General features: G+C 44.0%; 1 protein-coding gene across 1 annotated transcript; it reads right to left on the reverse strand.

Annotated features, from left to right (window-relative positions):
* Positions 1 to 5333: 5333 nt before the first annotated feature.
* Positions 5334 to 50654, reverse strand: LOC147432952 (suppressor-like protein). Its single transcript, XM_086492701.1, has 5 exons — positions 49349 to 50654; positions 48915 to 49259; positions 7226 to 7374; positions 6168 to 6346; positions 5334 to 5950 (listed from the first exon to the last, which is right to left on the reverse strand). The coding sequence occupies exons 1-5, from the start codon at positions 50590 to 50592 to the stop codon at positions 5786 to 5788; spliced, it is 2082 nt and encodes a 693-aa protein (XP_086348827.1). The 5' UTR covers positions 50593 to 50654; the 3' UTR covers positions 5334 to 5785.
* Between the last annotated feature and the right edge of the window lie 21435 nt (positions 50655 to 72089).

Consider the following 72089-nt stretch of genomic DNA (forward strand, 5'->3'; position numbering starts at 1 on the left):
TATAGTGTGTCATTGGGTAGAGTGATGTCTTTTACCTTGAGACTTATATTGAGTTATGGAACCTATTATCTACTAGGTGATAGGATAAATTTCAAATTAGGAGGATTGCTCATTTGTGGAGGGAAATAAGATTATTAGCTTAGAAAAAAGCAAATAAGTTTATGGGTAGATGGCCACAGATGCCAAGTCAATAATAGTGAACTTCTTGAGTAAACATTCTATAATCTGTGGAGATCTCACCTAATTAGCGATTTAAATATCTCTAACGATAGGTAGACAACAATTACCTAAGAGGGGACATCATATTGTCTAGCCAAGTAGTATTGGATATTTTGGTCTAAGTGTAGCACAAAAGTGCAAGGTATTTGTAAGTCAAAAAAAAAAAAAAAAAGATTAGCGTTTACAGGAATAAACTCTCAAGGTAACAAGGAGTTTTCAATGAGAGAACTCAGTTGAAGAGGATAAAGGAGTTCTAAATTGAGTTCAATTAAGGAGATTTTTTCACCTTATGGCTTTCTCTCATTAGGGGTCCAAGGATGCATACGAGGATGCAAAATTTGCTTCAAAGAGAGGCAATGCCATGTCATGTGTAGGATCGAGACCAAGGAGCACAGATGGAATGCATGGATAGGTGCGTAGGGCACATGGTGCATACATAGTTTAGGGGTGGAGTCCACACGGGTTTTAGGAGGCCATTGTTGGCCAGAGGAGTGTGTAGCCTGACACACCAAGGATTCGGTCATGATGGCCAGGGCCAAGTCTATTAAGAGAGACTCCTATGATTAGGTGGAGACTCTATGAGAGGGCTCCTATTCAAGAGGGCTCTTGTAGATCTCTTCTCAGAGGTTGCATAGCAGGCCTATGATGCCTAGGATTTAGCATATGTTACATCTCCTCCAGAAATTAATTGAGAAAAAAGTATTTCATTTACTACTTGTTATGGGCCATGGCATAACTAGTACATAATATGTTCGCACCTATCTAACTAAAGCAATCATCCTAATTTTAGTCAAAAGATGGCCTAATTTGGATAAGTGAGCTAGAACTTCCCTCAATAAAGCATTCTCATATCAATATATTCGCTATTCCAAATAAATATTTTAGAGGCTCACCTACGTGGCTCCCCCAAGTGGACATACGAGGTAGAGCTCAAGAAAACATAGGGTAGAACACCCAATACAAAGCCACCTAAGAGAAACAACAAATTGCCGCCACTTTGATGCACGATTTCCAGCTTGGGAGGGTGTATTCAAGAGCTAAGCGCAAGGGTTATCACTGATAGAAGCCACATCGCGAAGGGTGAGGCATGCATGATGTGAAACGAAATTCTCTGTGTGTAACAAAAACGGTCATGAACAGGGAGACAACACGGGCTATAAGTGGCGCCATTGAGCCAACGAGGCTTGAACTCAATATCCAAGGATAAAATTAAACCATCCCTTATGCTAACCAGTCCACCGGCCACTTGACTATGTCCAACACTTGGAGCAAAACAATTTTATTTTTAGGGGGCCACCGAGTCCCAGGAGAGGGGCTCGATTTGTTATTGGCCCCTTTACCCTATGTTCACCTTACCACAACTTGTTTAAACTTAGAAATTACATTCTCATATTTGAATAGAAAACTACAATCTTTTGTTATAAGTTTTGGATTTATACAGCAATTTCCTGCCTCAAAGTAGCATTTTTCTGATGAGAATAATGGAAGCGGGTTCACTAAAGTATTTTTTGTGAGCCTTAATCCATGTCCTTATTTGCATCAACTCATCAACCTCTCAGCTGAGTGTTCTATTTTGCTTTTGAAATTCTTCTTTTGACTATATTTCTAGATGAAAGTATCATATTTCTTCATAGTTCTTGCTCACCATAGATATGTGAACTCTCTCTCTCTCTCTCTCTCTCTCTCTCTCTCTCTCTCTCTCTCTCTCTCTCTCTCTCTCTCTCACACACACACACACACACACGCGTGTACGTGCACGCATCTCTCAAAGTCATGAAACAAAGGGTGCATTAAAAGAATTGCAAGATGTAAATCTTTTTCAAACCTATAAAAAGCACCAAAAGAGATCCATGAGGGCTAGATATATTGCTCTTGCTCACACCTTGGATATACAAACGTTTTAAATGATTGTTGTTGCTAAGTCTAGTAAGCCATAACGTGGCTAAGATACATCATAGAAACTTTAATTTTCGCCAATATTGTAAAGACCGATGAGTTCATATCCCACTCCACCATATATTAGCCGCAAGCTTTATATATCTCATACAAGAACCTACCTCCACTATGCCATATAATTGCTCAAATCCAAAGTTTGAAGAAGGATTAGACTTTACATGCCATTAGGTGAGGTCTTTGTTGGCATTGCCTGCTTGTAGGTAGTGGTGGTATAGGTGTGGAGCTTGTCCAATGTTGTACACATTTCCAAGGCTTTTTAAAGCTATTATAGGTTTCAAGGCCTTTTTAAGCTATTTTCAACGCTTGTTGTTTTTGAACTCTCACAAACAAAATAAGGATTCCGGGGCAATCCCACACAAGAAGTTTTGGACAAATTCTCACAATAATTCGCACATTGTGACTTACCTCAACAGCATGAGCTTTTGTGAGGGAGGCATTGCATACCTAGCTAGGTACGATTGGGGGCAGGGGACCGCCGGCCCGGTGGCTCTCGAACAGAAGCTCATGATGTTATGCATTGTATGAAAAACACTAACAAAGACTCCATTTTCCTACATGAGAAATTTTCTACATTTTCTTTTGCCACCGAGGGCAAGCCAATTGGTAGGATACTTACGGCCTTGGTTTCAATACTTTCGCTTCAAACATGGGCATCAAAGAATATTTCTCAAAGCGGTAACTTCTTTTTGTATAGCCTAAAGCAAAGGGTGGTTACAACGTTGCATACCTCCAACTTGATCCTATCCAAAAAAAAAAAAAGATGCCTCATGTGAATGCTTTTAGAGTCATCTTTTTTTATTGCCCTCATTTTGCTTACATAGTCATGATTGAAACATTTCTCTCGTTGATTGCAATATTGCTCTTGTTGAATTTAATGCTAAAGTTATAAATTTCTTATCAATCCTATTCTGTGAAACCCAAAAAATTTGGCACAAAAATCAAAAGCATGGTGTGTCTTTTTTCTTTATTTACTGGAGTAAATGATCTTTGTGGGCACTTTGGGTGGGTAAATTTTTTTGTGCATCAATTCTCGATGTGAAGCACTCCACGCCTCCATGGATAGCATTAGTTTCTCTCCCCTAGCATTCTGCATTGACTTGAATAGTTGCAGAGCACTTTCTTTTTGCATGAGTTTTGACATTCAACATCAGTGCAAATAATCAAAGTGACTTTTTTTGTGCATGATTTTATCTCTCTTTAATGCTATGTGCTTGTGCAGACCATTGCAAATGGCTTTTCTTATGTTCAAGAGCTCTTTCTCTATCACTATGTGCTAACAAGACAGTTGCCTTGCTTGAGTGTTTACAAAAACCTACATACGGTAGCTTTTCTTTTTAATTCAAATACAAAATTGGTTGGAATTTTTATTTTTATAAGAGTGTTTCTTATTTTGGTGCGAGAGATTCTCTCTGCGTGCCACATCTCTCTTATCTGTATGGGAAAGGATCCAATTATGAGAGACATGCCCCAACAAGGAAACAAACACCTGCAATTTAGAGGCGAAAATCTAGACTATACTTGGGATCTTGCTTGTGTGACCTCTTGTAATTTGCTTGAAATTGTACTATTATTGGGCTGGTCTCTAATCTTTCAAGAAGCCTCGAAACTGAGTTATAGAGGATTAAGATAAGATTAATAGATCATTAAGCTTGATATTACCTCATTGGTCTTATCATGCCAAATATGATGCAATTCTCACGTTTGAAAACGACTAAAAATGTGATTTCCCCCCCAAATCTACAATTCCTCAACTAGATGTCTCTATATTGGGTCCTCTGCCCTAGCACTCAGCGTTGTAGTTTCTCCATCTCTCATTATCAATAGCTTGCATGGATGTGTGTCATGTTCTTGGTCAATGCCCTTTCTTGCAACCGCAAGGTCAATGGGAACGGAGGTCTATGCTCTTGCAATATTTAGAATCTCTCCTTTTTCAAGTGTTCTCTCATTATTTGACATCTTTCACAAAATTTACACCCCTTGATGAGGGAGATTTCTATAAGCCAATGCTGTTGTAAGAGGTTCAAAAGTACATCATCAACCTCACAAAGATCCCATTAAGCCAACTTACATGCCCTCCTCTCCACAAAACTTGGTAATAACATGTAGTAGTCAAGACCCCCATATGATTAAGAATATTAGGGGTGTTTTGTGTAATCAGTGGTTCCATACATACTTCCAAAGCCAAAGAGAAAACAAAAAGCGTAATGAGGATCCTAATTTGGGATCCTCATAAAAAAGGAGAATCCATTGCAGGTCCTAAAAGGAGACCCCTAAAACCATGCCTTGTTTTTCATTCATTAACTTTATATTCTTCCGAAGAAATGCCCCTTCGTCATGAACTCATCCTTAATCATGCTCTTCAAGCTCCGACATATCCAAGTTTTGCAAACAGATTAATCTCATTTTTCACTATGATTTGGTCGGAATACTCAGATTTTTTAACTTTTCATGACACGATGTACCTATATCACTTGGAAGTTACATACATCCTTTCATGTCAAACAAATGGGTTCGATTCCTGTAACAGTTAGCATTCTTAGAGAGGCTGGCGAAGGGTGCTCATTGACAACCTCTCAATCATCACCACCTTGACTTCTCTTGCCACTATAAGAACTCACCATCGGTATGTGGTTAGCATTGATCATGTTTAGGTTGAGCAACTTACACCCTACGACCAATAAGTAAGCTATTTAGAGGACTACAAGCTTTACGAAGCTGTCCCCTTGATATTATTAAATGCAAATGTGTGCAAGTAAACACACTTTAGGAAAATTAATTAAGTGCACATAATTTTCATGATGCATTGTGGGACCTGAATCTTAGTCCGCTCATGTAATCAAAGGCTAGAGAGTACAAGAATAACTCCTACTCAAAGCAGAAGGGAAGGCGTGAAAAGTTTGCCTATCCATACTTCAATAGAAAATATCCATTGCCATATTGTCAGCAAACTTTGACAGCAAACAGGCACAGCCTAGCTTGTTCTACATCTGCCATGCGCAGTGCACGGTTGAGATTCAATGCCTATGCGCACGTTTTCCTTTAATCGTGTGTGGGGAAGACCGAGGGGTCTACGTCGGGTGATATTCTGGGGTGCGAAATGGCCAATCCCTCTTTGTCAACTCAATAACACACACGTCCGGGTGGACAGGCCTTGGAACTTTACACGTAAAACATTTCACATAACCTCCTCAAAGCAGATTTACAAGAGCAAGTATCCCTCTGATAATATAGGCACTCGCCACTCTCCATGACACTCCTAGACTTTTTTGTCAATGGTTTCAGCCAAGCAGTGCTGAACCAAAGACTTCACCCAACCAAGTCTGGCAGCACCTTCACAAGAACATATGCACCTCTTTAACACAAAACATATACCTTCACTTGTGAGGTGCTTGAGGACAAGCGCATAGAGCTTAGCTTGTCAAGATTCACACAGATGATAACCCTGCCGATCTACTAACCAAAGGTCTACATTGTGTAAGTGGCCACATAGCTCTTTAGAATATTTGTAGAAGCTTGTTTTACACAAGGGCCCGAGCAGGCCCTAGAGTAAAGTTACAATAACCCAGCCTATATGAACATATTGAAGTGTCGGCGTTTCTTGAAAATATAGCTATTTGTCGTCCTTGTTGTCTGGTAAACTGAGTCCCATAGCTCCCAGAAGATTAGAGGCAGGACCAGGTAGACCATGCTGTGATGAATATGATGCCAAAATATTTTGCAGTAAGTTCACATCAATATTCACAGGTGGAAGTCCTTCCATCTCTTCGACAATCCCCTTGAGACGAAAGGACAAAGCAATATGTTAGTAAGTCCTCTCATTAACTACTGAAGGTAAAAGAACACGTCCTCTCTCTCTCTCTCTCTCTCTCTCTCTCTCTCTCTCTCTCTCTCTCTCTCTCTCTGAGCTGAGCTGAGCTGAAAAGCAATAGAGCAGATCAATCGCATGCATGCCCTCTCCTTTGCTTCACAAGCCAGCAAAAAGAATGAAATACCTTATTCTTATCAAATGATGATGCAGTCTCTTCAACTGGAACAAAACTTTTCACTAAGCTCGAAGAAGTTAATTCTCTGCTAAGAGCCTCTGCATACTCTTCCATGAACTTGCCTTCTTCTGGTGAGGTACTCTGGAGGTCATCATCCATTGGATCCCTTCCTTCAATGTCTTCAATGTCTACCAAAACAGCAGGAGAAATGAATCAGAAATTAAGCATCCGGATGGATGTGGTGCCAGGTGATGTGCTTCTCGCAGTCACAAGTTGTAGGATGTCTTCCCTCTGCAGCAGCAGGTAGAAGTCGTTCGCCCAGATCTAGTCCATTGCAGGTAGAAGGTTGTTCAAGGGGTCTAGTGCACCAAACAATGCCTATGCCCTTCAACATCCAATCAACTGCAAGCTTCCTCAGCAAAAAAGCAGCAGCTGTTGCCCGCCTCCGCCTTGTGCTTGTCATTGGACATAATAGGCTTGCTACAGCACCACATCAATGATGTCCTCCGGCGACATCTGAAACAGGCCTAATATAGGTGCATGTGCATATGGCTGTGTTTGTATACATGGGAGTATGTCCATACATATGCAAGAGTAAATAGGGAGGTTATTCAATTGGTCCATCCAAAGGTAGGAGAGTGCACACATGTGGGTTAGTTGATCAGTAAATAGGTAAGTAAATAGATGTACACTCACAATTAGGCTTATTAAGTGCTTGTCTGTATGCAAGTGAATATAAAACACTGTACATGCTGGCACATTGTTAAGCATAGCAAAGTGCTAAACAATCTGCATTTCTCTACCACATATAAAAACGGAATCTATGGCTGACAAATCACCCAGTGGCATATATGGACAGTAGTTATCTAAGACATCGCCCAAGACCACTTGCATCTGAGTAGGTTCTGATAGTTGTGTTCGGTAAAAATATTTTTTTCTTTTATTATCCAAAGAACAGTTTGATTCCAAAAACTTCTTCCTGTTTTAACACTGAATGGCATAAAATGGACTTCCAAATCTAATTCCTTGTTTTTGCATTGATGGTACAAGAGAAGAGGGAGGGTTACCAGAGTCGCTATCTGATGAAGATGTTTTCATTTCATCCAGAGAACTGTTTGTCTTGTTTAAGGGGCATGTTTCCAGCTCTGAACCAAATGCAGATTTTAACTCTTTTAAAAAGGTCTCCATCCTGAGAGTGATAGGCCCCTCATCATCCCTGATAGAAACAGTGTCAGTACTCCCTTAAAACACACTCAAGTATCAGCATGAAAAGAATAACCAAGATATCACAACAACAATTAGTGTCAACATAAGCCTCCATGCATCTCTAAACAGTACAGCTACAAAATTATCACACAGCACATGTCCATTTACATCACCTATCACATGCGCTTTGCACAAATTTGCCCTGCATTGCTGTCAAGTAGCGAGTTTGAAAGCAAGCCTCATTGCCCTTAGCTAGTGTCACCTGGAGGTTTTTCAGATCTGCCTGGTACAGACAGCATTGGGTATAGGGATGACAAAGGCAAACTACCTACCTACCTCTTCAAACTCCCACCCAAAAGCATAGGACGAACGAGAGGACAAAGAGAGAGGGAGAGTGAAGCACAGACTCGCAGATAACAAAATTCGGAGAGGGAAAGAAAGAAAGAAAGCTTTACTAACGTCTTGTAGTGGCCAAAATTCAGCAAATTAGACAAAATGGCTGTCCTCTGGGTATCCAGCAAAAAGGACAAAGGTGCTGAAAATAAAAACACTGACATTGGGGCTCGGCAATGATTGCGGACTCCATCATCCGCTGAAGGGTGTCATGGAGGTACACCTTCATACTCTTCCGAAGCGGTGGTTAAAGGCCTGCTTTGAACTTCCGCACCTTTTCCTCGTCGGAAAATTTCCTGAAAGGTGCAACTTTCAGAAGAACCGACCAATACTTGTCAACATAAGCAGTGACTTTCTCATGTTCCTTCTTGGCGAGCCAGTCCCATCCCTTCCGGATGTCCTTCTCAAAGTTAGGTGGAAGAAATTGTTCATAAAATTCAGTTTTGAATTGAGCCTACGTTCTGGCTTGTGTACGTTCCAGAACCTTGGCTAACCACCGGTTGCTTGTTGTCTCCTTGAGATGCATCCCAACATGACGCAACTTGGATTTTTTGGTGAAGTTCCCGTTTGCAAGAGCAACCAAACTGCCGAATGAAAGAGAGTGCCTTGGCGATGTCTCTCCGTCCTATGTAGTTGACATCCTTGTCACCAAATTTGGAGATCCGCATCTTGCGGTGACCCTTTCCGTTATCCTCCTTGAACTTGGGCTTTTCTTTAGTATTACATAGAGAAGTAGTAGGAGTTTTCTTCTCAAGAGAAGATTTAGATATTTTATGAGAAGTAGATGCAATAGTATAATAGGGAGAGTATGAAGGAGATATCCTTGCTTTCGTTAAGCAGAGAAAGTTCTTTTTCCTGGCCCTTGCTCTTTCCTGATCCGGAGATCCCTTGTGCGCTTCGGCACCTCTTTCCGCATCCTCCTCCTGCGGGTTACTACCACCCGCAGGATTTTCTAACACCCATCGGCATCTGTTCCTTGCGGCTTCTTGGCTTCGTCCAAAACCTTTTGGACAGCCGGTAGCAAAATAAGTTGTTGCAATTCCGCAATTGAACTTACTTGCTGAAGTTCATCTTCAGCGGTTCTTCCGTGGCTCGTCATGGTTCTTCCCATTCCTTCCCGGAATTGTCCTCCTTTGCAGAAAAAGAGAGGAATCCGAGCTTTGATACCACTGTCTCAAACAAGCTGAAAATAAGTAAACTTTCAACTCAAAGAGATGAGGGAGAAGATCGATGCAATATTTGGGACCAGAAGCTGGGCTAGTCTCTCCCCCCCCCCCCAAAAAAGAGAATCTTTATTAGAAGGAAACTTTTTACAAGCACAAGAACCGCAGTGACCCGTCCATTCTAAATCATCGAAGTCGAGGTCAATCTCCTTCTCCTTCTCATGTGGGAAATTCCCAAGAGACAAGCTCTCAATCCTATTTCCGTCTGTTCCCAGAGCGTGAAGCTCTACAAACTGTCCGCGGAATCTCCGACCATAGGCCGAGGCCTCTTTGCTCCTTCTCTGTAAGGAAGTACCTGCAAAAGCACAAACACGAAACAACAACTTGTATCCCGAATTCACAATCGGTATAGTTGCTTTGAGTGCAGGAAAGCGAACTCTGAGTATCGCATACACAAGGAACGTCCATTTTTGGGCTTCCCATCCCCACTTACCGTCCCGCCCTCTTTTTTACGCTAAAAATCCATTTAAGCCCCATCCCCACTCCTCGGGACGCCTCCCTTGTGACTATGGAGTATCAGCTTCTCCTAATCACTGCACATTCCCGCCGGAAGTTCTCCTTGCTGCTAGCGTTGGGGCTTCTGCAAGACTGAGAGAGAGCATGGGCTGATTTTATAGGCTCCCGCACCAAGCAGGAATAGCTGGTGTAACAGGCATGGACACTCCAAGCGAGAAATCAATAGCAGCATACAAACAAAAACTTCAAAATCATTGAACTTTAATAGAGAGAGATAGAGAGAGTTTAGGACACTTTGCGGAGACGTGCCCATGTTCCCCACATCCAAAACACTTCCCCTCTTTGATGTAGTTGGCCCTCTCTCGAAGAGTGAGCCGGGGTCATGAATCCTTGTCTTTCATTTCTTGGGGACTCTTATTCTTTCTACTTTCATTATTAGAAAGTTTGTTGGGTTCTCTGAGTCAAGATCTCATCAGTGGGATAAGTCAAATTGCCTGAATGTACGGCAAAACCCCGTTTCGCATGACCCATCAATTCTTGAATAGAATTTGCCTTTTGTTCTAAGCAGTGATCTCGGATCTCTGTAGGAAGTCCGCAGCAAAACCGCTCAATCTGTTCTTTAAACAAGAGCTTCTTAAATGAAGAAGCTGGTAGAAAAGAGCTCCAAATCTTTCGCAATATGCGTCCAGAGAATCTCCCTTGGTCATCCGAAGATGATTCCAAGCAGTTCGTATATCTTGTTCGTACTCCCAAGTCAGCCAAGAAAAAATAAAAGCCTTTTGAATTTCAATTATTTAACCAGAGCTTCCTTGTTCAGTAGAAGGGTGGACCACCATGTTCGAGCATTTCCCTTGAAAAAAGAGGTAGCCCTCCGAATCTTGAAGTGCTCTGAGTAATCCCCTCCAGAGAAAGCTATGTCAAATTGCTGTATGAAGGCCAAAGTCCTCGAAGCATCTTGGAATCCAGAAAATGTAAAACTTAATTGACTGTCCACTTTCTTTAAATTCTCTAACTTTCTTGCTTTTATCTTCGAGGAAGTCATACTGGTTGGCTTTATAGAAATGCTTCTTCTTTGCGTAAAACCTGTGATCGTCGGAGTCCGAACTATCTGAGGATGAGTCCTCTGTAGAACTGTCAAAAACTGGGCGAAACTTAGGCTTCTTTGCCTTTTTCTTGCGCTTTCTGAAGCTTTGCTTTTTGCTTTGCTTATTCCCTTTCCTGTCTTCTTCGCTCGAGTCAAAAGAGCTAGAAGAACTATCAGAAGAAGAAGAAGAACTAGGTAGTCCTTCAAATCGTACACACTTCTTCTGCTTTCTTGCCGATGCAAAAGTAGATTGACGACCCAAATAACCCGGGAAGTCGGTTCCTTTCTTCTGCTTTTTGTTGTGCTTTTTGGCTTTGTTGTTCACGTCCAGAAGCTGACTAATCCATGTATCAACCACCTCTTCCAATTCTTGCTCTGTAAACATCCTCAGAGCAGGAGGTTTCTTGAGTGCCGGTTTGATGGGTGGCTTTGTGGCCTTCTGCCCCCCACTGGGTGTTCACTTCTTCGAAGAATTGCAGAGTCAAAAATTTTACAAATTTTGGGTCCTTCGCAATGTTAATCATCATCTTTGTTGGGTCGTCAACTAATTGTCGACGTTCCATCTCTTCAATCTCTGCCTGAGTAGGCCGAGGTGGGCCGTACTCTTCGTGCAAATCTTCTTCGTGATCTCCTCCCGCATCAGCAAATGCAGAAGAAGTTGACTGATTCTTTTCGAAATCCATATCTATCGCAAGAAAAGGATCGGATTTCCCGGTAGAAGAGAAATCGGTCGCGCTCTGATACCACTGTAATAAACTTGGACACCAGAAGTCAAGATTCTATAGCAACACAGCAGAGATTCACTTCAAAAAAGTTCACAATTCACACTTTAATCGACACCGCCCGGCGTAGTTCCGTGCCTAAAGATATTGGCCCCAAAGACTCGTACCCCTTTCTGTATTTCTTTTTGTATCAATCTGTGTTTAAAGTACAAGAGAGTGGGTAGGTGCTCACTCTCAAACTCTACGTCCAAATGCTCTGAGAAGTGGGGGGCCTAACCACTTATTTATTGGTTACAAGGGATGAAGCCTGAAAATCAAAAACTTAAAAGCTTTTTAAAATAAAGTAGTTCATCCCAAGAGCCTTGCTAAAATCACCCAACGTAAAATCAGCCAGTGCAAAAGCAGCAAATCCGTATGGCAGTCAGCGTAAACAGCGAAAATCCGTACAGCTGTCGTACGGCCTGCCACGTCTGCGGGTTCTGCACCGTAAAATGCAAAGATCCGTACTGTGGCCGTGTCAGTCTACTTATGTGTGTCCCGGGGTCTGCTGCCACGCCACGTCACCCATTTGTGACACTAATAAGTCCGAGGTTGGGGCACGAAGATTCTCTCACAAAAACCTACGTGTGCTGCAAAAAAGACCGAATCTTCCATAGAAGAATCTTTCTGAGCTCTGATACCACTGTGACCGTCTTGGACACTCCAAGCGAGAAATCAATAGCAACACACGAATAGAAGCTTCAAAATCACTGAACTTTAATAGAGAGAGAGAGAGAGAGAGAGAGAGAGAGAGAGAGAGAGAGCCCTCGGGGCCTCACTCTACAGAGTATCTGAACGTAGAGTTTGAGAGCAGAGGTCCCTTGGGAGTTGTACTTTGCAATGATTAATGATAAAGAAATACCAAAACGGGCAACACACTTTGGGGCCAATACCTGTGGATACAAGTTGGCCTCCACCTTCTACCTTATTTTCCTCCTTTTGGCCACCATTCATGTACTGTTTATAAGAGCCCTTGGGGCCTCACTCTACAGAGTATCTGGACGAAGAGTTTGAGAGCAGAGGTCCCTCGGGAGTTGTACTTTGCAATGATTAATGATAAAGAAATACCAAAACGGGCACCAGACTTTGGGGCCAATACCTTTGGATACAAATTGGCCTCCAGCTTCTACCTTATTTTCCTCCTTTTGGCCACCATTATTTTGCACAAGGACTGCTTTCCCATACTCATTAAGTCTTTGAGCCTTCCATTCTTTCTCTCTGGCGATAGCAACTGCCTCCTCGAAGGTGGCAGGCCTCATGGGATGCCCAAAAGCAGAACCCCAAAAGCAATCAGTTCAAAAGCACTTTCAACCAAAAGCTCTGGTCCCCAAAAGGTAGCGCTGGAGATTCTTAAAAGAAGTCAACGTAATTTGCGCAAATCCGTACAGCTTGCCACGTGACACATGCAATGCAAATCGCGAAAATTCTGTACGGCCCTACCACGTCAGCATTCGAATGATCTGCCACGTCAGCATGTCAGTGTATTTTACGAAAATCCCTTTCAGGGTTCAAGCTTGTGTCTTTCAAGGTTTCGGGCCCCACGGCCAGAGCTTCATAAGTTCTCTTCAGTCCGTTCAGTTTCTCTTGTCTACTTGGCCATTTCTCTGCCAGATGGTCATGCCACGTCATCACTTTGTGACAGCCACCTGGAATAGGGACAAAGGGGTAGCACTAGAGTGGGGGAGAGGTTTGCGGCAGAAATGGCTGCGCAAGAAAGGTATCATTGTTTTTTTATTGTCAGCCGTATAAATGAGCACTAGGTTTTTTAAAGGCCTTGGTCTTATTTAAAAGAGGGCTGCCCACTTATTAAGTGGACAACCGATCACTTTAAAAATATGAACCTAGACAAAACTCAATAAAATTGAGTGAGCTGAAAATTGATGCTATACAATCACATTCCAGGCGGCCCCAGATACAGTTCTCAAGCACACATGCAATGCAAACAAAGATTCCTCGCAGCAAAGCATCTGCTTTTCCCGGAAACACTTAAAAATATTCCGCTTTTTAGAAAAAGCTTCTTAGAACCCATCTTTATTCTTGTGATTGCGTCTTTACGCATATTCCTTTCTCCAGTTCGGATTTCCTACTACACCAAAAGAATGTTCCCTTTTCGATGCTCCCGTCACCCATCACGTGATGCATCAGGAATACTCGTTTACCAGTTGCTCCTACCGAACTAACGATACAACCCCTTCGCAATGATTAATGTCAGCCATCGATGACACATCAGAGTTGTCCATTCCTGATGGCTTTTAACAATTCCACTAGATCTACAATTCCTAATGTCACAAACTGTTGACGTATCAAGCCACTGAAGAACAGAGCCAACCTGCAACTCCCAACCGAGGGGCCTAAACCCTAGAAACAGGAGAAGAAGCAGCAGGAGTTCTCACCAACTTGCAGATCCTCACCGAGTGGGCCAAATTTTAAAGAAGTTCCAACCAACTTATGGGACCCCGTCTGATGGGAACCCAAGTCAGTAGAAGTAAAGCAGGACCACACACAAAAATTCCTTGTGTAAAAACTGATGACATGGCAACCGTACGCATGTCTTGCAACTTGTGCTGGCATGATGACATAGCACTATACGAACGCCGGCAGTTCACGTTGACATGTTGACGTGGTAGATGTACAGATTTTTGCAAAACGTGCCAGCAGCTTTTGAGACCATATGCTTGTGAGTTTGAAGCTTTTCATGTAATTGCTTTTGTAACGAGGACGGGCAGCACATGCCAATGGAAAAGAGCAGACAGAACAACTTACAACACTTCAAATAGCAACTGAACTGAAATAAATAGAGAGTGCATGACACACAAGACGGGGAGGGACGGAGTTCTACCCCAAGAGAGCATTGGCCCCAAACGTTGGCGCCCCTTTCGGTATTTCTTTAGGTACTCCATCCTCTGCACCTTCACCCGGAAGCGTGCCAGAGAATGAGCCCATGGCAAAAAAAGATAATTGCCTTGTCGCCACTGATCTTTCCATATTATCTGCTATAAGGTGCAGCGGAAGTGAGTGTTGAACTTTGCTCAAGATGAGTGCTCCAAACTGTGCTCAAGGTTCCTTTTACTTAGGGAAGGGAGAGCCTTCCGTTCTTTAATGAGAGAGTGCAAGTGATCACAAACAAGTGGATAAACGCTGTTGAATGAAGGTGCTGAGACTGAGAGATAGAGAGAGAAGAATACGACACCAGGCAAGTTGTCAAACCCTCCTCCAAGGGCCCTCTCTCGATGGCGAGAGAGGTCTACACTATTGATTGCACAAATCTGGTACAAGATACTGATGCAAGACGTGAGACTATGATGCAATGTGCGTCTAGGTCGGGGACGACGGCGACGACGACAACTGAAAATGCTATCTTCTAAGTTGTTCTTTATCTGCTGAATTTGCTGCTGCAAAAACGCTGCTGTCCAAGAACGCCGTCTGGCTGGTTCTAAAACGCTGGTTCTTGATGTCCTAAAACGCTGGTCTTCTGGTTACGAAAAACGCTGATCTGCTGGGTCTTGGAAACGCTGGAATGCTGCCTTGAAATGCTGATGTGCTGGCTACAAAAACGTTACCATGCAGGTCTTGAAAACGCTGGTACAGGGGGGCTGCAGAAGCATTGTCCAAGGGCTGAAAACGCCAGTGGTTCAATGTTGGAAACGCTGGTGGTTCATTGCTGAAAACATTGGTGGTTCATTGCTGAAAACGTCAGGAGTTCCGTTTGGGGGGTCTTGCTGAGAAGGTGCCTGATGAACACAAGGTTCCTGCTGCCTCTTCTGCCAGATTGTGCTAGCGCTAGGTTTCTTATGTAGTTGCTTATCAAATTTTCCCTACCTAGTTCCCAACAAAAGTCATTAAAAAATAATAAGTGAAAAATGTCAAAAATAGGGAAAATAGGTCTATGCACTGTAAAAATGCTCCTAATGGGTTCTGATTGTAATCTGATGATTATGTTGTGTGCAACCAAAGGATATGCATCTAATCTAAGTGTCTGGACATGCACAGTCTGCGAACAGACTCACGAAAGTGCCATATCACTTCCTAATCTAACTGAACTAACTGAAACCATGTCATGAAGTAGCTTGTCCACGTACACATAGGGTTAGATGTGCACGTGACATCCCCTCCTTTTCAAAGTGAGGTACTGGTACCGAACTGTATGGAGTCGAGGGAGATCGCCAACAGCGTCTAAAATCCTGGAAAGGACTCTTCGTCGGCCCACTCTGCTGCGTGGGTCATACGATACTTGAACTTCATAAAGGTCTGCAACGCTTGCTTCTTTGGGCCGTGCCGAAAGCGACACAAAGTCATCTGTGGCTCCTTCAATGCTTCAACTTCGTCTATAGTCATGCGTCTACCTTCTTCAAGAATCTCCGAGGATGAAAATTCTTCCAACACCAAAACATGAACATACCCATTCCATGTAAAGTAACTGGAAAAATTCTAGTCTTCTTGAAAGACTATGCATGCAATGTAGATGAACATATAGACGGAGTGTCAAACCGTTCATCAAACACATACAAACAATGGGGTCGAATCGTGGCTTTCTGATCTAAATCAATCAACTGTGGCAAAACACAATGGAACTGCCTATGCTTGATACGCAATCCTTCTTGTACTCTTTCGGATACTCTGTCATGCCAAGGAAGAGACATGGACTGTGAATTCCTTGGGTGCAAACATTTCATCTTTTCATGAGTAATCCGCATACATTCGAGTTCATTCATGAGTGAATCGTGCTCAGCGTACAATATGTCATGCCTATGAAAAGGGATCACATAAAGACGGTGACTAAAATACAGGAAAGCATCACAAACGAAACACTTGAACAATGCGTGCTGACTAATCATTCGTACACATAATACTTCCTGTGGGGGTTCGTTGGACATTGACTCGAGAGCCAAGATCGGTTCTTCGTGATCGATCGAATCTTCCTGGGGGTTCTTTGGACCTTGACTCAAAAGCCAAGATCGGTTCTTCGTGATTGATTGATCAAATCTACAACGAGGTTAGCTTCGCTAGAAAAAGCATCAACTAAATCATCATCCTTGTGAACAATCACATCTTTTTCATGCACATCATCATACTCGTGAGAAATCTCATCTTGATCATGCAAACCATCATGCTTATCATTATCATGCAAATCATGTGTGTCATGCTTTGGAAAAGAAGAGACTGAGAGAGTCTCCTTTTCCGGATTCTTTGCAATCTTTGCCTGCACATTAGAAATGAGAGATGAAGAATGAACAACTTGCTCTCCACGAATGATAAGGGGAGAGTCACTTTTGGCATTGGAAATGAACGTGTTTTCCTCCCAATCAATGAGAGGGTTATGCTCACGAAACCATCGAATGCCCAAAAGCATATCACATCCTGAAAGAGGAGAGACTACAAATTTTCTACGGAAGGACACTTGTTGAACAGTGAACAAAACATCAAGGCACTCTTGCCTGATGAGAGAGTCCATACCGGGAGAGGAGCCTGACACCTCAAAAGGAGATGTCTTGCGAACCTCCAATCGGGCTCTTTCTACAAGAGAGTCACTAATCAAATCATGTATACTGCCTGGGTCAAACAATATGACAAAACGTTGCCCTTCACATGACCATAACACTTGATGAGAGACTCATCAATGGGAGGATCATGAGAGACTTGGGTCACACTAGTGTTCTCATTTATTGCATTGACAGAGGAAGTGGGCTCTGTGGGTTCTTTAGATTCATTAGATTCAAGCTTAGGACATGTTCTTTTTATGTGACCCTTGATGTGACAATGAAAACAACGACCTTCCTTAGAATAAATGCGTTGTTCTTCCGACGTGATGTATCCTCCTAAAATGCCTTGTTCTGCTTTTTCATCTGGAGTGAGCTTAGGTTTAGTAATTTTGTAAGCTCTACCCTTAGGTTCATTTGGGAGTTCTTTTCTGAGAGACTATTGTAAGCTTGGTTAGAAGAGTTATCGCTCTTACCAGTCTTACCGTTCTGAGGGTTCTAAGAAGTCTGAGAGGTACTTGTGGAAGTCTTGTTTTCCTTCGGCTTTCCCTTGTTGTGCTTCATCTCCTGTGCAAGAGCAATCCCTACCGCCTTGTTGAGATCAATTGGATCAAGTACCTCAACATCAAACTTAATATACTCGTCCAATCCATAAAGAAATGCCTCTTTGCGCTCCACATCCGATTTGCATAATTGTGTGCCGAGCTCCAAAACACGATTAGAGAAAGACATAACTGGCATACCATTTTGCTTGACAGCGCCAATCGTCCTTCAATTGTGCTAGGTACTGCGGTGGCATGAACCGCGCCTTGAGATTGTCTTGGAAGTCGTCCCAATTAAAAAGGAAAGGGGCGCATCTTCGTCGGCTTCCTCTAGGTGCGCGGCCAATTGTGCCTCTTGCCATGCGTGGTACCAGTTTATGGCATCACCGGCAAGATACATAGCTTCCGTCAAAACCTTGCTATTTCTTGTCTTCTTAGTTATAGCAAAATAAGCATTAAATTGATGCAACCAAGAATGAATAATCGTAGCATCCATCTTACCATCATACTTACTGAACTGGATCTTCTCTCTGACGAGGTTGTTGGAGTCCGAATCTCGGCTTGCACCACTGGATGAACTACCAACATCTTTGGCCAGCTCGGACTTCGAGGTGAGAACCTGTCATACCAATTCTTGCATGCGTTGGTCTCTCTGTACCTCACGCTCTGCTCGTCTTGCTTCGGCCGCTTCGCGCTTTCTCACGCTCACGCTCATGCTCAATAGTCATCTTTCTTTCTTCGGCCACTTCCTTTCTTGTGGCAGCCGCCAAGCGCGCTTGCACAAGCTCACGCTCCATAGTAGCCTTTCTTTCTTCGGCCGCCAAGCGAGCTTGCTCAAAGTCGGCCGTTCTTTCTTCGACTGCCAAACGAGCTTGTTCCAAGTCGGCCTTTCTTACTACTTTTCTTTCTTTCCGTTCCTCGTCCACCAAGCGCGATTGTTCACACTCGTGATCTTGTCTTTCTTGGCGTTCACGCTCCACGGCAATGCAAGTCGCTTCTTGTTTTGCCATCATCGACTTGACCAAAGCCTCCATAGGATTTGGTGCAAACCGTGGCATAGATGGGGAAGGGGGAGGGTCGGAAAAACCTCCTGGTGGGGAAAATTCTTCTTCATCTTCTTCATGCCCATCACCTTCATGCAAAGTATCCATTCCGCTTTGGGTGATGACCATACACTGAGATCTTTGGTTCTTAAGTTCACGAGGAACTTGGGGTCTTGTGGGTCTTGGGTTCTTGGGTTCTTGAGTTCGTGAGGGTCTTGAGGTTCGTGAGGTTCTTGAGTTCTTCAGGGTCTTGAGGGTCTTGAGGTTCTTCTTCTGCTTGCAATCTATGTTAGAGAAGGATCTTCTCTGCACCCGAGCTCTACTCCTTTCCGTGGGCACACCCCTTGGAGGCATTGCGCTCACACAAAGGTTGCTTTTTCCCACCTCAAGTTGATTGGCCGGCCGCGAAGTGCACGGTCCGCTCTCAATGAGTGAAAAGAGAAACAAGGGGAGGCTCGACAAGCCCTTCTTTCTTGGATTTCCTGTCACTCTTCAAAAACACGATTAGGAATCGACACGCCCAAGTGGACTTGGGTTACGTGCGACCACAACAAGCAAAAAAATTTATTGTGGTTCTTTTCTTCAGATGCAGAACACTGTCAAAGCTCTGATACCAATGTAAGGTGCAGCGGAAGTGAATGTTGAACTTTGCTCAAGATGAGTGCTCCGAACTGTGCTCAAGGTTCCTTTTACTTAGGGAAGGGAGAGCCTTCCGTTCTTTAATGAGAGAGTGCAAGTGATCACAAACAAGTGGATAAACATTGTGAATGAAGGTGCTCAGACTGAGAGATAGAGAGAGAAGAATACGACACCAGACAAGTTGTCAAACCCTCCTCCAAGGGCCCTCTCTCGATGGCGAGAGAAGTCTACACTATTGATTGCACAAATCTGGTGCAAGATACTGATGCAAGTCGTGAGACTATGATGCAATGTGTGTCTAGGTCAGAGACGACGGTGACGACGACGGCTGAAAATGCTATCTTCTGAGCTGTTCTTTATCTGCTGAATTTGCTGCTCCAAAAACGATGAGTTGCTGCTGTCCAAAAACGTTGGCTAGCTGGGTTCTAAAACGCTGGTCTGCTGGTTACAAAAACCGTTGATCTGTTGGGTCTTGGAAACTTTGGAATGCTGCCTTGAAATGCTGATGTGCTGGCTACAAAAACGCTACCATGCAGGGCTGGAAAACATTGGTACAAGGGGGCTGCAGAAGCGTTGTCCAAGGGTTTAAAATGCAAGTGGTTCAATGTTCGAAACGCTAGTGGTTCATTGCTGAAAACGCCAAGAGTTCCGTCTGAGGGGGGGGTTTTGCTGAGAAGGTGCCTGATGAACACAAGGTTCCTGCTGCCTCTTCTGCCAGATTGGACTAGCGCTAGGTTTCTTATGTAGTTGCTTAGCAAATTTGCCCTACCTAGTTCCCAACAAAAGTCACTTAAAATAACAAGTGAAAAATATCAAAAATAGGGAAAATACGTCTATCCACTGTAAAAATGCTCCTGATGGGTTCTAGTTGTAATCTGATGATTATGTTGTGTTCAACCAGAGGATATGCATCTAATCTAAGTGTCTGGACATGCATGGTCTGCGAACACACTCACAAAAGTGCCAGATCACTTCCTAATCTAATTGAACTGAATTGAACCCATGTCTTGAAGTAGCTTGTCCACGTACACATAGGGTTAGATGTGCACGTGACATCTGTACAATTCTTTGAAAGCATCGAGTACAAAGATGTTGTTAAATCAAGTCCTACCACAGTTTTGGCTTTTTTGGCAAGAGGTTGCACTGGAGGTTTGTTACCCTTATGGGACCGGATATAGGAAGTATGCTCCATTTGAAAGCATTCAAAGCACTTGTCTTCTTGCTGCAAAGTTTCTTGTTGCCAGGTGGTCAAACGAGGTTGAGTCAAGGTGTCTTGAGAATCCCGAGAATTTGTGCGATGTTGTCAAGGATTCTAGGTGTTTGCCGGTTTATCATCCGTGATAAATTCCAATCTTCCTTTCATAAGTTTATAGCTGACCGTCGCAACATAAACTTGCTCGGACAAACCGTATGTCAGAAATTGATGATGTGGCAATGCAACCTGGACACACACACAGGGCAAAGTGATGATGTGGCTGACTGTACGAAAATCCTTGATTTTTGCGCTTGCAGTGCTGACGTGGCAGTGTACCAAACTTGGACACTTCAAGCCAAGAATCCATCGCAACAGCACCAAATAACCACTTCAAACAATTCACAGATTTGCACTGGCCCGGTGGAGTTCCGTGCCTAGAAATATTGGCCCCAAAGTCTGGCGCCCCTTTCAATATTTCTTTTTGAATTAATCAGTTCAAAGTACAAGAGAGTGGGTCAGGATTCACTCTCAGACTCTGCGTCCAGATGCTATGAGAAGTGAATGCCCAAACCACTTATTTAAAGTTACAAGGGATGCCCAAAAGCAAAGCCCCAAAAGCTTGAAAGCAAAAGCCTAAAAGAAAGCATGGCTCTTTCTCTCTCTCTTGCTTGTAAAAAAGCAATGGAACTCTCTCTATCTCTCTAGCTCAAATTGCGTAGGAGAAAAAGCAGTGATTTTCCGTACGGCTGGCCGCAAAACGCGTCGCAACACGGAAATCCGTACCAACTGCCACGTGGCATTTCCCCGGAAATTTAGGGTTTCAGCCAGAAATTAGGGTTTGCTGCAAATTAGGGTTTCTGGCAGATTTTAGGGTTTGGAGGAATTTTAGGGTTTCGGCCAAAAATTAGGGCTTCTGCTGTCCGCCACGTCATCACTTTGTGACATACCCCCCTCTTGAAAGCATTGTAATCGACCGCGGATACGCCTGCAAATCCGACAAAAGCCATAAACCGTCTTAGCAAACACTGACTGTTAGTACCTACGTACTAGGAACACACATCTAGCACATGTACCAAATCGACAGTCACATCACACGACACCACAGGACATCACATGACATTCAACATTCATTCGGATCTTAGAGCATGATTTATCGGCAATGTAGCTAGCAATCACATCTAGGTCCAATCGGGACCTCATCGATGTCCGATTGACTAACCCCTATTGCAACCATGTCTATTCGAGATCAATCGCACCAAAATGCTACAGTCATTTCGTCTATCAGTTCCTGCACTTAAGAGAAGTCAAGAACAAATCAGTATCATAATCAGGAATTCCATTTCATAAAGTCATACAGCAGAATACTGTTAGCTCTCAGTATCCCTGAAGCTCAAAGAGACATCAATGACTCTAGTATCTAAATCAAGGCATCTGTTGACAAAGGAGCGGAGTGACTCCCCTCTTGTGCATCCCACTGCACCAGATCTCCGGCCAAGCTGATTTCTGGGTTCCATTTGGAGTAGACTATGCTAAACCAAAAGCATCGAGGTAAAGTTTCACAATCTGAGGAGTATCTGCTAGGTCCTCCTCCTCCATCCACTTCGCATCTAGTGCAGGATAATTCTTGAACTTAACCAAGAACCACCTTCGGACTTTACCTTTATCAAGAACAAGGATCTCCTCGTTTTCTTCCACTTCTGGTTGCTCATCAGGCTCCCCATCATCAGGCACATCACCTTTAAAAGGTTTCAAGAGACTCACATGAAATGCATTGTGAATCCTCCAAGTATCTGGCAATTTCAATCGAAAGGAGACATCATTTATCTTTTCAGTGATCTAGAAAGGTCCGTAGTATCGCATACTAAGCTTTGGAAAAAGCCTCTCCTTTCCCTTTTTCTTTCGTAGGCGTGCCTTCTCAAAACGTAAGAGCACCCAATCATCCTCCTTCAATTTCATGTCGCGACGATGGCGATCCGCTGCCTTTTTCTGTCGTTCTTGAGACTTCTGCAAAGTCTCGCGAACCTTGGCAAAAGCCGTATCCAAATCTCGCGTATATTCATCCGCTTCAAAGACCTTATCTTTCGTGCTCAGGAAGGGTGGAACCTTTGCAACACCTTCAACAATCTCAAATGGCGCCTTCCGCGTCGAAGAGTGTATCGTGTTATTGTAGGCAAATTCCACCAAAGGTAAGTATCTTTCCCATTGAGTCTTCTGATCTGAGATATAAGACTTCAATAAATCTAGAACCACTGAATTGGCAATCTCGGATTGCCCGTCAGTCTGCGGGTGGAACGATGACGAGAATTGTAACCACTTGCCAATGTTCTCCCAAATTGCCTTTCAAAACAAACTCGTAAATCTGGGGTCTCTGTCGGGGCGGGTGGGTATGGGTAAAGGCTGTAACAATCCCTGTGCCTTATGCCTGTCAAACTTGACCTTCTGGCATACTAAGGAACTGCGCACAAACTCTTCCACATCCTTTTTGAGTCTCGGCCAAAAGGAGTATCTCTCTACCCCTTTCATGGTGGTAGCAATGCCGCGGTGACCCGTAAAGGGTGGACAGTGGCATTCAGTCATAACCTTTTCCCTCAACGGCTGTGTAACACACAACATAGTCTTTTTCATCAAGTAGCCTTTCCGAAGGGAGTATCCAACTACTGTCTCCCCATCCCGTATCCGTGTGAAAATATCTACAAAATCTCTGTCTGTGGCATACTTATCGACCATATCCTCGAAGCTCCTATGATGTATCGCGGAAATAGCCAGAACCAACAATTTCCGAGACAAAGCATCTGCCACCACATTCTTCTATCCCTGCACATGGACAATCTGGAAGTGAAACTGTGACAAGATGTTCGCCCACCGCATCTGCTTTCCGATAGCTGCTTCTGTGACAAGAAGTAGCGCAAACTCTGATGGTCTGTAAAGACAGTAAAATTCGCTCCGAGTAGGTAATTCCGCCACTGAGTAAGAGCATGGATAACCGCCAAAAGCTCTTTCTCATATATCTGTGCTGTCATCTTCGTCCTAGAGAACAATCGGCTCTCGTAAGAAATGGCCTTCTTGCATCAAGACCGCACCCAGACTACGACCACAAGCATCACAATATACTTCAAATGACTTCTGCAAGTCCGGCAAAGTCAAAACTGGTCCCGTAGTCAATTTCTCTTTCAAAGTCCGAAAGGCAGTCACGTCTGTGGATCCCCACGAGAAAGGGACTCCTTTTTGTGTCAAGATATGCAAAGGGGAAGCAACCTCTGCAAACTTTCGTATGAACCGCTTGTAGTACAAACACAGTCCGAAGAAGCTTCTAACTTCATGGACATTCTTTAAATCAAGCCAATCACAGATAGTCTCTATCTTGGCCGGGTCTATTTACACTCCAGCTGCTGAGACAATGTGTCCCAAAAAGTGTATCTCTGGTAGGAAAAATTCACTTTTCTTTGCATTAATCACTAACTTGTGATCTCGTAATGCCTGAAAGAGCTGAAGCAGATGATCTCTCTGTTCTGCCTCATTCTTGGAGAAAACAATGATGTCGTCAAAGAAAGTGCCAACAAATAGTTTGTACTCTCGAAAAATCTTGTCCATCATCCGGTTAAATGTCGCAAGAGCATTGGTTAAGCCAAAAGGCATCACCAAAAACTCAAATAACCCAAAAGTAGTCCGAAAGGTTGTCTTGTAGACGTCTCCCGACGCAATTCGGATCTAATGATATCCACTCTTCAAGTCAATCTTGCTGAAGCACGAAGATCCCTGTAACCTGTCGAGTATATCATCGATCCTAGGAATCGGAAATCTGTTCTTGATGGTGATTTTGTTGAGAGCTCTATAATCAATGCACATCCTCCAAGATCCGTCTTTCTTCAAAACCAACAACATTGGAGAGCAACACGGTGAAGTACTAGGCTGGAGAAGGCCCTTTTCCAAGAGGTCTTTCACTTGGTTCATAATCTCTTCATTCTGTGCTCGGCTCACACGGTAAGGTGGCCGGTTCGGTGGTGTACTTCCAAGTATCAGATCAATGGTATGATCTTCAAGACGAGCAAGTGGTAACTCTCCTGGTAGGCCCTCTGAGAAGCAATCGGCGTGAGAGTGGAGAAAATCTTGGCATTCTTTATCAAGTTTAGACATATTTGTCCTATCCTTATCGCTCAATTCTTTCATAAAGATCGAGTAAACAAACATACTGGATTTCATTAATTTTGAAATGGCCGAAGCCGATACAATAGGGACAGACTCGCCCTTCACTTTAATATCAAGTACACTTGTTATGCCCTTTTCTGTAGTCAAAGTCGCTTTTCTCGCCCGATAATCAACCACGGCGTTGTTTTTGTGGTACCAGGGAATCCCTACGAGAACATCACAACACTCCAAAGGCATTATGAAGAAGTCCTCATGCCCCAAATACCCCTAACAATGCAACTGAAATTTGCCAATGACAGGTGTAATGGCTACGTCCCTGCCGGGTGCCGCTAGAACTGCCTCTGCAAGTGGTCCCATCCGATCGGGAGTAATCTCAAGCCGCGCCGCAAATTCCGGTGCAATGAAGTTGGCCTTGGCTCCTCCATCAAAAAAAATCAGGGCCTCTTGATCTTTCACTTTGCCCCAAGCTCGGCAAAGTTCTGTACTCTCATCCATGGTGTCGGGATCGGTACCCACACAATCTGGAACCAGTCCTGTTTTCGTCTTGCCTTTTCGTCCACGTTCCTCAACTGCTCTCGAACTCTCAGGCCTGTCGTCGTCCTTACCATTCTGTTCTTTTTGTGCCTTTTTAGGGCACTTCGCGAAGATGTGTCCCGGTTCCCCGCATCCAAAACACATTCCCTCTTTGATGAATTGAGCTCGCTCCCGAGGAGTAAGCTTGGGTCGTGCATCCTTTTTCTCTGGGTTGCTCTTTTTCTTTCTACTTTCATTCCATGAAGTCTGTTCGGCTCGCTGTGTCATGTTCTCATATGTGGGGTAAGTCAGACTGCCAGAGTGAATGGCAAACCTCCGCTTCGCATGACTCATCAACTCCTGAATAGAAGCTGACTTCTGCTCCAAGCAGTGATCTCGGATCTTTGTAGGTAGACCCAAGGTGAACCGCTCAATCTGTTCTCTGAACGTGATCTTCTTGAATGAAGAGGCGGGTAGAAATGAGCTCCAAAATCTTTCACAATAAGCATTGATTGTATCTTTCTTGGTGATCTGAAGATGGTTCCAAGCAGCTCGTATATCTCGTTCATATTCTTGCTCAACCAAGAAGAAATAAAAAGCTTTTTGAATTTCAGCCATTTAACTGGCCCAGTCTTGTTTAAATGAAGCGTGGACCACCAAGTACGAGCATTCCCCTTAAGGTAAAAGGTAGCTCTCCAAATCTTGTAGTGAAACCGGCCCGTAGGGCGGTAGATGTTAGCTTTCACCCGATTCTTTTAACACTTAGACTTTACGACATAAAGCAATAGGTTAAAAGGAACCTTTAACTGAGACTGAATTACACTTCAAGACAAATAGCACGGCGAGGAAGCTACAATGCTTCCAAGCAGAAAGCGACACCTGTAGGCCCCAAAGATTGGCGCCCCTTACGGTATTTCTTTATTCTTTAACAGAGGGAATAAAACCTGTGGTTCCCCTACAAGCTGCCCCGCACAATCTGGCCTGAATTCCAACTGTTCAGGCCCGATTTCGGCAACATAATTGTACTAGGACCCTTCACAGTCAGTATTTCCACGCATTAGATGACTTTCCCGACGCATACGGACACTTTGCAAAACCTGGCGAGAATCTGCAGCACGCTGAATTCTCTGTTTTCTGCCCCGAAAATGTGCCAGATCACCTCTATAGCGGTCCCCTCGCGTCCCCGAACCTCCTGGGGGTATTAGGGTCCGTTTAGGGCCGAAACCCTAAACCTGCAAAAATACACAGCAGGCTGTAATTCCCTGTTTCGGGCTCCGTTTCGCGTGCCGGTCGCATCTGTAGCAAGTCCTCGAGCTCCCGCACCTGTAGGGCTACTTGCCCTTTGAATCGGACGAGATTTCGCACGTGAAACCTCTCCGAATTCACCTGTACCTGCGGGGGATTAGCCGCTAGCTAATCCAATACCTGTGCAAGAGGCTCTTGCCTCTGCAATCGCGCATGAACCCACATAGCTGTACATTGGTCAAATGAAAAGCCCACTAGAGGGGCATAACATACTGCTCATAGGGGAGAGAGAGAGCAGTGCGTAGCGTGCAGGGCATCACTCCTGGCACTGCACTGTACATAAGAGGGAAAGGAAGCACTCCATAGCTCTTGCAACCTGTTGCAATCCACCTACTGCTAAAAAATGCACCCCCTTCCTCTTGAAGACTCCCCTCAAAGTGGCAGAAGTGCTCACAGAGTGATACCTCGCCCAGTTTTCGATTTTGGCCAACTTGGCTAAAAATATCTCAATTGTTGCGTCAGTTGACTTGGCAGCAGAGCAATAAAATGTTCCCTTGGTTATACCGAAGGTAATGACGCGAACACATTTCACGGCCCAAAATAGAAGTTCCCTAAATTTTAGGAGATGCTTCCATGGCACTCACACTAGTCATCTACCATCAATCACCACTGGAACCACATCGAAAAATACAATGTCAACGAGCTGTCAAGTGTTTTTTACTCGTAGCCCCACCGTGGCTAACCTTAATCCATTTGCCCAACTTCAGTGCTCACTGGCCGTCCGGCGTAAACTCACTGTTTGCCTCACACCATGCAACTCGGGCATTGGCATTTCCAGAGGGATGCTTTAAAACAAATCAAATAAATTTCCCCCAAAAAGAAATCAACAAGTAAAGTTACCACAGACTCGTGACATACCCCCCTCTTGAAATCGCAAACGTCCTCGTTTGCATGAATATCAATCCATAAGTGTGTACAACACTTCGTGGACACCGTATCACGGCTGTCAACCTTTTCGTGTGTACACACATGGTTAACATGGTACGAGACATACATGCTCATAGTTAACACTCTTGTGTATTCAACACTTGTTAACTCATGTATGGTCTACCTGTGAGACTGTTCTATTGACATAGTGGATAGCCTTCACACTCTGCCACTGGCTTTAATAGAGTCCATAACTTTTAGTACACTTGGAATCCTTTCAAGCATAATAAACCAACAGTTTAAAAATGCGTCAACATGTACTCATTAGAAGCAATTATTGTACTCTTGACAACTGACAAGACATACTTACTTCTATAGCACTGAACAAACTTTTATTCCCCAAGGGCAATTGCCAAACAGGGTACACTTCTATTACACTATATCCATAGATACATGAGAAGTGCTAGCTTCTGGATCACCCCCCTCTAGCGCAGGTCTCTTTCCTTTTGACCTTTGCTCTTCTTGAGTTGGAGAATACGTAGGTAGTAAACCACAGGCTTCAAGGTAGAGCTGCAATACATTTGGTGACTCTAACAGTTCACTCTCTTCCATCCACTTTGCATCCATAGGTGGATAGTTCTTGAACTTCACCAAATATCGCCTTGTAACCTTGCCTTTGACTTTTCTTTCCTTGTGTGCCATGATCTGTTCTAGGACCAAAATTTCATCAAGTTCTTGAACTTCTGGCTGCTCTTCAACTGGCATAACCTCTAGCACATCACCAATAAATGGTCTGAGAAGACTCACATGAAAAGTATTGTGAATCTTCCAGTTCTCAGGCAATTTCAGCCTATAACTGACGTCACTGATCTTCTTTGTTACTTGAAAAGGCCCGTAGTAACGCATACTAAGCTTTGTAAAGAGACTTTCTTTACCTTTTCGCTTCTTTAAGCGTGCCTTTTCAAACCGCAAGAGTACCCAATCACCCAGTGAAAACACAATTCACGACGGTGGAGATCAGCAAATTTCTTTTGCTTTGCCTGTGTCCCTTCAAGGGCATGCTTTATCTTCTAGTACATTTCATCCATATTCTGTACATATTGATCTGCCTGAAAGATCTTTTCCTTGGTATGCAAAATGAGAGGAACTTTCACATGACCTTCGACAATTTCAAAAGGTGCTTTGCCTGTTGAAGAATGCACTGTGTTATTGTACGCATATTCAACCAACGGCAAATACTGCTCCCACTTCGCCTTGTGCTCTGACACATCGCACTTAAGCAGATCCAAGACAGTAGAATTGGCCTCTTCTGACTGCCCATCTGTCTGTGGATGAAACGACGATGAGAACTTAAGCGTAGTACCCATATTCTCAAATATGCCTCTCCAGAATAGACTTGTCATCCATGGGTCACGGTCACTGACAATCGACTGTGGCATACCATGGTACTTAAAGATATTGTACATAAAGAGACGTGCCATTTGATCTGGTTTTATCTTCTTCCTAACAGGAATGAAATGAGCTTGCTTGCTGAATCTGCAAATAATGGTCCAAATTCCATCATTCCCTGTCTATGTTCTTGGAAGATCAAAGATAAAATATGCTTTCCCATGGTTTATCTGGAATCGGTAATGGGTGTAACAACCCTGGTGCCTGTCAAACTTGACCTTTTGGCAAATTACGCGCATCCACATCCCTCCTCAAGGTAGGCCAATAAAAGAATGTCTCAACCGCTTTTACTGTAGCATCTATACCACGATGCCCTGCATACGGTGGGACATGACTCTCTACCATGACCTTATGTCGCAATGGCCTAGTGACACAGAGTCTGCCATGCATCATCATAAAACCATCTCTGAGGAGGTAGTGCTCATGACGTTGTCCTTCCTGTAACTGTTCGAAGATCCTTGCAAAATCTTCGTCATTTGCATACTGTTCCTTCATGTCATCAAGCTCATGATGATAAGGAATTGACACAACTGAAATTTGTGGCTTTCTTGATAACGCATCAGCCACAACATTCTTCTTGCCTTCCACATGCACAATCTGGAAGTGAAACATGGAAAGAATGTTTGCCCATCGCATATGTTTTTCCAATAGCTTTGACTGTGTCAAAAAGTATAGCAAGGTCTGATAATCCGTTTGGACAACAAAATCAGCACCTAGTAGATAGTGGTTCCAACTTAAGAGCGTATGCATCACATCCAGTAACTTTTTTTATAGACCTCCATGGTCGTCTCTGGCCCTTGCAAGATTCTGCTCTCATAGGCTACTACCCTGCCATCTTGCAATAGCACTGCACCAATGCTACTGCCACAAGCGTCACTGAACCACAAATGACTTCCTGAGATCTGGCAAAACAATGACTGAATCTGAAGTCATCTTTTCCTTTAAGAGATTGAAAGTTGAAATCTCTTTTTGGGTCCATCTGAAAGTGACCTCTTTCTTTTGCAAAGCATGTAAAGGTGAAGCAATCTCTGCAAAGTTACGAATGAATCTTCTGTAGTAAGAACGTATCTCTAAGAAGCTATGGACATCGTGCACAATCCTTAAAGCTGGCCATGTCTTGATGCTTCCACCTTCGCAGGATCCATTCGGACACCATCCTTTGACACAATGTGTCCGAGGAAGTGGATCTCTTCCAAGAAGAACTCGCTTTTCTTGCCATTGATGAGCAATCTCTTCCTGCGCAACTCTTCGAACACAATGGTCAAGTGATGCCTATGCTCCTCTTCATTCTTCGAGTAGACTATCATGTCATCAAAGATAATCAACCCTTTCTGTAAGAGCTCCTCCACTTGTTGGGGGTAAAGGCCCCCTTTCTTGTATAGTGTACACATACTTATACTAAAACTCACTTATAAGTGAGTACACACATTTTTTATTAAGTGTCCGGCCACTTTGGCCGGACAACTTATAAGTGTACTTAAATAAAACAAAGAACCCTCAAAATGAAGAATCGTGGGTTTCTTACGCTGGAGCTCTCTCTCTCTCTCTTTCGATCTGCTACGCACCCTACTTCCTGCAGTGTGTGCCCATCTCCTCCTGCTCTCACACACTCCCTGCGCTCAACAAACTGGTATCAGAGCAAGGCTACGCGCCTTGGGCGTATCTCTCGCGCGTAGGAAGGAGTTTCTCTCTCCTGCGCAGATTTTCTCTCTCTAGAAACAGCAGTGCAATAGCTTTCTCTCTCTTCTCCAAGTACGGTACGTCGACTACCGTTGCTTACACGCTGAAAACAGGGAATTACAAGTCCAAAACAAGTGTTTTTGGGCTGTTTTTGGCTAAAAACTGGCCATTTTCTGCATATTCATGTGTAAAAACAACAAAAACAGGTCTACAGGTTGTCACAGGGCACTTTGGGAACCCAATTTCACGTTTGGAATTGGGGGTTTCTACCACTTTGCTGAAATTTGATTTGTCAAATTTCAACAATTATTCGCGACAAAACTTGGGGCTTTTGCTAATTTCAGCAAAAACTATCAAGTTTACTCCTTACAGGTGCGGGTGGCAAAGCTACAGTGGAGAATTGAGCAGTGAGAATTTGAGGTTTTTGCTGAATTTTGAAAAATTCGGCAAAATTTCACTTATGTACTTACATTTGTGGTCAATTTGAGCAGAGAGATTGAGGCTTGTGGAGCCTACAGGTGTTTATTCAATTATTTGAGCAACTTTCACCTCTTATGTGTATTGCCAAATGTACTTTATGCAGTGAAACTGTGGCATGTACATCATTGGGGTCATTGCAAATGCATTTGGTGATGTATACTTGATGTGAGGTCGTTCTATGCGTTGAGTTTGACATGCTCAATATGTCATCTTGCTGAAAATTTTACTTTTGAAGTAAATTAAAGCATTATATTTGCTCTTGCAGACACTTTTACAGTGTATATTTGCATTTGCTTTTGCGGTACAGTGATTGTACTTCTTGGCTGAAAATTATCAGTTTTTGTTTTGCCTCATTATGGCTGACACTTCGTCATCCTCGGACTCTAAGAGCCTCTTTGAGATCCGTAGGTTTGATGGTACGGGTTTTGATTTGTGGAAGGATCGCATACAGGGCATTCTTTTCTTGAAAGAGTGCGATGATGCATTGTCTGCAAATAAGCCAGAGGGTATGTCAGATGCAGATTGGACTAAGCTTAACAGGAAAGCCATTACTTACATCAAGATGGCTGTGACTGATGATATCCTTGTTGACATCAAGGGACTTGACACAGCTATGGCTGTGTGGGATAAGCTTAAAGCTACTTATGAGAATACGACTCCTGTAAATCAAGTCCATCTCATGAGGAAGCTTGTAAGCTTAGAGCTTGATGAGTCCAAATCTGTCTCTGATCACTTGAATGCCTTTGGTGGGATTTTGAGTCAGTTGAGTGATTCAGGTTTGCAGGCTTTTGAGGATGATAAGCTCAAGGCTATCTTTCTACTTATGACACTGCCAGAGTCTTGGGAAGCATTGGTTGTTTCTTTGAGTAATAACTCCAACTTGACCTATGATGGTGTGCGTGGTTCTATCCTCAATGAGAAGATTAGACGCAAGTCAAGTGGGAGTGGCAGTGGATCAGCCTATAATGTGCGTGGACGCAATGAAAAAAGGAAAAATGTTGCAAATAAGCAAAGAAATCGCAACAAAAGCAAAGAAAAACAGCAAGACATCACTTGCTATCAATGCGGAAGAAAGGGGCATAAAAAGCCCGATTGCAGGTATTTTAAGAAAGAGAAGGAGCGCAAGAAGCAAATGAATGCAAAAGGCAAGAAAAATGACAAAGAGGGCAGCTCTACCCCTAAGGAAAGTGAGCCTGAAAAGGCAAATGTGATCTCTAGTGTTGTCATTAAAGAGATTGATGAAAATGAAGACACTAGTGATCTTTATGTTGCATCTTTAGATCCACATGTCATGACTGTTGAGAATATGCATATCACTAAGCATGATGTGATAGATGCTTTGCTTTCTACTCATGATGGCCTGTCACAATCTTGGATTGTTGACAATGGTGCCTCTTTTCATGTAACTCCCTCTTTGGAGTGTTTTGCCTCATACACTGCAGGAAACCTTGGAAAAGTGTATTTGGGCACTAACTATGCTTGTGACATTGAGGGAGTTGGCACCATACACCTGGCACTTGATAATGGCTAGGAACTCGCTCTTCATGATGTTAGATATGTGCCTGGTATCAAGAAGAGTTTGCTTTCAGTTGGGCAGTTGGATAGCAGAGGCTTCTTCACTACATTTGGTGGAGGCATGTGGAAGATCCAAAAGGGATCTATGCTTGTGACTAGAGACAATAAGAAGGGTACTTTATACTAACTGCATTGTAAGGCATTACCTGGTCGTTTTGTTGCAATTGCAGAAGTGCAATCACACATGGAACTTTGGCATAAGCGTCTTGGACATATGAGTCATAAGGGACTGCAGACTCTTTCCTCCCTTGGTAGGATTGATGTAAAAAGCTCTAAACTTGATTTTTGTGATGATTGTGTACTTGGGAAGCATGTAAAAGCTTCTTACTCTCATGGAGCCTCTAAAAAGGCTAGTATTTTGGATCTTGTACATTTTGATGTATGCACAATGCCAATAAAAACTCATGGTGGTTCTTGATGATTGTTCACGTAAGCTATGGGTTTATTTGCTCAAGGACAAGAGTGAGGTTTTAAATGCTTTTAAAAAGTTTTATGCCTTTGTTTGTACTCAAAAGGGTTTGAAACTTAAATACATACGTACAGATAATGGGGGGGAGTATGTTTCTAAAGATTTTAATGTTTTTTGTGATGAGAATGGGATTAAAAGGGACCTCACTGCCCCTTATAATCCATCTTCAAATGGTGTGGCTGAACGTATGAATCGCACGTTATGTGAGAAGATTCGGTGCATGCTGTCTACAGCTAATCTCTCGCAATTGTTTTGGGGAGAGGCACTTAAAACCGCGGTGCATATATGCAACCGATCTCCACATCGTGCACTTGATGGTGGCATCCCTGAAGAGGTTTGGTCTGGCAAACCGGCTTCATATGACCACTTGAAAGTCTTTGGTTGTGAATGCTATGTACATGTGCCTGTTGACTTGAGGACCAAACTCGATATGAAATCCTTGAAAGGCATCTTCTTGGGCTATGGAGATGAAGGTGAAATGGGATATAGAGTTTGGATTCCGGGGTCACATAAGGTAATTCGCAGCCGGGATGTGGTATTTAATGAACCTAAGCTGCTGAAAAATGCCACATCCAGTGACTTTGATAAGAAAAAGGTGAAATTTCAGCATGATCAGGTACTTTCACAGCCATTTTCTACTGAAAATTCAGCTCCTTTTGATGCTGGTCATGAGGGTCAACGTGTTATCATTGAGCCAGATGATAATGGACAGCAAGGGGATGCTGAAATTCAGCTTGAGGGTCAAAATCAGCATGCTAAAAATCAATTACAGCAGCCTGAAAATCAATTACAGCAGGGTATAAATGCTGAAAATAAGCCTCTATTTGATGGGCTTAATGTTCCACATGATGTAGAACCCTTGCCGGTTAATGTAGATCATTGGGTGAGGCGGTCTACACGTGTAAGAAGACAACCAGAGAGGTTTCAGCCCTCTTTGGATTGTGTCTTGTTGACGGATGAGGGAGAGCCTCTTACATACAAAGAGGCCCAGTCATGTGAAGATAAGAGTAAGTGGGAGCTTGCTATGAAATCTGAGATGCAATCATTGTATGCAAATAATACATGGGAGCTTGTGCCTTTGCCCAAAGGAAGGAAAGCTATTCCTAACAAGTGGGTTTATAAGGTCAAATGTGTTGATGACAAACCCAAGTACAAAGCACGTCTAGTTGCTAAGGGTTATGCACAGAAGGAAGGCATTGATTTCCAGGAGATTTTTTCACCTGTGGTGAAGATGTCCACTCTCCGTGTGCTGTTTGCTTTATGTGCTATCTTGGATTTGGAGCTGGATCAAATGGATGTGATCACTGCTTTCTTACATGGTGACTTGGATGAGGAGCTGTATATGCAACAGCCTGAGGGTTTTGTCATTCCAGGGAAAGAGCATTTGGTACGCAAATTGAAACGTAGCTTGTATGGGTTGAAACAATCCCCTAGACAGTGGTACAAGAAGTTTGATACTTTTATGCTCAACCATGGGTTCAAATGCAGTCATGCAGATCACTGTCTTTACACTAAAAAGGCTGAGGATGGAAGCCTTATTGTGTTGGTCCTTTATGTGGATGATATGCTACTTGCAGGAAAGCATAGAGCGACATTAGATGCATTGAAGAAAGAGCTGAATTCAGCCTTTTCTATGAAGGATTTGGGTGCAGCTGAAAATATTTTGGGCATGCGCATTAAGCGAGATAGAAAGAAACGATTATTGTTTCTCTCACAGGACAAGTACATCAAGAAGGTACTTGAACGTTTTCATATGGCTGATGCTAAGTCTCTTGGTGTGCCTTTACCGCCACACACAAAGCTTAGCAAGCTTGATTGCCCAAAAGATGATGCTGCCAAACAAGTCATGAAAGGGATTCCTTATGCATCCGCCTGTGGTTCTTTGATGTATGCCATGGTTGCTACACGTCCAGACATTGCTCATGCAATGGGAGTTGTTAGCCGGTTTATGTCCAACCCTGGCAAACCACATTGGGAGGCAGTGAAATGCATCTTTAGATATTTGAAAGGTACACAAGACATATGTATATGCTATGGTGGGAGTACACTTGTGCTGCGGGGTTATTGTGATTCGGACATGGCAGGTGATCTTGACACTAGGAAATCTACCAGTGGGTATGTCTTCACACTTGCTGGAGGTGCTATTTCTTGGTGTTCAAGGTTGCAAAAGATTGTCGCATTGAGCACTACAAAGGCTGAATATATTTCAGCCACAGAGGCTTCTAAGGAAGCCATATGGATTGGCAGGTTGGTCAAGGATTTTGGTCTTCCTACACATGCTCCAGTGCTTGGTTGTGATAGTCAAAGTGTTGTATGCCTGGCTAAGAATGCCATGTTTCATGCTCATACCAAACACATAGATGTGCGGTACCACTTTATACGACAAGTCTTGGATGATGGTCTTGTCTCATTGACAAAGATCAAAACACAAGACAACCCTGCAGATGTCCTCACTAAAAGTCTTGCAAAGTCTCAACATGAGCATTGCATACGCTTAGTGGGAGTTGCTTAAAGGTACCACATTGGGCCTTTAAGTGGGAGGTTGTTGGGGGTAAAGGCCCCCTGTGGGCCCCTTTCTTGTATAGTGTACACATACTTATACTAAAACTCACTTATAAGTGAGTACACACATTTTTTATTAAGTGTCCAGCCAAACTTATAAGTGTACTTAAAGAAAACAAAGAACCCTCAAAATGAAGAATCGTGGGTTTCTTACGCTGGAGCTCTCTCTCTCTCTCCTTCGATCTACTGCGCACCCTACTTCCTGCAGTGTGTGCCCATCTCCTCCTGCTCTCACACACTCCCTGCGCTCAACACCACTTGGCTCATAATCTCTTTCCGCTGCGCCTCACTAACCCTATATGGTAGGTTAGCCTATTTGGTGGGCTACAACCTGGCACCAAATCAATCGCATGATCCTCCGGCCTCTCCAGCGGTAGCTGAGATGGTAATGAATCAAAAAAACAGCCATTAAACTTTTGCAAAAATGCCAGCTTGTCTTTATCTAACACAGATAAATTTAAATGGCAACTATCTGAAACATCACGTGCAAAAACCAAGTACACAGAAAGATGATTCTTTATTATAAAAGTGATAGCAAAAGCAGATACAATAGGGACTGACTCTCCTTTTAGCTTTACATCCAAGATGTGAGTTTTGCCCCTATGTTGTACAGTGATCTTTTTGTTGTAGGCATCCAAAACTCCATGCACTCGGAACATCCACGGGATCCCCAACAAGACATCACATCCTTCCAGCGGCATGATGTAGAACTCTTCTGTGTCCACATACGACTGAATATGCAGACACAGCTTTCCAATGATGGGAGTAACGCACTCTCAGTGGGCAAGACATGCCAATCCTACCTCTGCGGTATACCCCATCTCTTCAGTTCTGATGCCCAGCTTCATAGCTAATTCTGGCATGATAAAGTTTGCTTTGGCACCTGGATCAAAAAAGATAAGTGCCATCTGGTCTCTAACTTTACCCCACGCTCTGCATAACTCACTGGCATCTGTGCTAGGCCTGTCGCCCAACATGTCTGGCACTAAACCTGCCGAGGGCATAGGCTTCTTTCCTTTCCTGTCCTCTTTGTCATCTGAGTCAGCCAGCCTTTTCTTTTGTGGACAGTTGGTTGCAAAGTGACCAGTCTGCTCGCATATAAAGCACTTATTTTCAGCCATCAAGACGACCTTTTCCTCGGGCGTCTTACGCATAAAAGGCTTCCTTTTCTCCTTCCTTGCCTGCGCTCTAAAAGTCTGAGTTGAACCTTTGCCTTTATTGAACCTAGCTCGCCCCTGGGACGCTTCAGGAGCCGCTCTCGTAAAGGGCTGCTTTGCTGAATTTTTCTTTTGCTGCCCTCCTTTCTCGTTGCTCGTAAACCCATTGTCTTCTCCTTTCAACAAGGCAAGACCAATGTTAGCAACTTCCATAAGCTAAGTGAGGGTAGCTACTCTGTTCTTGGTACAGTAATCGCGAAGCCCTTTAGGCAACCCACAACAGTACTTCTCTATCTGCTCTGTCAATGGCACAAATCTGTAGGAGGTCATTGAGAGTAACGCTTTACAGAACCTCCTATTGTACTCCAACAAGCTCTTGCATGTAGCCGAAGTAAGCTGGTGCCAATCTATCATGACGTCGGCTTCAAATTCATCTGACAGCCAAGCAGATGCAAACATTTGCTTGAAGTAAACCCAAGTGGCGGGTGCCTGTCCTTGCATTAACAATGTCGTCCACCATGTGAGCGCATTGTCCTTTAAGAAAGTGGCAGCTTTTCTTACTTTAGAGGCTTCTGTAAAATTCCCTCTTGCATAAGCTGTATCAAACTGTTGGAGGAAAGTAAGAGCCTTTGCCTTATTCTCGAAGCCACTAAAGGTGCTGAACTTCACAGCTACACCACTTTCTTTGTATGGTTTTGGCTTCTCTATTGGCCCCAAATTGTCATAGGGAAGCGTCTACAGCATGGGCACTGTAGTAGGGACCATCTGTGCCCCTTGGTCATTGAGATTCTGCATCAAAGGTGCCATATATGGCTGCTGTCCAGAAAAACCAGCCATGCCAAAATTGACCTGTGGCACCCCAGACAGGCCCTGATTACCCTGAAAGCCTTGTTGCATGCCAATGTTACCATACATTGGGTTTGGCGTCATGCCATGCATACCCCCAAACACTGTTCCCCGTATGTACTACTGGTTTCCAGGCGCATAACCACCCATACTTTGGAGCACGGATCCACCCCCGAAATACCTAGGATGTACCGTGGGTGGTGGAAAAACCTGACGCATTGCCTGGAGATTGGTTCCCTATCCATTCAATGCAACATTTTGACCCGAAAGGTGGCAGACTGAACTGGCAAAACCTGTGGAGTAGGGATCATCGCCACCTGTTCATGGTCAGGAGAGACCTGTGTAGGAGCCTGACGTGACTTCGCAACATGTGAATGCTCCCTATCTTGCTCAGTCGCATGGGGGACCAAGGCTTGAGCCTCAACAGGCTCTGTACGCTGAGGGCATTCCCTTGCCTGCTGTGACTTTAATGGTGCTTGCAAATAATCCATAAACCTGGGATTCTGCACCAACTGAGTGAAAACATTCACAACAGCAACTAATTGTGTCCTGAACGCATCCTCTTCAAAGTGCCCAATCACGAACCATTGAACTTGTTCTCGCTGTGCATTCACACAAACAAAAGGCGTAGACAGTGGCGGTCGTGAACTCTCGCCAACTTCATGCTGTAAAGGAATAGCCTGCCTACCCTGGGAAGAGGGACCCTCTTCTCTAGCATTGTCTGTCTTGTCAGCCATAGTGTAATTCCAAGTTCATGTGCTTTGTGTCTTCACCGCAAACCAGCCAAGGCTCACTTCTTAAGGAAAAAGTGATCTTGTCCCGGCAACGGAACCATGAAACCGGCCCGTAGGGCGATAGACGTTAGCTTTCACCCGATTCTTTAACACTTGACTTTACGACATAAAGCAATAGGTTAAAAGGAACCTTTAACTGAGACTGAATTACACTTGAAGACAAATAGCACGGCCAGGAAGCTAGAATGCTTCCAAGCAGACAGCGACACCTGTAGGCCCCAAAGGTTAGCGCCCCTTTCGGTATTTCTTTATTATTTAACAGAGGGAATAAAACCTGTGGTTCCCTACAAGCTGCCCCGCACAATCTCGCCCGAATTCCAACTGTTCTGGCCCGATTTCGGCAACATAACTATACTAGGACCCTTCACGGTCAGTATTCCCACGCATTAGATGGCTTTCACGACGCGTGCGGACACTTTGCAAAACCTGGCGAGAATCTGCAGCACGCTGAATTCTCTGTTTTCTGCCCCGAAAATGCGCCAGATCACCTCTACAACGGTCCCCTCACGTCCCCGAACCTCCTAGGGGTATTAGGGTCCGTTTAGGGCCGAAACCCTAAACCTGCAAAAATACACAACAGGCTGTAATTCCCTGTTTCGGGCTCCGTTTCGCGTGCCGGTCGCATCTGTAGCAAGTCCTCGAGCTCCCGCACCTGTAGGGCTACTTGCCCTTTGAATCGGACGAGATTTCGCACGTGAAACCTCTCCGAATTCACCTGTACCTGCAAGGGATTAGCCGCTAGCTACGCCAGTACCTGTGCAAGAGGCTCTTGCCTCGGCAATCGCGCATGAACCCACATGGCTGTACATTGGTCAAATGAAAAGCCGACTAGAGGGGCATAACATACTGCTCATAGGGGAGAGAGAGAGAGAGAGCAATGCGAAGCGTGCAGGGCATCACTCCTGACACCGCATTGTACATAAGAGGGAAAGAAAGCACTCCATAGCTCTTGCAACCTGTTGCAATCCGCCTACTGCTAAAAAATGCGTCCCCTTCCTCTTGTAGACTCCCCTCAAAGTGGCAGAAGTGCTCACAGAGTGACACCTCGCCCAGTTTTCGATTTTGGCCAACTTGGCTAAAAATATCTCAATTGGTGCGTCAATTGACTTGGCAGCAGAGCAATAAAATGTTCCCCTGGTCATACCGAAGGTAATGATGCGAACACATTTCACATCCCAAAATAGCAGTTCCCTAAATTTTAGGAGATGCTTCCATGGCACTCACACTGGTCATCTACCATCAATCACCACTGGAACCACATCGAAAAATACAATGTCGGCCAATTGTCAGGTGTTTTTTACTCGTAGCCCCACCGTGGCTAACCTTAATCCATTTGCCCAACTTCAGTGCTCACTGGCCGTCCGGCGTAAACTCATTGTTTGCCTCACACCATGCAACTCGGGCATTGGCATTTCCAGAGAGATGCTTTAAAACAAATCAAATAAATTTCCCCCAAAAAGAAATCAACAAGTAAAGTTGACACAAACTCGTGACATGGAGTGCTCTGAATAGCGTCCTCCCGCGAAAGCAATGTCAAACTGCTATATAAACGACAAAGCCTTCGAAGCATCTGAGTATCCTGAAAAGGTATCAAACTTGATCGAGTGGCCACCTTCCTTAAACTCTCGAACTTTCTTGGTTTTATCTTCGAGAAAGTCATATTGGTTGGCTTTGTAAAAGTCCTTGTTCGCATAGAAGTTTCCATCATCAGAATCTGAGCTGTCTATAGACGAGTCCTCAGTAGAGCTGTCAGGCTCTGGGCGAGATTTAGCCTTCTTTGCCTTTTTCTTGCCCTTTCCGAAGCTTTGTTTCTTGCTTCGCTTTTTACCTTTTCTATCTTCTTTGCTCGAATCTGAAGAGCTAGAAGAACTGTCAGAAGAAGAAGAAGAAGAAGAACGGGGTACTCCTTCAGGCTCTGGGCGAGATTTAGCCTTCTTTGCCTTTTTCTTGCCCTTTCCGAAGCTTTGTTTCTTGCTTCGCTTTTTACCTTTTCTATCTTCTTTGCTCGAATCTGAAGAGCTAGAAGAACTGTCAGAAGAAGAAGAAGAAGAAGAACGGGGTACTCCTTCAAATCAAACACGCTTCTTCTGTTTCTTTGCCTTATCAAAAGTTGACTGACGACCCAAACATCCCGGAAAGTCAGTGCTTTTCTTCAGCTTTTTGCCGTGCTTTTTGGCTTTCTTTTGCGTGTCAAAAAGCTAGGCGATCCGTGCATCAACCACCTCTCCTAATTCCTTCTCTGAATATTTCTTGTGAGCAGAAGGTTTCTTGAGAGTGGGTTTCGAGGGTGGTGTAGTGGTTTTCTGCCACTGCTCATGCACTTCCTGAAAAGAAGTCTCGCTCATATATTTTGCAAGTTTTGGGTCCTTCGCAAAATTGAGCATCATCTTCGTTGCATCGCCGATCAACAGGCGACGCTCCATCTCTTGCCGCTCCGCCTGAGTAGGCCGAGGCGGGCCATACTCTCTGCCGGAATCTTCGTTGTGATCCCTGCCCGCATCTCCAAATGCAGAGGGAGTCGATTGATCCTTGCGTGAAGCCATAGGTGCCGCGGAAAAAAAATTTGGGGATCTAATTTCCCGTAGAAGAGAAATCGGTCATGCTCTGATACCACTGTAACAGACTTGGACACTCCAAGTCAAGAATCAATCGCAACAGCACCAAATAACCACTTCAAACAATTCACAGATCACAATAGATTTGCACTGGCCCGGCGGAGTTCCGTACCTAGAGATATTGGCCCCAAAGACCGGCACCCCTTTCGGTATTTCTTTTTGAATTAATCAGTTCAAAGTACAAGAGAGTGGGTCGGGATTCACTCTCAGACTCTGCCTCCAGATGCTATGAGAAGCGAATGCCCAAACCACTTATTAAAGTTACAAGGGATGCCCAAAAGCAGAGCCCCAAAAGCTTGAAAGCAAAAGCCTAAAAGAAAGCAAAGGCTCTTTCTCTCTCTCTTGCTTGTAAAAAAGCAATGGAACTCTCTCTATCTCTCTAGCTCAAATTGCGTAGGAGAAAAAGCAGCGATTTTCCGTACGGCTGGCCGCAAAATGCGCCGCAAATCACGGAAATCCGTACCAACTGCCACGTGGCATTTCCCCGACAATTTAGGGTTTCTTGGAATTAGGGTTTCAACCAAAAATTAGGGTTTGCTGCAAACCCTAATTTCCGTACCAACTGCCACGTGGCATTTCCCCGGCAAATTAGGGTTTCTTGCAGATTTTAGGGTTTGCAGGAATTTTAGGGTTTCAGCCCGAAATTAGGGCTTCTGCTGTCCAGCACGTCATCACTTTGTGACAGGCAGATTGTACAGATTTCCACGTTTTGCGCTGACAGCTGCAAACGTGGCAGGCTGTACGTATTTTCCCAAATTACGTTGACTGCTTTTTGGGTAGATTTTTGGAACAAGAAGCTTTTGGAACTCCTTACTTTTGAGTTTAACTGCTTTTGGGGCTCTGCTTTTAGCAACCCTTGGTAAGAATAAAGAGCCCTAAGGGCCTCACTCTTCGAAGCATCTGGACGCAGAGTCTGAGAGAGGAGGACCCTGCGGGAGTTGTACTTTGCTCAAAGATTAGTATAAAAGAAATATCGAAAAGGACATCAATCTTTGGGGCCAATCTCTCTGGGCACAAAACTACGCCGGGCCATGTCGACCAAATTGAACAGTGCTTTTAAAGTTGTGAAGTATTTTAAGTGAATCTCTCTCGTGTCTCGACAGAATCTAGACTTGGGGTGTCCAAGTTTGTAACAGTGGTATCAGAGCATCAGGCATGTGCTTTTCTCAAAGCATACCGGTCCTACTAAAGAAGAGACAGATCACTTGAGCACAACTTTGGAATTTGATATTGAAGAATCTTCGTGCTCCGACCCTGGACTTATTAGCTACTCCCACCCTTACTTCATCGCGCGTCAGACGCGCTCCCGTCTTCATCGCTATGTCTTACAGGGCATAAAGCCATTAAGAATCCCAGATTACACATGGGTTCTCGTGAAGAATCTAACGGAGATAACATCCCTCAACGGGAAGGCAAAGAAAAGTTGAAATCCGGCGCGGGAACTAAAGAAAAGAATGAAGATTTGGGCAAAAAAATTTTGGTAAAGTTTGCCAAAGCAAAATACAAGCGTCCACTCTGCAGGTTGACATCTCCTCTCAGGACGGGGAGGGAAGCTGAAAGGATAGACGAATGCAAAAAAGCGAAAGCTTTACTCGCAGGAAGACCTGGAACAGAACTATTGACCAGAAGATAAACCCGATACTGGAAAGGACATAGAAAGAGATACTGATGTACTGACAATCTGGTTGTTTGTGACAGATAACCAGAAATAGGAGCAAGGAACTTGCATCTGTATGGATTCGGAAGCATGCAGCTGGACATCCACTCTTTTGCAACAAGATGAGCCATATCCTTGCCTGTTTCGCAGGTGAAATCAAGGATGAGATGGTGAGATCGAGGCGACGATAGCTCAAGAATTAATCGGATATCCTTCCAATTCGAGATAAGAATGATGAATTTGAATGAATGAAAGATGACGCATGTTGAATGGTTCTAGTGCGTCAAGATTCCCATATTAATGAGATGACTAGATGTTGTGGTGAGCACATCAAGAGTTCTTGCGGGATGAGAAGGCTACACACGAATCTAGGTGCATCAAGACTTCTGGACGGATAATGACAGATGATTGAAACACTATGTTTAATATAAACTAAGTGTGTGAATGAAGAACTTTGAAATAGGAATTTTCAAAGATGAATTTGATTTATGTATGACATTAATGTTCTCTGGAAGAACTTGCTAGATGTGTGTAGATAACAAGTGAAATCGATGCTAATGGATGACGAATTCGGAGCAATGAAAGCTCCAGAATGAACCTGACAACGATGAGTATTATGGATTTTAAAGGAAATTAATTGAACCTACTATTTGTGATCAGATAACAAGATTAAGAATGAGATGATGATGATTTTGGAGCAATGACAACTCCCGAATAAACCTGATAATGAATCATGAATCACACAGGTTCAATGGAATGAATGACTTGACCACTCTGTTCAGTATGAACATACTGATGGATTGAGATCCCCGGAAAAGATTTCTCGCACACGACAATGCTTGAGCGATAGATTCTCGCATATAACAGTGCTTGAGGCGAATGATTCTTGCACATGACAGTGCTTGAGGGGAATGACTACTTACACACGACAGTGCTTGACGAAAATCTCTATAGACATGATCGCAATATGGGATTAGTTCACCCGACATCAGTGAGGTCCGAAATGGATCTAGATGTGGTTACTAAATACGTTACTAGCAGTCATGGTCTGAGATTTGGAATGAATGTTTTTGTGATTGATTGTCATGTGATGTCATGTGCAGTGAAGTGATTGTCGTCTTTGTACAAGTGCTAGATCTGTCGTGTCTAGTGCGTTGGTACTTGGAGTCAGTGTCTCCTAAACTAGTTTATGGCCTCTGGCTGTTTTGCAGACGTAATCAAGGGCGATTACAATTCTTTCAAGAGGGGGGTATGTCATAAATATATGACATGGCAGTGCAACCTGGACACACACACATGGCAAAGTAATGACGTGGCTGACTGTACGGAAATCCCTGATTTTGCGCTGACAGTGCTGACGTGGCAGATTGTACGGATTTCCGCGTTTTGCGTTGACAACCGCTGACGTGGCAGGCTGTACAGATTTCTGCAAATTACGATGATTGCTTTTTTGGGCAGATTTTTGGAACAAGAAGCTTTTGGAACTCCTTGCTTTTGAGTTTAACTACTTTTGGGGCTCTGCTTTTGGTAACCCTTTGTAAGAATAAAAGAGCCCTAAGGGCCTCACTCTTCAGAGCATCTGGACGCACAGTCTGAGAGCGGAGGACCCTGCAGGAGTTATACTTTGCTCAAAGATTGATATAAAAGAAATACCGAAAGGGACGCTAGTCTTTGGGGCCAATCTCTCTGGGCACGGAACTACGTCGCGCCGTGTCGACCAAATTGAACTGTAAATCTAAAGTTGTGAAGTATTTTAAGTGATTCTCTCTTGTGTCGTGAAAGAATTTAGACTTGGGGTGTCCAAGTTTGTAACACCATATTCCTGTAGAGGTGATGGCAGTCCAATGGTATAGCACTCACACTGGTCCTCAAGGTTATCACCTTGAAGAAAGACATCGGAAGATAGATATCTAGAAACTTTTGGTTGTAGTCTTCCGTAGTTTTTTTGTGGCTAGCATTTTCAAGTTGGCCCATTCTACCATAATCTAGACTTAAAATAAGGATTTCCGATAACTCCAAGCAAGAATATTTTTGAAAGCTTGCCAAGTCCTTCGAGCGTGAGACATGGTAGCTTTAGAACTCCACCACATCATGGCAATGTCTTGAGAAAAGTGACGGCTTGAGAGATCTTTGAGTCTTCGGTGTAGTTCCCTAGGGCATAAACATTGTCGAATTGTTGCATGAATTGTAAAGCTTCCTTATGATTTTTCACTCCCGAAAAGGTGAAAAAAAAAAAAACAACAGCATCCTTTAAGTCCTTGAACAAACGCAGTACAAGTCCACGAGGTGGATAATAGGGGTAGGCATACGGGCGTTATACCCAGGTAGCAATGGGGAGGTGGTGGCAACGTCAATGGTAAAGGCGGTTGCAATGGGTAGAAATCAAATGGTTGCCCAATGTTCCTGAAAACTTTCCCGATCAAATAGAAGACTATGTGGGTTGTCGAGAGAGGCCCTTGTGCTTTCTAGTGCCAGAGGAGGAAAAGCCTGAGGCAACAGAGGTGGCAACATGTAATTCAGAAATTGTCGAAAGCTCTACAAAATCGGAAGGTTCTACGGAAAATGCTCCAAGAGTAGGTCGTTGAGTTCATCGTGGAGGAACTGCAGGTACTCTATAGAATTAAGAAGCGCCAGCTTGTCCTATCTGTTTGCGAAGGGATCAGTGTGCGCTCAAAAGAGCGCATGCCCTAAGCTCTAATACCAACGTAACAGGAAGGCGCCATGTGCCAACTAAAAGAATAGATTGGAATACACTTTTAGCACTTCAAAACAATTAAACAAAGAGAGAAATGAAATGAAATGATATATTAACGTCTACAAAAGGCCAAAATGACCTATGAGACCAACTGATTACAATGATGAGTCTAGTACCAAGTCTGGGTACAAACAAAGAAACTGATAGAAGTGCTACCGACTCCTATGGGTGGCTGGTAGGCTGATCAATGGTATCATGCCATAAAGGTACAAAGTGGGGATAAGTGTCACCATGGTACAATATAGCAGTAGCATGAAGCCTATCCTGATCGACACTCTGGGTGTCGTGCTAGAATCCTCTGGATCCTCTGCCGCAATCTCCGCCGGTGCTGCGTGGCTCCCCTCCTCAGTCGCGGTCGTCTCGATCTCCCTAACTCTATAGCTCGATCAATGAGAGTACCGCTGGTGTGTGTATGGGTGGGAACCGAGCTCTGTGATGGTGGTGTCCCCTCTGCCTCTGTGGTACTCAGGCTGAAGAAATCTGAGATGCGTCTCTGAGACTCTCTGTCTTTGCCCACTCAATAGAGCGTCTCTATGTCTCTATATCTCAAGTAGGAATAATCCGAGACATCTTTGATCCTGATATCTCATGACTCTATCTAATAAGTCAAAACCATCTCTGAATAAACAATGAAAGCGTCCCCGGATCTCATAGTAGACTGGGCAGCGACATATGTAGTGAAACTCTGTCTCTGGCTCTGCATGGCATAACTGACATATCCTACTGTCTGCTAGTATGCCTCTGAATCTAACTGTCTCAATCCCAAGCTGGTGTGAAGATGTGCGAATCTGGCCTATAGCACATCGTAACCCGTGAGATAGATGTGTCCATGTAACTGGGCCGTGTGACAAATCCGTCTGTCGTGAGTTGGAGAAGATGCTCTCTATAGAAAACCCTCTTCGTACCCAACTCCCGTGATGGCTCTATCCATGTCCTCTTGTTATCAAGCTGGATAAGATCCTGCCGAATGAGTCTAGTAGTCTACATCCGTGTAAGAGCCAAAGATGGTGCATCAAGAGAATACTAGAAAGGGGGCAACCTATCCATGCTGAAACCATGCCTCTGAAACCATGAGCTCATCTGTGCATACCAACATGTATCTCCCTGTAATGCCAGCTGTCTAGATGACTCAAGAGCAAGCCTAGCATACCTGTCCCTGGTGGTGTCCCATAAGCTGTGTACAAATGATATTGATCTGGTGAGAGCCTCAACCTCCATAGGTGGGGCAGCCAGCTCCGCTCGTATGATGTCATGTGGGACTGAGGCCTTGGCTCTAATCAGCCTAGAAATCATAGATATCAAGGGTCTCTCCATATTACTCCATCCAGCACTGTCAACAGACGGTACCCAAACCTGAACCCCGTAGTGCATAACTGAAGCGACCAAAGTGTCGAAAAGCCAGAGCTTTGTTCGAGGTTCCTAGAACTGAACCTGCGAACAAATCCTCTCTAAACCGCCTAGGGCTGCATAGGCACGAGTCAATCTAGTGTCTGCTGCCACTTTCAGTGTGAACCTCGGTCCACTAAAGACCACCCCAAGATATGTGTATGCATCAGTGTACTCCACATTGTCCTGCCCATATGTGAAAGTAGGTGCTGATCTCCTAACCCACTGTGGCGTGGTATTAAATACCATGACCTTGGTTTTACCAAGGTTGACAGACAATCCACTATCCTCTGCAAAACTATGCAATGCGTCCAAATGTCTTTGCATACCCTCTGGTGAGTCTTATATCAACACAATATCTTCAGCATATAATAAAAGAGGGATCCATGTCCCCGCAAGCTGAGCACCTCTATCTCCTCCTCTGTCAATATAATCAGAGACCTCATCAACATACATACCAAATAAAGTAGAGGACAATGGGCATCCCTGTTTCACTCCGATAGTGGAGTGAACTATGTCAGATATCCCCTCTGATGTGCGTACATGACCCATCACTGAACTGTACAATGCCATAATCCCCATATCAGCTCTGTGGGTACCCCCAATTCTATAAGCCGGCGCGGCGCATCAATCTGGCCCTCGGTACTGTGTCAAAAGCTTTGCGGAAATCCACAAAGCTGCAGTATATCCGTCTTACCATGTGCTCGACCCTCCTCAATGATAGCTATGAGTGTATCACGTATGCCCATAATCTCTGCCCAACTGCTCAGCCTATGCTCAAGGATGGATGCATATAACCGTGCCAATGTGTGTCCTACCATGATAGTACGGTAATTCCCCGGTACTGTGGGGTCTCCTGTCTTGAAGATAGGTACAATAGTAGATAATCTCCAAGACTCGGGGAAGCCCTCACACATGACACGGTTGAATAACCGTGCAAGCATCTCTGCCAACAAATCCCCAGCATGTATAATGTGCTCTGCTACCAAACCCTCATGATCCTGTGCCCGTCTCGTCTTCATCCTGTCAATGGCCTCCTTTACCATCTCAGTCGTAAAGAAGGTGCTCGTAGTCGAACATGGCTGTGGTGGATCTGGTAGTGGTGGTTGTCCAGGTACAATGTATAAAGATGTTGCATACTGCCCCCATATCTCTTAGAAGTAATCACTGGCGGGGGAGACTGCTCATGGAATAGACGCCAAGCCTCTCCTGAATCTCTACTAAGGAAGAGCTGATATAAATCTTGCTCCATCTGGACCAAGAAAGCTCGCTTCTTCCGTCGCACTAGTCGTCGTGTAGCAATACGAGACTGTCTATAGGTGATCACTCCCAATGTAAGCTCCCGCTGTATCTGAGCTCTACTCTGTCGACACTCCTCATCATACCAACTGTTCTGAGGCATGTGCCCAGAACGACGTCTCTGACCAGGCCGAGTGTGTGGGTATGCCTCTGTCGCTGCCCCATGTAATGTCACTGTCAGCATAGATGTGATCTCCTCCACTGTGTATACTGGCTCTGATGTGCATAAAAGCCTACGTATCTCCTCTGCATAGACTGAGTCAGTCTCTGGTGTAAAAGTATAGCGTGGATGTCTACCACCCCGTGAGGCCTAAGATGTATTGTACTCAAAGGAGACTGATAATGTCAAAAGTGCATGATCTACTGCTATCCCTCCAGGCCTGAGCCCCACTATGAAATCCTGAATGTGAGATAAAGCTCGGATGTGTCAAAACAGAGTCTACAGTGCTGGACCCATGTCTATGTGGAAAACAAGTAAAACCTGTAGACAATGGGAAGGACGGTAAGCCATTCAGTATAGCTAAACTGTGAGTAGTTGACATCTCCCTCAGGTATCTCCCATACTCTGTATGCTCTCTGTCGTGTGAGCATCTCTCAAGTCCCATCTCCTCTGGCTCTAACTCTCTAAGCATCTCCTCTGAGGTGTCATAGAAGACCGTCTGTGAGCTGCCTGTACGGGCATTGAAATCCCCCAGGAGTATGATGTCTCCATCTCTAGAGAACTCCCAGATATCATCATCAAGTACAGAGTAAGGAGATTGTCCTCTGGGTGAAGCATATACTGAAGTGCTGAGAGGAAAGTAGCATATGGCGATGTACAAGAAAGAGAGAGAGAGAGAGAGAGAGAGAGAGAGAGAGAGAGAGAGAATCCTTGTTGTAGACAAGGAATGGTGGAGTTCCACTCCCAGAGAGCACTGGCCCCAAAACCCTAGCGCCCCTTTCGGTATTTCTTGTATTGATTCAATCAAGGTACAGCAGTCGGATTCTCCTCTGCCTCCTACAATCTGGAATGTGGAATACTATGGTAGCTCACTGATCACAATACTGACAGCACTAAGTTGTATTAAACTTTACAGATGTGATTGACAACATGTCACATGCCATTAAGTTCTAAAACAAAACACCTAATGTATTACAGATACTGATCTGCAAACATCTCCAAAGATCAAACAAAATCCATACTTATCTGCTGGAAGCTCTGCTCCCTCGTAACTTGACATCTTGTCAATAAAAGCACGCATATTTTTTACTACTTCGTCTCCACTAAAATTGCCCTTTATTCTCTTCTCCTTTGGAAGTTTTCTTGGAAGTTTCTGACTCTGATTTTTCTTGCGAAGGCCTCTTTCCCGCTCATACATATCCAATTCCTTCTGCCTTTCTAGGAGAGCATTCGTAAGTTCATCTTCACCATCATAAAGCCATGAGTCATCATCACTTTTTAAATCTTCGGAACTTAGGAAGTCGTTCACTGAATGTGGGAGTGCTAGCACTTCCATAGTTCGTTGGATCGGAGCATTCATGGCTGCACTGTGAAATCAACATTACACAGGCATTGAGCATCTCTTGACATGCAGCACAGCAACATACTAACTGTCAAAGACCCCTAGAAACAATACCTCACTCTTGCAGCAAGACTTGTCTTTTGATATGCAAAGACAGCATGTTCCATTAGCTCACGATATTCCTTTGATCCCTCAAGCAGGTCTCTGAAGTAGCCAATCTGTTTTAAGCTTCCAAGAAAAGCTTGCCAGCCGACATCCTTGCTCCCTCTTGTATTAGTGACTGACAACTTACCCTGCGCACCATGGTCAGACCGATCCCAATACATCATTTCAAAACCACAAGTAAGCTTCATTCCTATCTCTGCTTCAGCATAATGAGAATCAGATAGATTAGGCATAGGGTAACAGCGAGGGGCTTGAAAGACTTGCTGCTTGAGCTGTGCATACATAGCTCGAGACATTCTAACCATCACATCTACCAATGGTGGCTCCTGGCCACTGGGTAAGAAATGACTCATCCGTGAGGCAGCTTTCATGGAGTCCAAATCGCGATCATAAAATGCCCCTACTGCCAATGCTACTAACTGAGGTTCATGCTTTAATATTTGCGCTATAGGCAAAGGCACCCTGCAAACAACATTGTGCATGTTACGAGTAGGATTCTGTTGGAACCCTGACATCTTCTGCATGACTGCTGCTTGTACAGAATCATCAGCCTTAGTCTTGAAACTCCCATGATAAAGTGCACGGAGGGCATCTTGAATTGATGGAAGCAGAGGTAGCTGGAAAAGTTCTGCTGGTGAGGAAGGCAAGGGCAGGATGTGGATCTCCCCATTTTTTATAAAAACCCTATTCCAACTGTTCTCTGGCTTTAACCAACTTGGAATGGAGTACGCAGCCTCGATGAGCAAAAACTCTCCATCCGAGTCCCAAACTCTGATGCAAATATCAGGAAATCGTCGAGATACGGCGAATAGAAGAAACACAACAAACCATTCATCTTCGATATTGTCGCCATATTTAAGCTTTCCGTGAAGGTGCGGAGGCAAGGGAGTAGAAGCCATGGCATGATGTTCCCCTTCAGCATGATCGTCGACAAACTCGAGCTCCGGAGGACTGGCACAGGGACAGCAGCTGGCGGCTGAGCTTTGAGAGGCATCACTAAAATTGTTGACATGTAGGGAGAGGTCGAAGGTCTGATGCTGCCATATGTAGCCTTCACACAGAGAGACCGCTACCGCCAGGCAATCAGTTCGCAGGCTATGGAGCTTCTCTTCTATATTATCTTCACCTCCAGCACGAGTAAACAAGGAGAAGAAAACTGTATCTTCAGATGTGGCTGGACGTTTACCTTTCATGCTCTGTCCTTGGAAATGCTATATTGACGAACCTACTAAAAACCTTTTCGATATGGCTCCAACCTAGCAGTAAAAGAAAGGGGTTTAAGCGTGCCCACTATGGGGTTGAACAGTAAAAGAAAGGGGTTTAAGCATGCCCACTATGGTTGGTTCAACGCCTGCCGGGCAAGAGCCACGTGTAGGCATCACCATGACCACCTAATTGATGCACCACATGCTCAGAGCGATGGAGAGAACTCATAGCAACCAGCTAGGAACCTCCTCGTCGGGTGACCACCCCAAGAGGAGGATGCTTTCGAGTGTCCAAGGGCAAGAGCCTTGGCAACGTGAACACCAAGTGAGCAAAAGGTGTCCCTCTAGAGGTGACCTTACGGGGGATTTGAACCCACAACCGTAGGTTGAGAGGCCAAAGCCTTACTGTTAGACCAACTCTTTGCGAATATGTCCCTACGAATCATTTTTATTCTTTAATCCTCAAAAACCAGGGAATTTGATGCAACAAACGCCCCCATTTCTCCTAGCTCCAGCAGCCTTGGCACATTGGTGCTCCTCACATCACAGTTGTTGCTCCTCCTTGCAGGGCGTAGCAACCCAGTCCTGCCAACAAGCTGTGCAACACAGTAGACGAATGACCTAATCTCGCCAACGAAGGTTGCGAAGACTCAATCGAAGGAAAAGAGGAAGGAATCTGCAATAATGGACACTTTCAGGTTGCTTGACTGGGCACTGCCATTGATCATCACAAAAGTGGTGCGAGGATGATGCGTTGTGCTCTGCCTGTTTATTGTACTATGGTTTTTTCAATTAAAACGGGCACGCCCAAAGCACCCCAGTGCTCTACCCAGGTGGTTTACAATAATCTTGATAGATCATGTTTTGCATCAGTATGAGCTCGAATCTAGGTGAGTCCTGATAGGTAGAACCTTTGAAGGTAAGAGCTCAAACCCAAAAAACTCAGGAATCTCATAGAGAATCCTATGATTTCAAATATAGAAGAGCTAGTAGTACGAGTGTGGATGTGTGGGCACAATCCCCATAATCCTACACTACAAGAGGTTCTTCATAGTAGTGGCGGTAGCAGTACGACGTTCAAATGTGAAAATTCACGGCATCTCTATGAGCGTCGTATGCAACAAAGACTATAGAGACGCATATAGCGACACCAATTTTGTAAAAAAATAATCCGTGAGCGCAAAAAACTCGGATCTCATATCTGAGTTTCGACGCTCTTGCGAAACAGGTATACCTGCGCCTCTCTCTCTCTCTCTCTCTCTCTCTCTCCCCTAACTTACACACACACACACACACACAAGGAGAGGAAGGAGAGCTAGGTATGCTCCTTCCCTCTCCTCCCTCTCATGTTCCTTTCCCCTCTTTCTCTCTCCCTCTTTCCCACACATACACACACACACATCGTGTGTGTGTGTGTGTGTGTGTGTGTGTGAGAGAGAGAGAGAGAGAGAGAGAGAGAGAGAGAGAGAGAATGTACACATACATGCATAAACAAAGAACACACACACGTGCACACATTGAGAGAGGAAAAGAGAGAGAGAGAGAGAGAGAGAGAGAGAGAGAGAGAGCAAAGAATGTACACACACATGCATAAACAAAGAACACATACACACACACACACACATTGAGAGAGGAAAAGAGAGAGAGAGAGACACATAAAGAAATAGAGAAAGAGAGAGAGAATATGAAATGAACTGTTATTTTAAACGTCTTCAAAATGTCAAAATGATTTATGAGACCAATCCGGTAAACTTCTTGTGGATCTAATCTAATGTCTGCGTTGTCCAAGAAAATAGTGCATCGGTTGGTGAAGAGCTTCGTCGATGTCCGTCTTGTAAATAGACGTACTATGACATATATAGATAGAGAGAGAGAGAGAGAGAGAGAGAGTCGACACAGGTTTAGGATTTAGTTTTTATATTAAGTTATGGTTTAGGTTTAGATTTAATATTAGAGCTTTGGGATTAGGATTAGGTTTAGGATTTAAGTCTATATTTAAGATTTAGAGATGAACAAGAGGCCCAACCATCTCTCTCTTTTTTGTAGAGTTTAAAGGTGTTTGAAGCTAGTTAGCTTTGAAATGTTCAAAGGGTAGGCAGCAACACTAGCTGCTGAAAGCGTTCTCCTTCTGTTGAGCTTGAGTGATGGAAGAGGAAAGTGGATAAAATTAGGACTTTCACAAAGTATCAAGTTGATTGTTGTGTGTGTGTGTGTGTGTGTGTGTGTGTGTGTGTGTGTGTGTGTGTGTGTGTGTGAGAGAGAGAGAGAGAGAGAGAGAGAGAGCACTCCGGTGCTAAGCAGGAATTAGAGCAGTTGAAGCGGACGACGTAGCAGGAGCAGTTTTCATTTGAAAAATCTACATTTTTGTCTTATGTATGTGCATGCACGTTTAAGAGAGAGAGAGAGAGAGAGAGAGATTAGATTTTGGATTTAGTTTTTATATTAAAGTTTAGTTTCAAGATTATCATTTAAATTTAGAGTTAGGTTTATGGTTATGTTTGCAGTAGTTTACATGTAGCTCACATGAGTTTAGGTATGTAGTTGCTTGCAAGCTTACATGTGCAAACAACTCTCTTTCTCCCTCTCTTTCTCTCCACGGATGCGGCAGTAGAGTGGAAAGTTTTCAGCAGCACGGTACTCAAAATGGAGGCAGACATGTAATGTGCACAGTAGTCCCTCAAACAAGGAGCTGTTGTGAAGAGATGTTAAGCTGTTGTGAATGGCTACAGCTGAACAAGAGGCAAAGGGGTTTTCCCCACTACATGCATTGTCATGTAAACGTGGGTGTGTAGATTTCTCATACCCACAAATATAGGCATTGACCAATAAAGACGAGATTATAACCCGGTGGTTCTGATCTCCGTGCACCTCTAGACCAAGGTGTGCGGGGATCGGACATGGCTAGAGAATTTGAGGTAGTTTACAGTGTGATCTATGGTTTCTTGATTGTGAGGGAGATTAAGAGAGAGAGAGAGAGAGAGAGAGAGAGAGAGAGAGATAAGAGACGGAGGATGCCAATAGAAGATTAACTTTATGTTCAAGTTATAAGGTTTTTACATTCATTATGAGTAGTGACGACGATGTGGGACCGTCCAACCGAAACGCCCATCTCTCAACAAGGAACTTATGTCCTTGTAATCAAGCAAACATGATGTGCGCCGGATAAGACGCGTTTCTTTGCAACACGTCGTGAATTTGGTGAGTTTGACCCACCTATTATAGATAAATTTGTTGCCAATTACAACTCGTCGGACTCTGATGCTGGCCAACAGGTAGCAATCTTGCAACCCAATAGACGTGTTCGCAGGCGCTTTACTCAAGAAGCATACGTGAGGCCACAAGATGCAGTCTCTGACAGCTTGGAGGGTGATCATGCAAAGCACGTTCCCAACGAGGCTATGTTTGAGCCCGAGATCGACGAAATGATCGAGATGATCATGGATTCAGAAAGGCTTATCTATGATGATGAAGGAGTACGAGCGGAAGTGCGACGCGAGAGAGAGTGCGAGAAGAAGAGCACGACGATATGGTGAACTCGCTCTACTGTAATGTGTAGAGCATAGTGAGTTCTTATTAGGTTTTTACAAAAGAATATGTGTACATACCTGGCGGCCCGCCCACTTACCTGGGCGACCACATTGGGCTTTATACCCCAACAACCTCCCACTTAAAGTCCAATGTGGTACTTTAAGTGTGAGAGAAGCTACTATACAAGCTAATATACAAGAGATGTAGAGAAGTGATGTACTACCCTACACCTAACTGCTTGCGAAAATGCGCAAAGCTCTCTGAGGGAAGTCCTTTTGTAAGTAGATCAGCAGGATTTTCTGTGGTGTGAACTTTGACAAGCTGAAGTTGCTTATCCTCGAGCATTTCCCTGATGAAATGATACTTCACATCCACATGCTTTGTCTTTGAGTGATAAACTAGATTGCGAGCCAATTGTATAGCACTTTGACTATCACAATATAACACAGCATCTCTTCTTTGATTTCCAAATATGTTACTAGTCGATTAAGCCAAATTGATTCTTTGCATGCCTCTAATGCTGCAACATATTCAGCCTCTGTCGTAGACTGAGTAACACAATCTTGTAATCTAGAACGCCATGATACTGCTCCACCAGCCAATGTAAAGACATACCCTGACGTAGACCTTCGGTTGTCTAAGTCACCTGCATAATCTGAGTATGTAAAACCCTTTACACTTAGCTCCTGACTCCCATAGCATATACGCATACTCTTTGTAGCTTTCAGGTATCTCAATATTCCTTTCACTGCCTCCCAATGTTTCTTGCCTGGGTTTGACATGTATCGACTTACTACTCCCACTGCAAATGCAATGTCCGGGCGAGTAGCAATCATTGCATACATCAAACTACCCACTGCAGACGCATATGGAATCTTATCCATTTCAGCCTGTTCTTCCTCAGACACAGGACAATCTTGTTTGCTAAGTTTCACATATGGTGGCAATGGAACACTCAGTGCCTTTCCCTTCTCCATATTGAAACGTTGCAAAACCTTGTCAATATACTCTGTTTGAGATAACCAAATCAACTTCTTCGATCTGTCTCTCTCAATGCGCATACCAAGTATATGACTTGCCTCACCCATGTCTTTCATGTCAAACGATTTTTCCATCTTTGACTTCAAAGCTGAAATTTCTTCCAAGTGCTTGCCAACAATCAACATGTCATCCACATACAAAATAAGGATCAGCCAACTACCATCCTTAGCCTTCTTTGTATATAGACAGTGATCGAACTCACTACGTTTGTAGCCTTGAGAAAGCATAAACTTGTGGAATTTATGGTACCATGCCCTCGATGATTGTTTTAAGCCATAAAGACTCTTTAACAACTGGCATACCCAATCTTCCTTCCTTTCCCAACAAACACTTCTGGCTGCTGCATGTAAATTTCCACATCTAAATCACCATGCAAGAACGCTGTCTTGACATCCATTTGGTGCAACACCAAATCTAATATGGCAACCAATGCAAGAAAGCATCTCAATGTAGTCATCTTGACCACCGGAGAGAAGACTTCATCAAAGTCAATGGCTTGTTCTTGCTTAAAGCCCTTGGCAACAAGCCTTGCTTTGTACTTTGGCTGACTATCATGAGCGGTGATCTTATACCTGTAAACCCATTTACAGGGTAGAGCCTTTTTGCCCCGTGGTAATTTAACTAGCTTCCATGTCTGGTTTTTATGCAGAGCTGTCATCTCTGACTGCATGGCCAATTGCCAATTCCCTGAGTCCTTCATTTGCACTGCTTCCTTGTAACATGAAGGCTCATTGCAATCAGTCAACATGACATAATTCATAGATGGAACAAACCTATCAGGAGGTCGCATGACACGTCCAGATCTACGCACAATAGGTGGCTCAGGCTCAGCCACAACCTGTGGTTCCACTCTATCCTGTCCTTGCTCCTCTTGAGCCCTGACATTTTGTCTTGCACGTGCAGGTCCATCTTCTTGGAAGACAACTCTTCTAATCTCCTCAACCCTCTCTGGTTTAGAATGATATTTGGATTCATTAAAGTGAACATCATTGCTGCGGACAACCTTTCTGGATTCGGGATCCCAAAGTCTGTACCCCATCTCACCAGAATTACCATAGCCTAGAAAGATGCACTTTCTACTCTTTGGCTCAAGTTTGTTCCTAAATTCCTTTGGAACGTGAGTATATGCCTCACAGCCAAAGACTCTGAGATGCTTGTATGAGGGCATTTTGCCTGACCATACCATCTCTGGCACTGAATCCTCTGAATCCTTCTACAAAACCTTGCTAGGAGATCTATTGACAAGATGAACAGCTGTTGATACAGCTTCAGCCCAAAACCCATTTGGCAACTGTGCATTAGACAACATACTTCTGACCTTCTCTTGTATGGTCCTATTCATCCTCTCAGCAACACCATTTTGAGGAGGATTGTAAGGAGCAGTAAGTTCACGTTTTATTCCTTTTGACTCACAAAAGTCCTGAAAGGCCTTTGAAACATACTCTCCACCATTGTCAGTGCGTAAGCATTTAAGCTTCTTGCCACTATGATTCTCCACAAGTGTCACAAACGTTTTGAAAACACTAAACGTTTCATCCTTGTGCTTGAGAAAGTAAACCCATACTTTCCTCGAGTAATCATCTATAAATGTCATAAAATAAGAAGCTCCCCCTAGAGATAGGCTAGGCATAGGTCCACACAAATCACTATGAACAAGTGCCAACTGTGTATCTCTTCTACTGCTTCTATGCTTATGTGGCTGCTGTGTTTGCTTACCATACAGACAATGTTCACTGAATTCAAAATCATTAAATGAAAAGCCAGGCAAATAACCAGAACGAGACAAGATTTCCATTCCCTTCTTGGACATATGTCCTAACCGGCTATACCACAAAGAAACGTTCGGCTGCTCGGTTACATTGATTACATTTTTAGAGACATTTGATACATAAATCATGTAAAGTCCTCCAGACTTTACTCCATGTGCTACTGTCATAGAACCCTTGGATATCTTCCACATGTTCTGTCCAAAAATGGTGACGTAGCCAGCATCATCAAGTAAACCTGTGCTGATCAAGTTCTTTGTAATTGCGGGAACATGTCTCACATTCTTCAGCGTGAAAGAAGAGCCATTCTGAAACTTCAATTGAACATCTCCAACACCTAAGATCTCACATGTCTGCCCATTGCCTAGCCGAACATGATCTTTAGTGGTCACATAAGAAGTAAACCACTCCTTGTTTGGAGACACATGAAGTGATGCCCCTGAGTCTATTATCCAGTCACTCAGTGCATTTCCATCAGATGCTGTAAGAAGAGCTGAGTCCATTGTATTCTTCAAGAAGTAGATGTCTCCTGACACTAGACTGTCATCCTCTGCAACAGTGTTTGTCACATTTATTTCTTGAATCTTCACTGAGGACTTGTTCTTCTCACCATGGTCTTCAGCTTTCTCTTTGCCTTTTTCTGCTTTCCATTCTCTACAGTCTCTTTTCATGTGACCCTTCTTGCCACAATGGTAGCATTCTATGTCACTCTTGCCTTTAGCACTGCGAGACTTGCTACAAGACTGATTCCTCTTTCCACCTTTGTACTTTTCTTTGGTCCTTCCCCTGACAACTAAGGTTGTTCCTTTGCCTTTGTCCATTGTCTTTCTATTGGTTTCTTCAGTAAGCAGACTTCCTTCTACACCTGCTATGTTCAAACCATCTGGAGGTGCAGCATTACTCAAAGCTATACGAAAAGTGTCCCAACTTTCCGACAATGTGATCAACGGGAACATAGCTCTAACAGGTTCATCAAACTTGACACCTTGAGCTGACAACTGACTGTAGATTGTGTTGAATTCATTCAGATGATTGGACATAGGTGTCCCTTCTTTCATCTTCAAGTCAACAAGCTTCTTAAGCCAGTATACCTGTGAAGCTGCACTTTGCTTCTCATAAAGATCACTCAGCTTTAACCACGCTTGATAAGCCGACATCTCGTTTGCTACATTGAAGTAAACGCTTTCTGCCAAAGTCAGCATAATGGTAGAAAGTGCCAATTCATCCATTTTGCTCCATTCATCTTCGTCCATATCTTCTGGTTTTATCCCCTTGAGCTTTATAGGTTTTATCTGCTTCTTTTGTACCAACACGTGCCAAATCTGCTTCTTCCACAATGGGAAATTGGTTCCATCCAGCTTCTTGATATTGTAAAGAGCAGTGTCCTGTGATCCAGCCATAGCTACGCTTCACAGTAGTTTACTTTTCTGGGAAAAATTCGGCAGAGTTTCCCCTGTAAACTGACCTCTGAACCAATATCAACCTGTCAAATGAACCAAGAAAGCTTCAGATTCTGCAGAAATTTTGGCAGAGTCTCCTTTGTAAAATGGCTCTGGTGTACTAAAAACAGACCAAAAAACAGCTCAAAAAACACTGTCTCTCTGACACTGTAAGCTGTGGGTAAACCTGTCCTGCACTTGTACTGTCTCTGACTGTCCTGTCACTGTCCTGTAAGCATAGACTACGACAATGCCTCAACGGCAGTAAAGCAAAGATGCAATCCCAACTGTCTAACTCACAGTCAATACATCCTAGCTGCCTATCTAAGGGTGCTCGAGGGATCGCTCCAAGAACTGTATCACCGAAAGGATCTCAACATTCGAGAATCCCCCAGCTCAATAAAACCTCACTCGACCCTCAACAAAGGCTGCAGTAAATCTGACAGTACATAGACTTCCCTCAAAGTCATACATCCACAAATTTCCCACTATATGCTGTAACCGTTGCGGCGGTTGTTTACTGCGTGACTCACAGCCAGCAAACCCTCAACAAATATACATCATCTCTGACAATACATCCCATGTGGAAGTACATGCAATGTCAGGATGAAATCTGGAATATCAAGCAGCAAACACAAGCTACCTGATGAACTAGTGGATGTCGCCTACAGTCTGTGTGTAGATGCGTCCGTGTTGTATGTGACACGCCTCCAAGAACTGTGAGCCGTCCTTCGATGTGTAGACAGCCACAAATCAACACTCTAGGAGTGTCGATATCCTCAGCACCTGCAGTCGTAGGCCGAAAACCCCAAATTTGCAGAGTCAGATCTGCACCCGCCTAGACCACGTAGTCGAAAATGGCCTGAGTAGACCTTTGTCGAAGCCGAACGGTAGCCGAGATGACCTCAAAATGAAATTCTGAGAACACCAAGAACTTCGGAGTCTATCACAGGATTTGGGGCCGTGTCTTCGCCTGTCGAATGTCACTCCAATCTGAGCTGGTGACTCTAGCATCCTGCTGTGCTGCCCCGAGCCTCGATCTGAGCTCTGATACCAGTTGAAGGAGTACGAGCGGAAGTGCGACGCGAGAGAGAGTGCGAGAAGAAGAGCACGACGATATGGTGAACTCGCTCTACTGTAATGTGTAGAGCATAGTGAGTTCTTATTAGGTTTTTGCAAAAGAATATGTATACATACCTGGCGGCCCGCCCACTTACCTGGGCGACCACATTGGGCTTTATACCCCAACAGATGACATGAAAAGTGAAGCCGATACGCCTTTGTATGGTGAAGCACGTTTGTCTAGATTGAAGGCGCTCTTGGTTCTTCTCAACATGTAGACAAAGTTTGGATGGAGTGACACTAGCGTCACAGCACTTTTCAGGTGATCTATTACAATGTGTCTACTTCAATAAAAAAATCTAAATGTATAATGTACCAAATTACTCACTGTTAACCCTCACGGCACACGGACACCCATCACCTACGATGGACGCGTATTATGTATTTGGTAGAGTCAGGTACCGGGCTTGTCGGACCAATAGGGAAAGGTAGAGTGATCGCCGATGAGAGGCGCACTTTAACTTGGACATTCAAGGGATTAGTTGGTTAAGCATGGGCGCCCAAGTGTGAATGGGGTGAGCTCCTATAAAAGCCAACTAAACCTAATTTTTACTTATTCTCTCATTTGTGCAATTGAAGAGTGCTCTTGCTCCATCTCCATCTTCTTCTTCTTCTTCACCTCCTTGTGTGTGTGTGTGTGTGAGAGAGAGAGAGAGGGAGAGTGTGTGTGCGATCGAGCATTACGAAGGCACGACGGCGGCGAAGCGGTTGAGCGCGGCACGACTGCAGCTTCTTCTTCATCGCGGCGAGGAATCCACCACGAAGGCGAGCGTAGAGCGGTGAGTGACACACCCTTTGTTTTCTTGAGCTTGCTAGTTTAGGCTTGTTGTGTGCTTGGAGCCGTTTGTGGCTCGCATACGGTGTATTGGCAAGTCCCTTGCTTCGATAGTGCGGCAAGGAGCGCACATTTTTGGCGCCGTTGCCGGGGATATGCCCTACACTAAGCTCGGTTAGCACTTTACGCTTCCTTGTGGTGCAATTTCTATCATAGGAAAGGCAGGAAAGGAGTGTGTGGAAGATTTCTGTTTTTGCGTTTTCTGCAATTGCTGTCAAGTTTCAATTTCTGCTATTGTCTGCGTTTTTTCAATTTCTGCAATTTCTACATTTTCAAGTTCGGCGTTTTCAATTTCTGCAATTTTCTGCATTTCTGTCAGTTTGCTGCAATTTCTGCGTTTTTTCTGCATTTTTTGCAATTTTTGCAATTTCTGCGTTTTTCTGCATTTTGGACAATTTCTGCGTTTTTCTGCATCAAAAAAAAAAAATTTAAAAGGAAAAAAATTCGGAAATTAAAAACACGAGCGAGTGGGTGGCGATATTTTTCGAAAATAAAAAACGTGACTCTTAAAACGGACGGTTTGGTTTGTATAAAAGATAGATCGGGATCGGGATCATTTTCCCAAGCCCAAGCCCAAGCCCAGGCCCAAGCCTCAGGCCTCAATTTTATGATATATACTAGACTCACTCTTATATATATACCCTACTCCCTCAAGAGAGAATGAGAGCATGTGGGACAAGTCCTCCACTCTCCTCCTTTCTCTTCCCACTTGCACCCTTAGACTTTTTAGTTTGGGCCTAGTTCCCTACTGGAAATTGACAGTTTTAGGGATTCCGAGGGCATAGAGTGACCAAACGGAGGGCTGTAAAGCACGGCACGACCCTTTGACCGATACGCTCGTTTCGAGCTATCACACGGCCCATTCCACGACACGCTCTAAAAAATCTAGCAAAAAAACAAACAAAAAACACGCTAAAAACTAGTCACAAGGCCTCCTAGAGCAGCTTTTTGACACCTTAGGGTATCAAAAGCACATGCACTTACGCTCTGGGCGGGTGCTAGAACACGAGCATATTGAGGGTGCCTCTGTTCATACGGACACCCATTACCCATCCACGATAAGCTCTAGACCACCCAAGACCCTAAAATAGCCGCTAGTGATTCCTCCTCCGACTCAGAAATCATGGAAGCATACCCTACCCAAAACACTGAGAGAGAAGGCCATGCACCTCCCGAAGCTCCACAGCCTAGTACTAGTATGTTTAGCCGTTTCATGGAAACATTAGGTAGAGCTACTCGCTCGGAACCTGAGGCAAATGAAGCACACGAAGGGGGTGGGGAAGTGGACTCTCCTTTCACATCGCACGTGGACCCCACACCCCCAAAGAGTGTCCATGTGGATATCCTGCCAACTTCTTACCAAGAAGGCCCTGTTGAGCTGCCTCCTTCAGAAGTTCCCTCTAGAGTACCGTTGGTGACAAGTAAAACCACGGGGAGCAACATTGCTTCTACCTCACAAGAAACCGTTAACACGTCGACTCTAGAAGGATTGTTCATTAATGATCATTGGACATACGACCTCCACACTGAGGTGTTGACGGATCTACACTCTGGCCACGCCTACCATGTAGGATGGATAGAGATTGTACAATCCACCTCTAGTGCCACGAGCATCGAAGATCAACAGAAAATGATCTGTAATGTTATCCATGGCATTATTCAATCAGAAAGGCAAAACCGAGGGGTAAATATACTCTCAACTGGCCCCATGAGATTTCTGGATACGAGCAAGGCTCAACAGCCTACTCTATCACAAATGGAGACTCCTCTAATGAGTCCCATGGACCCATCTTACGTCATTTCACCTGGGGTCTCTATGCAATCTGAGCCTCCGAGCGAAAACTTTAGCTTCCCTAACTTGGCTCAACCCTCTATCAAGGAAAACACAGTGCTCACTCCAGGGATAAGCCTAACAGAGAATGTACCGATGACATCTACGGTTAGCGCAGTGCCACTACCTAGTGTCATAGTACCTAATATGGGGCCTCGACCATATGTGCCTCTAGCCCCTTATGCACACATGGCCCCCACACCTCCAATTGTACCACTTGCTTATGCTCCTCGAGTGCCGCTCCCTAGCCCTTATCCGAGTGGACCTATGCCCGGTTATGTTCCATATCCTGCATCATCTACACATATGCCAAGACCGACACCCGTCCCTCTCCCACATATGATTCCAAGAGTACCTCCACCGGCCCTACCTCCTCACATAGGTGACTTGGCAGCGTTTGCTCAAACCATAGGTCGATCTATCGCGGAAAATATGCATCATGCATCTGATAGAGAGCCTAGAAGTAAGGCAGTACAAATTGCCAAACTCACGCAAAAATTCAATGGGGACGAAGATGCTAGGAAACACATTGAAGTGTTTGAACAAGTATGTGATTCCTTAGGGGAACGCAACGAACTACATAAGTGCAATGCCTTAAGCTTGACATTAAGTGGGAAGGCTGGAGATTGGTATAGGACCCTAAGGGTGGATGAGAAAACAATCTACCCTACCCTTCGAAGGTTGTTTCTAAAGGAGTACATACGAGAAGGTGTGCTTTGGGGTGTAGCATCTCAGCTACAGAAGGCCGAACGTAAGGAAGGAGAGTCAGTAAGGGACTTCATTAGTCGTCTAAAGCACTTAAACTCTCGTTGCCCTGTAAATGAGCGCTTCAACAATAACCAACTGCTTGATCGATTCATTCGAGGGTTGAGGAATGAAGGAATCTATAATGGACTAGTGATTAGAGGTATCACAACCTGGGAAGATGTCACTGCCAATGCAATCCAATTAGAGGACAACTTGATGATAGCAGGCATGAGGGTGTCTACTGACACGAGATCCACTAGCTCACAAGCCATTGAGTATGAACCCATGACTGCAAAGCCCATTGCCAATGAGCCAAAGGTATTTGAGACATTCTTGACAGACCTCACCAAGGCAATCCAAGAGTCTCTTAAGGATAATCGACCCCCTCAAAATAGTCACATGTATCCAAGAAGGGAGCAACAATGGTGTTCCATTTGCTTAGGTCCACATAGCACTAGTGAGTGCCCTACGTTTAGAGTAAAATTTAATGGAACTTGCAACGCATGTGGTAGGTATGGTCACCAAGCTAAGGATTGTTTAATGATCAAACGTATGATGGCAAATAGACCACCTGTAGCCTGGACGGATGCGCCTCGAGCTCCTGTATTGATGCCTACTCCACCTGTTGAGCAACTACCGCAACACATGGTCCCTAGATCTCAAAATGTTGTACAAGCTACACCGCTACCACCTCCTGTGCTAGGACCGCAGCCCCCGCATCCAAGAGTCGCCCCTATGAACCAAGTGGGTTGCGAGCCATCAAACGCTTATGCATATGGTTGTGAGGAGGAAATAGACACTAGTATTGCCTACGGACTTGATACATTGGAAGAATGTCCTATATACTACATGGAAGATTGTTGGGGACAAGTCAAGCCGGTTTATCAAGCTGCTGCTCTCGCATCCAGAGGTCAAAATATCAACACCCAGGCTAGGAGGCCACCTCTTCAATGCTACGAGTGTGGTGGACCACATCGAGTAGCGGAGTGCCCTATTAGGCTGCAAAAGAATGCTGCACAGATGCAAATGAATCAAGGGAGCACGTCTGCAATGCCAATACTCACATGTAATCGTTGTGGCATAGATCACTTGATTGCCCAATGCCCCTAAAATCACACCCCTGAATTTGGTCGAAATTGCTAGTGTGACATCGCCAATACCACCCGTTGCACCCGCTTATGCGATTACACGGTCCATGCTTCAAGGGCCAGGACATATCCTCGAAGAGAGAGATACCGCGTCAGTTATCCAAGCAAAGAAAAAGAAGACACGAAGGAAGAAGTCGCAGAATACGGAAAATTCAAAGCCAAGTTCCAAAACAAACATAGGAACAGGAGATGACCCCGTGTATATGAATGACCTCGAGGATGATTCAGATTCAGTCGAGACAATGGAGACTAGAACCAATACCACAAAGGGAAAGACCGACAAAGAAAACCGTAACATGGAACCAAATGAAAACCGAATGAGAGAAAACCATAAAGAGCCTCTGAAAACACCACAAGTGTTTCCAAATCCAATCCAAGACCCCCAAGATAAACCGCAGGGGCAAAAAAGAAAAAATCGTAAAAAGAAGATTGGGACGTATCCAAACCCAGTAGACGAGATTGAGCAGGTGAAACATCTAAGAGGTTTAGTGGAGGAGACTCAAAGGAAACTAGAACCAGAACCCATGCAGGTCAAAATTCATGACACAGTGTTTCCCACGCAAGTTCATCCACCCCACATGAGCCATAGACCGTTAGCCATATCTAGTATCATCCAAGAAGGGAGTGAGGACAGGACATCAGAAAGTGAGCATACACCCTTCTTGTTGGAAAGGATGTTTAACGAAGGAATACCTGATCCCATTGAGGAATATGAGATTCCATCCTCACCAGTTCCTAGTCAAGGACCTACACCCTGCAAAACGCCAATGAATGTTGCCAAACTAGTGGACTTCATGTCTTCTGAGGTCCGAACCACGATCATAGCAAAGCTGTATGGAGATCCTGAGTTATTCCTTGCACTTCGAGCATTCCTTAACGGAGAGCTACGAACGGGATTACCGCAGTTTGCGCAACCAAATAGGCCTGACTCGATTATGATTGATGAGGAAAATCATGTGCAATCACTTGACTTAGATGGACACGAGTCTGTGATCGAGGTACCCATTAACGAATTAGGGCAGTATTTTGAAGGCGACGAGTCTAATGCGACCCTACCCATCACTACCAAGGGATTAACTATAAAGGGAATTCTTGATGGTGGTGCGGGAGTTAGCATCGTTACAAAAGATTGTTGGGAATCCATGGGAAAACCCCGCCTCAGTGTTACTAACATTGTGGTAAAGATGGCAAATGGTACCATAGCCAAACCTATGGGGATGCTCAAGGATCTTAAGATCAAAGTTCTAGGATACAAGGTGCGACATACGTTCATTGTAATGGATTTCTCTAAACACCTTATGTCATATGAAATGATTTTAGGACGACCATTCATGAGGGAAGCACAAATGGTTCACGATTGGTCTAAAAATCATGTCTATTTGCAATTCCAAGACTCTGTCCTTAGAGTGGATTTGGTGACTGGTAAGGTACACCCCTTAGGGAGTAAAACCATTATTGATCATCGCTCTGACACCACAGTTCACTCGGCCCCACTACAATATTGTTACACTTGTAAGAAGGATACAGACATTGGCCAAGATTCTCCTTATATGGATATCCTACCTGGGATGACTGAGTCGGACAATGTGGATTGGGTACACCTAGCTGCAACCATAGATACCTGGGGAAATAGAGGAACCACTTGGGTCACACCAGAGGGGGAAGAGGTACCACAAATTGCACCTCTGAACATGATAAGTGCCATACATGCATCTTCTAAGGGCAAGGCAATTGTGGACCAATCTGACAGTGACACTGATAGCTCAATAGAAGACTTTGACCAACACGACTTGGACACTGACTCCCAGAGTGAAACGGATTCTGAATCTCATGAATTAGAGAGTGGAGCAAGTTCACAGTCAAAACATTCGGAAGGATCGAGCACATCAACCGATGATAGCTCCTCCGAGAGTGAAGAGGACACCAACGAGGACTCCTTTAGTGAGCCAGATCTAAATGCAAATCAAAAGCAGGTCTCAAATAAGAAAAAGAAAAACCTTAAGAGGCGTCGATATCGAGCCAATGTACGTGCTAGGATAAACAAGAAGAGATCCTCAGCAGAATGGCTCAGTTATATAGGAGCATGTGATGCTCATCGAAAATTGGTAGACAATTGGGGTGAATATCTCCAAAATGTTATGTGGTGTAGACCACGACCCCATGACATAGCCCAATTAGAGATCATAGACAAGCCAAAGTTGAGCCGCACTGCAAGGAGGCGTCAAAACCAAGAGTTAGCTCGACAACACAAGAAAGCAGAAATGGAAGCACAAACCAACGCACAACCAGAATCCACAGACTTGCATCCTGCACCAGAACATTTCAAATCTTACACCACAGGGGAAGCAAAGGTTGTGTACACAAAAGCCCAAAGAATACCTATCGATGGGAATAATGGAATCTATGATGGTCCGGCAATAGTTAAAGAAATAGAATTAGCTGACCCCGGTGAAGAATCCAAACCTGTTTTTATTGCCCAAGACCTCACAGAAGTTGAAGAGGCGGTCCTCAAAGAGCTTCTCAAGGAATTCAAGGACGTATTCGCTTGGACATACCATGATATGAAAGGTGTTCCGCCTTCTGTGGTCCAACATACAATCCCTATGATTAGCACTGCGAAGCCCGTACAACAAAGACCCTACCCGATGAATCCTAAGTACGCAAAGATCATTCAAGAAGAACTAGAAAAGCTTATCAAATGTGGGTTCATATATCCTATTGAACACTCTGAATGGGTGTCGCCAATAGTTATCGTGCCAAAAAAGAATGGGAAACTCAGGGTGTGCGTGGACCTCAAAAAAGTTAATGCAGCTACTAGAAGAGACCATTACCCCCTACCATATTCCGAACATGTACTCGAAAGAGTTGCAGGCAAGGAAGCTTATAGCTTTCTAGATGGGTACTCAGGCTACAACCAAATCACGATAGCGCTAGAGGACCAAGCTAAAACTGCCTTCATCACAGAATTTGGCGTGTTTGCATTTCGTGTGATGGCTTTTGGCTTAACAAATGCCCCTGTTACATTCCAACGATTAATAAACACTGCTTTTAAAGAATATTTGAGAGAGTTTTGTGAAGCTTTCTTAGACGACCTTTGTGTTTACTCTTCTTGGAAAGAACATCTATCATGTTTGCGGAAGGTGTTTGAAAAATGTAGGTTATATCGTATCTCATTGAACCCGTTCAAATGCCAATTTTGGGTCAAGCATGGAGTTATTTTAGGGCATATAGTATCCAAGAATGGTATCTCAACCGATGAGAGCAAAATTAAAGTGATTCTAGAGTTACCACCACCAACCAATTACAAGGGAGTTCAAAGGTTCATGGGACACGTGGGTTATTATCGACGGTTTATTTTATTTTTCGCTGAGATAGCACGTCCTTTGTACAAGCTTCTCATTGAATTTAAATGGACTGAAGAGTGTGACCAGGCCTATGAACAATTGAAGAAAACACTAGCAAGTGCTCCAATTTTAAGGACACCTAACTGGGATGTCATTTTCCATGTGCATATTGATGCATCAAACTTTGCTATTGGGTGTGTTCTCACTCAACCAGGAGAACATAAATTGGACTATCCCATTAGCTTTGCAAGCCGTCAATTGAACGATGCTGAAAGGAACTACACCACTACAGAGCGAGAAGGTTTGGCAATGGTTTATGCAGTAAAGAAATTTCGCTACTACCTTCTGGCAAACAAGTTTGTATTTTATGTGGATCATCAAGCGTTGCTGTATCTGGTAAACAAGCCATGCTCCACAGGAAGAATCACACGATGGTTGTTAATTCTTCTTGAGTTTGATTTCACGATTGTAGTGAGACCTGGTAAAAGGCACGTCATGGCTGATCATTTGTCTCGCATACCCAATGGTGAAGCCCCTACAGGAGTTGATGATGAATTACCCGATACTTCCCTATTCATAGTTGAGACTATGCCTGAATGGAGTGAGAACATTGTTAACTTTTTAGTTAATGGTTTTCCACCCAAGGAACTTCGTAAGGATATCGCTCGAAGGCTAGTAAAAGAATGTGAACCCTATTGTTTGATTGCCGGAACCCTGTATAGATTAGGCAAGGACGATATTCTTAGGCGTTGTGCCCGCGAGGATGAATATTTGTATATCTTGCAAGAAGCACATATGGGCATAGCAGGAGGACATTTTTCAGGGGACCTGACTGCTAGAAAGGTGCTGCAATCAGGCTATTGGTGGCCAACTTTATTTAAGGATGCATCACTTTTTACAAAAGGGTGTGATGAGTGCCAACGTTACAAGACCACACAGCGCAAGGACAGAATGCCCTTACATCCTATTAAAGTAACCCAACCATTTGAAAAATGGGGCTTAGACTTTGTAGGTCCAATTAGTCCCGCAGCTCGCAACACTCAATCTCGATATATTCTAGTTGCTACGGACTATGTAACAAAGTGGGCTGAAGCTAAGGCTTCACAAAAAGCTGACGCGAGGACAACAGCTAAGTTTCTTTTTGAGAATATTATCACAAGATTTGGTTGCCCTTTTGAAATTGTTAGTGATAATGGTACCCATTTTATAAATGAGGTAATAAGAGAGCTTACCACGACCTTTATGATATCCCACCATAAGTCTACACCTTATTACCCGCAAGCTAATGGACAAGCCGAGAGCACCAACAAGACTCTAATCTCTATTTTAACCAAGACGGTAGAAGCTCATCGCACTGATTGGGATTTGAAGTTGACATCTGCTCTATGGGCTTATCGTACTGCTTATAAAGTGGCTATTAATTGTACGCCATTCAAAATGGTATACGGCCAAGAAGCGGTTATGCCTTGGGAGTTTGTCATTCTTAGTCTTAGGGTAGCTTCGCAAGAAGGATGGAATGGTAACCCCTTAACCGAGCGTTTGTTTATCTTAGAAAAACTAGACGAAGAGAGACAGTTGGCTATGCAAAATGCTCTTGTGGAAAAGGATAGGAGAAAGAAGTGGTTTGATCGCCATGTGAAGGACAAGGATATCAAAGTTGGTGATAAAGTCCTTATGTATGGAGTACGTAAAGAGAAGAAAAAGTTGAAATATGCTGGTAAAGGACCATATAGAGTATGTGAAATTACCCCACAAGGTACCCTTCGTGTGGAAACTCTTGATGGAGTTGAAACCATTGGATTCCTCAATGGGAGTAAATTCAAAAGATATTATGATCCTTTAAGCCAAGAAGAACTACGGGCCATTCATCAAAAGAAGGCCGCCAAAGCACAAACCGAGTTAAACAAGATACAAGCTCAAGCTGAGGCTAAGGAGCGACAACAACGTATAAGACAAAAACGAGAGGCTAACCTTGGGGTCACAAATGCATTCCACGTGGAAATCGAAGAGGATGGGTTGGACTCTGACACACCTCTACGATACCCCATTGAGTTAAATAGTGCCTATGGAAAAGTGCTATATAACGCCTTATTGGACACGGGTGCTAAATACAATCTGCTATCCTATGGGGTGTGGTGTCAGTTAGGGCAGCCACCTCTATCTGAGAGTATTATCCAAGTCAAGGATGTCAACAAGAAAAAAACTGCGGTTTTTGGAATCTGGCACACTTCTGTCAGTTATGACAATGGGGTGGTAGCTCAAGACTTTTTGGTCATGCCTACTGGAACTATGGAGGGTAATATAAACCTAGGCCGCACGTGGATGATAGCCACCAAATGCACTATTGATTGGGGGACTGGGGGTGTTACAACGCAAAAACCAACTCTTAGCCCTACCACTCAAGCCATAGTCCCTGAGATATTGCCCAAGGAAATAAAACCCAAGACATTGCATGTCCAGGAGGTTGAACCATACGTCCCCATAGCCCAACTCTCTAGAGCTTCAACTAATGTAGTTGAAAGAAAGCTTGAGACACACAAGAACCATCCTAATATAACAGAGAAAACATACAAGTGGGTCCCTAAAACCTCTGTAGTGAGCATGGTTGATGCAAAAAAACGGAAACCTAGTAAGAACCGTACCACTCACTCCAAGAAATGTAAAGAAACGCTGCGTTGGATTCTTAAACGACTATTGGAAGCCCAAGGATACTATGAAGGAAATGATCAAATCTGGGTGCCCAAACGTAAAGTGTACTCTTACCTGTCACCTGGCCCATGTAAACCCAATCCTGTGGCTCCAAAACAAATTGAAAATCGCGGAAAGGAAAAAATCATGGAATGTTACACACCCATTCTAGAGCTAGTTTGGGTACCAAAGAAAGAACGATTTGTTCCACCTAGCTCAGGAACAGGGAAATCAAATGAAGCTTCTTGCTCTTCATGTAGTTCCTATATGCAAATAGAAGCTTCGACACAACCTCCACCTACCACTGTACATATCCATCCAAGCACGAAAGAGTTTGCACCTTCCGGGGTAAGTTCACCACCTACAACAACGTTGCAAATAAAATCCTGGGAGAGTACCTTACCACCCTTACAACTTGACGAGGCACCTAGGGTAATAGAAAACTACTGGCAAAAATCCTCACCTATTACCAACTGGAACAATTGGTTTCAAAGGGTGACAAGCTCATTTCAAACGGTATGATCTACCCAAGGAAGGGGGGAGTGTTTGTGGACATCCATCATTCACTTGCTTCCCTCTCAACCTTTTTCCCTGACCTCTTAATCTCCGATCTTAGGGAATGTATATATATAGCCTTATACTCACAAAAAAACAAAAATAGTAAAGAGCAAGAGCGCCTAACAATGAGAGAGCACCCTATCAGATCTTACATATAAGTCCAAATTCACCGTGTCAAGTCAAGCAACACACAAAAACAACTCTTATGTTTTAAAGGCCTAACCAAATCTATCTGTCTTGTCAGAAATGGCTACTTCACCAGAGGCATGCACTTCTATTTTTGATGAAAGGTACCCCTTGTCTTTTCAACAAGTGTTCTACGTATGCTACCCTATACTTTCTTGCGAATGGGATTTGATAGAGAGCCTTGCATGTGAGAGAAATTTTGAGGAGTTAGAATGGCTGATACGTCTATGGCTAACTAGTGATCCCTACCCAGTGGCGAATGTGTCTCCAATGGCACATGCTTATTCTTTTGCACAAGATGAGTATCCACGCATCACGAGGTTCTTGATTAGCATGCTTGCACAAGAGGATGATGAAGAGGAACTAATAGAGACCGAGGAAGACTATGGCCTCACGGACAACGATTTTATTTATCTAGATGATGAGGATAGAGGCCTAGCCTTAGGGTGGCCACCCGGTTTATATAATATCCTCTTTCCTTGATTCTAAAAGGGGTGACAGATAGGTAGGTTAGGGGTCTAGATTGTGTTTTGAGTTTGTTTTTTAGGAGTTTTAATTTTTCCCACTGATGTGCCTCCTAGAGGTATTGTTTGTGTTTCCTAGTGTGTACAGGAGCGTATTGCTATTGATAGGATTTGGATCTTCATGGAACCTTCAAATCAAGCGCGACCATCAACACAAACAGGTGTTTCTTGTCCATTAGCATTGCCCTTATCTTTTTGCATCCATGTTTGTCTGCTTTGATTGTGATTGGTAGCATAATATTCAGCGCATTGGTTAGTATCAAACATTTAATTCAATGTAATGTTTTGTCATAGTCACTTGTTTAGGTGTAAAAATCAAGCAGTCCGACTAAGCTAGTTTGACCAAGCTAGGTATTAGAAATCTTCTCTTAATACCATGGGGAATGCCTTCCTAATAAGCAATGGTTACTTAGGTTCTTAATCCGATTTAGGCAGCACTGTATGAAATGTACTAGGGCTTTCTAGTGGGCTTAACCCTATCGACCTTTAGCTTAAGTATTATAAAGGGAGTTTACTAATGTGATGAGCCTGGGGAGGGTAACAGTGTTATATGACCCCCCAAAGTTACAAAATTAAAATGATGAAAATGAACAAACAAAAAATCAAAGTGCCACAATGTAAAATTTTAAGCTGGAAGAGAAATCTCAGCTTGATTTGGTACTTCACTCACATGTATTGCCTATGGTACTAGAGCCCTAGAGGTTCCCAGTGTGGGCGCTTTTCCTTGA

This window comes from Adiantum capillus-veneris, chromosome 20 (assembly GCF_014529385.1).
Source record: "Adiantum capillus-veneris isolate H3 chromosome 20, ASM1452938v2, whole genome shotgun sequence".
Classification (NCBI taxonomy): Eukaryota; Viridiplantae; Streptophyta; class Polypodiopsida; order Polypodiales; family Pteridaceae; genus Adiantum; species Adiantum capillus-veneris.

Coding starts and splice junctions, on each gene's coding strand:
- LOC147432952 (XM_086492701.1), bottom strand. CDS start 50,592: ATGAAAGGTAAACGTCCAGCCACATCTGAAGATACAGTTTTCTTCTCC. Junction 49,260..49,348: donor AGTCTTGCTGCAAGAGTGAG/GTATTGTTTCTA, acceptor TTGATTTCACAG/TGCAGCCATGAATGCTCCGA. Junction 6,347..7,225: donor TTCATCAGATAGCGACTCTG/GTAACCCTCCCT, acceptor CTGTTTTGGTAG/ACATTGAAGACATTGAAGGA.